The sequence below is a fragment of the Alnus glutinosa genome, chromosome 10 (genome assembly GCF_958979055.1).
Source record: "Alnus glutinosa chromosome 10, dhAlnGlut1.1, whole genome shotgun sequence".
In the NCBI taxonomy this organism is placed as follows: Eukaryota; Viridiplantae; Streptophyta; class Magnoliopsida; order Fagales; family Betulaceae; genus Alnus; species Alnus glutinosa.
The window spans coordinates 2,603,849-2,669,090 of NC_084895.1; the positions used below are offsets into that span (position 1 = coordinate 2,603,849).

Sequence of the window (65,242 nt, forward strand, 5' to 3'; positions counted from 1 at the left end):
CAATTGTCGCGTCGAGCTTCAGTCGCAATATCCCAAGTACTGTGCTATGGGGTCATCATCTACATTCGCTGAACCTGCAGCCAAAGCATCAATGTCTGCACGATTGTGGGGTTAACCACAACCGCACAGGTGAAAGTATGAGTTCACCACCTTGGGACCTTAGTGGTATAGGACTCACTAAGTTTTAGGATAAAACCGGCATTTTTACTTAGTCTCTTGTTTACAATAACAGTACTTAGTCTCTTGTTTACAATAACAGTTACTGTCTTAGTCATGAAAACCTATCCTTTGAAATCACATCATAGCAGATAGAATAAATACAGGCATAACATAACAATATTAATCTTATTCCAACATACTCACATACAAATTCATACATAAACTCAAATCACATCATACATCGCCACAAAACGCATGCTTTTATTCTATTTCCCTTTAATCTGTATTTTATTTTTGAATCCAAGAGTATCAACTCGCTGATGCCAGGAGCATCAACTCTGGACTTAAAGTTTATGTAGCTAAGAGTGTCTACTCTAATCTTACACCTTTTTCCACCCATAGGACATCTATCCGCCGAGATCGTTACACTAATGCCAGGAGCATCAACTCTGGAGTTATCGTTTTGTAGCTAGGAGCATCAACCCTAGACTTACACATGGAATGCAGGAACGTCAACTCACTATGCCAGATACATCAATACTGGACTTATTGTTTCTATAGCTATGAGCATCAACTCTAGACTTATACATGTTCCACCCGTAAAGCATCAACCCGCAGGGATCGTTTTGCACGCCAAGAGCATCCACCCTATGGTTATACTGTTTCTAAAGCCAGGAGTATCAACTCTGGACTTACATATTTCCCACCCATAAGACATCCATCCGCCGGGTTCGCCTACCGTTGGTGTTCTCATTATGCTAGTGCATCCACACAGTGTACATGCTATCATACATGCAAAATTTCATGTTCAAACAACATCATGTTCTTTCTAACATATCATAAAACCCAACTCAATACAATGTTCTTCAAAACATTACCCAATCATCAGTTCATAATCATATCTCATCCAACCACTCATACTATATCTCAATCAACAATTCATAACTATATCACAATCAACAATTCATGATCTTATTATTTTCACTATCTCATATTCACTTTACAAGTCACATATCAATCTCACAACTCAATCATTTCATCATTCCTTCACAATCAACATATCATATTCTTATATTCGCATCACAATCATCATCATATGCGTATAAACAACAGAAATAACAATAGCTCAATTGTAGATTCATTATATAAAACTCCTTAAGTTCTCAGTGAGTAAAATACTCACTTTGGCTCCATTGGACTTTTGACTCGAACATCCAACTGGATTTTAGTCACTTGGACACAACATTGGAGAACCAATTAAAGTCTTCAATGATGACACAAGCCTGCAAACATTTATGATGTTAGACTATGCTATTGAACATATACTCTATGATACATAAACTAGTCGTGTGCTCACACGTCGTGTAACCCGCTTCTAAGGCTAGCTAAGCATCCTAAACTATTATTAGGGTAACATTTAGGTTTAGGGTCATATTTTATTCATCTTATTATCATTATTTTCTAAGTCTTATAGTTGTTTATCCATTTAAGCTAACTAAGTGTATTTGGCCCATATACATATATATGTATAGAAGGCTTACTAAGCTAAGCATAACCTCATAACACACTTATGTATTTTATATTGCATAGGTAAGTACATTAATCACCTAATTACATTACCAATAGACTTTGTAGCCTATTTATGTATTTCTATAATGTCACTATTTTATATTTGTTGTCTTAAGGCTATTTGGACAATTTACCGTTTTAAAGCATTCTCATTTAAACATTACACTTAATACTTAATCCTTGCTAATTACTAGTCATCTACGCAACTCTTATTCTTTTATTACATAAATACATGAGTACTTAGACTATAGAGCCTAATCTTATTTAATATGTGTTAGTATTTTGGTCTCATTCTGTGTTTGGACAAAATCACTTATGTGTAAAGATGCTGTAAACAGGGATTCCACTTGTCAGAGAATTTTCAAAAGACTCTGCACTGTGAAAAAGATAGAAGATTTCAGTTTCCCTGTCAGCCGTCCGGACGATGTGTCATCCCGTCCGGACGCCCATCTGTCCACTGTTCTATCCGTCCGGATGACGTGTTCATCCTGACCGGACGCCAGACAGACCAGCATCATCCGTCCGGATGACGTATCTTTTCCGTCCGGACCCTACACTGTATCGAGAAGCTTCTGTTCCAACTTGCATCCGTCCAGACATCTCAGCAGCCCGTCCGGACGCATATTAGTACTCGAACAGTCTCAGATTCTTTCCAAGTTCCAATAAAGAGAAGATCGATCAACCGTCCGAACGATGTTGTATCCCGTCCGGACGCGCGTCTCCTTAAGGCAAGAATCGCAATTCAAATATCACCGTCCGGACGTCAGCCTTGGTCCGGACGCGCACTCATCAGTCAAGGAAATTGCTGATTCGACTTTAACCATCTGGACGTCTACCTCTCTTGGTCTGGACGCACACATAACAGATATGGAAATTGCGTGTTGAAGAATTGCCGTCCGGACGCGCTAAGCCTTATATGAAAATTACTTGCAGCGGACGTGCGACTGTCCGGACGTAGGTCTTAAACAGGAAATATTTTCAGCGAAATTTTCGACAAATCCTGTCACACAGTTGTCCGTCCGGACGGCCTAAGTTCACCATCCGGACGGCGTCCGTACATATTACAGCAGTTGCCCATTCTGCACCTCAGCCTATAAATAGAGGCCCCTAGGCATTGAGAACTGCAAGAATTCGGTATTGAATTCCACAAGAGCTCAGAGAAGTTCAAGATCCCTCTGAAGTCGTTTCAAGTGTGCTGCGCTACAACTGAAGTCTATCTTAGAGGTCGGCTCTAAGGTAAGAAATTCCATTGAAGACCCCTTCAAGTAGGAGACCTGGTTGGGAAGTGTTCGTGTTGAATTACACGTCAGAGAGCAAGGTACGACCACTGCATCGGTACATGTGAGTGTTACTATCTTGTATCTAGCTTCGTCTTCTGAATAGGGGAATTCCTGGGTTTGGCTGCCCCGGAGTGGTTTTTCTCTTAATTGAGTTTCCACTTCGTCAACAAAAACTATGTGTCTTTTATTTTCCGCTGTGCTTGATTTTTGTTGACACTTGTTGCACACACTTTATTTTTAGAAGTAAATTTCAATTTTCAATATGTTAACTTCATAACCCTTATTGCAATTTATGTAAGTCTATTTATTTCACTTAGTGCACTTCACTTTCATTTATTCCCTTCACTTCATTATTTGTCTCACTTTCTTCTTTTAGACTCCTCTTATAATTCAACCCAAAGCATTAGCTATGAACTACTAAGATCAAACTCCAATAACTCAAACAAACCAACCTTGCCAATTTCCTTAGTTAGAGCACCATTCGGTGCTCAATTTTATACCGAACTCCTTTATATATCAAGCCTAACAATAGCAATACAAATCTGCCATCACTAACTAAATCAAACCAAAACAATTGGAATCAAAACTTCAATACTGTCAACCTAATCAAAAACAGCAACCAAAGTATACCCATCAAAACCCCAACTTATAGCCATAAACGCCATTAAAGTCCCTCCAAATCAGCCCATTAAAACCTTTGCAAGAGATCTGCCAATTCTTCTTCAAAAACCACACGGCTAACACAAAAATCCAACTAGAATTTCAACCAATCATATTCACAATTCCAACAATATACCTATGAAATTCATCCAATCGGTTGCTACAGTCGGTTCCAACCTCCATGGAACCCAATCCATTTTTCAGCAACCAATTCTAGTATATTAAACACAAATTAACATTACTAAAACCGAAAATCTACTTACAAAATACACCATTCGGCCATCCCTTCCAAAAACCCCCTTGAAATCCTAAAATTTCATACCCAAAAATCATCATAATTGGAACAAAACAATGGTAAGAAAGACTGCCCAAAACCGAAGCTCAAAGACCAAAGAGAAACAATACCCAACCGACAAAGCTCAACCCAAAAAGAACCAATTCGGTTCTACAGAAAAACCAAAGGGAACCCAAGCAAAAATCAAAGACAAGAGAAAAGAAATCTCACCGAAACATGGATGGAATCCACCGTCCTGCCGCTGCCACCATGCCCCGACGGTGGCCCAGCCACCACAGCCCCAAAATCGCACCACCCACGGCTTCTACTCTCACGGGTTCTCTCTCGGCTCATTGCCTCTCTCTCTCACAGCCGTGTGTGTATGAGTGAGTGGAAAAGGGAGAAATGGAGAGAGGAGAGATCGGTTGAGAGAATGGGGAGGGTTGTGATGGAAGGAAGAAAAGAAAGAAGAAAGGAGAGATTTGCGGGTGAGGGGGAGAAAAGAGGGAAAAGAGAAAAAGAAAAAGAAAGAGGAAGAGAGAGGGAGTGGGGGACGTGTGACGACCTTTTTTTTTTTTTTTTTTTTTATACAAAACATTTCATAAACATCAATCTCTTAAAATGCAAATGGATCCTCACAGTGGCACAACAATGTATCGCAAAGCCAACATATGGTACATACCCCATAATATCTACTTGGTAAATCAGAGTACAACATCTTACTATGCAGCAGAAAACATAAACCTAATAGCGGAAATCACATCTTAAACATCTATCATAAATTAATAACAACAAGAGCCATTTAACATCTATGTGTTTAAGTCTTTCCTCAATATAAATACATAACATAAATGACTTTATATAATAACAAGTGACACATGCATCACAAGCCATCAACAAAACTTATAAAATAGAGGACGCCCATGGTCCCACAATTACAACCGTCGCGGCGAGCTTTGGTCATAATATCCCACGTGCACATATATAACACCATGACTACGACCAGAGTACCTGCAGCCAGGGGAACATCATCTATACGGTTGTGAGGGTTTGCCACATCCATATAGGTGAAAGAATGAGTTCACCATCTCAGTACATAATACTGAGACCTCAGTGATATTAAACTAACTGAGTTTTCACAATGAACCAACTTTTCTTTTTAGTCTCGCGTACACTATAACAGCTACCAATTTATAAAATTTTGTTTGAAAAACCCACGTAGCTGATATAGCAAACACCGACTATCAGAAAACATTTAAAACATACTATGTAGTTGGACCCATACGTAGGAGTTCCATTGGCTTGGAAGCAACCACGTACACACCCATCTACAATAATACTTTTATGTTGGTAGCTTAAATGCACAGAGAACTAACGTTATTAACTGTGATATCACCATGCCTTAGGGCATTACAACTTCATGTCTATGGCACATAGTTGTCCATGCGGTTACTAGAGTAAAACTCTGATATCCAAGCACTTCTTACTGATGTACCACGACAATCCATCTACCTACTCCTAAGTCACACCGATATCCCAACCAATAACGTCACATCCAAGTACACCAAGCTTAAAACATGCCATCTCGCTCTTTAGTACGAGCTTACTATCATTTTCCGAATATGGTTAACACCGAATCCTAGGGCATTACAACTTCATGTCTATGACACATAGTTGTCCATGCGATTACTAGAGTAAAACTTTGATATCCAGGTACTTCTTACTAATGTACCATGACAATCCATCAACCTACTCCCAGGACATTGTATTACTCATACCGAACAATAATAATACCCTTGCACCTCCAAGCTCAATGTTCTTAAATCATGCAACTAGACGATAGAAGTATAAGTTCTTTGCTAGTAAAACTCTTAGGCATACAAATAAGTCTAGCATAAAAACTACAATATTTGTTAGTATTTTGGCCTCATTCTGTGTTTGGACAAAATCACTTAAGTGTAAAGATGCTGTAAACAAGGATTCCACTATTCAGAGTCTGTAAAGTCAGAAGAAATTCAAGTTCCTTGTCAGCCGTTCTGACGATCGAGCCATCCCGTCTGGACGCCTATCTGTCCACTGATCCGTCCATCCGGACGACGTGTCATCCAGTCCGGATGCTAGATAGACCAGCATCATCCGTCCGGACGAAGTGTTTATTCCGTCCGGACCCCATACTGTATCGAGAAGTTTCTGTGCCAGCTTGCATCCGTCCGGACGTTTCAGCAACATGTCCGGACGCCTCCCAGTACTCGATCAGTTTCTGATTCCCTTCCAAGTTCCAAGAAAGGTAAGATCAATCAACCGTCCGGACGATGTGGTATCCCGTCCGGACGCGCGTCTCCATAAGGCAAGAATCGTAATTCAAATATGACCGTCCGGACGTCTGACAGCCGTGGTCCGGACGCGCGTGCATCAAAGAAGGAAATTGCCGATTTGACTTCAACCGTTCGGACAACTGCCATCATGGTCCGGACGCGCGCATTACTGATATGAAAATTGCGTGTTGAAGAATAGCCGTCCGGACGCCTATCCCCCTTGGTCCGGACACTCGAGAGCCTTATAAGGAAATTACTTGTGGCGGACGTACGACCGTCCGGACGATGTGCCATCCCGTCCGGACGATGTCCTTAAACAGGAAAGATTTCTCCGAGGGAATTTTGGAAAATCTGTTCGCACAGTTGTCTGTCCGGACGGCCCATGTCCACCGTCCGGACGGTGCCTAGGTATATTTTGCCTGACGCTCATTTGAGCCCCCAACCTATAAATAGAGGCCCCTGGGCACTGTGAACTGCAAGAATTCGGTGTGAATTCCTCACTTGCTCAGAGGCGTGATATTTCCTCTGAAGCCGTTCTACAAGTGTACTGTGCTGTGAACCGAAGTCTATCATAGAGGTCGGCTCTAAGGTAAGGAGTTCCATTGAAGACCCCTTCAGGTAGGTGAACCTGGTTGGGAAGCGTTCGTGTTGGGTTACACGTCAGAAATCAAGGTATGACCACTGCATCGGTACATGTGAGTGTTACTGTCTTGTATCTAGCTATGTCTTCTGAATAGTGGAATTCCTTGGTTTGGCTGCCCCGGAGTGGTGTTTCTCTTAACTGAGTTTCCACTTCGTCAACAAAAATCTGTGTCTCATTTACTTTTCGCTGTGTTTTAATTTTTGTTGACACTTATGCAGACACTTTATTTTTAGAAGTCAATTCAATTTTTCATATTCTATATCATGAAAACATTACACAAGTTAAACAATGATATGCATGCTCCTGATTGTCTTTTCATTTCTTGTGAGGCTTACCCTCCCTTTCATTATTATGAGGCTTACACTCCATTTCATTCTTATGTTCATGCTTTATGCTTTACAATTCAAGCTCTATACTCTTATTCTTTACAAATCATGCTTTCTTCAAATACAATAAACCAATCAACATGTAATTTTATCATTCTACTTTGCATAATTTAAATCCCAACCGCAGCTCACATTTAAACACTTTAAACCAATACATTTCATACATACATTATTTCATAACATCATTGATATTATTTGAACATAATTGAAACTACTCAAATCAACCAAAACAGATATATTCAACATATAATTGGTTCGGATTTATAAAATATATATATTTTGCAATTCTATAATACATGAAAATAATAGTTTCTCAGTGAGTAAGATATCACTTTGGCTGCATTGGACTCATGACTCCAATATTCCCTCGTGTTCTAGTTTCTTGGACTCAACATTGGAGAACCAATTAAAGTTTCCAATCCAGACACGATCCTGCAAATACTTATAACGTTAGACTATGCTACGAAACTCATTCTATGACACTTAGACTACCCGCGTGCTCACACGTTGCGTTACCAGTGTCTAGGTCTAGTTAAGTATCCTAAACTATTATTAATTTAACACTTAGGTTTAGGTTCCTATTATGTCATGTTTATTAACACTAAGGTATATTTATTATTTTATTAGTTTATCTATTGTTGTTGCATTACATTATCATTGCTAACCCCATTTTATAACTTATTATTTATTTACCAAGTTAGTAATATGTATCTAACTTACATACCTGTATATGTACATGTATATACATGTGTGTGTGTGTATATATATATACACATATAAAATGCTCACTCAGCTAAACCTAATCCGAATACGCATAAAGATTGGCTTAGTGATTCCTTATATATAAGCTATGGCTCCAATGCTATATAATCCTTATGTATTCCATTTATTTAGTATACCCCTTACACCTACACTATTTACTCATTCCCTAATTTATTTCTAGTGAAGTTTATGTTCTATCAATCGGCTCATAGAACCCAACGCTCAACACTTACCTATTTGTCACATTGTCTTAGTGTCCTTATACATTAATTTTTCTCATGCCTTACCTAAAATCCTAACCATCGAAAGCTCATAAACATAACCAAATACATCTATTAGCACACAACCACATAACCATACCTACATAACATTTCATTCCTTATTTCAACCACCCTTGCTAATTACACCAAAGGATCACACATTAACTTCACATTATACACCAACTCTCAAAAGCTTCCCACATCAAGAAACCATCCAGCCACTATATATAACCCCATATCACCCTTTTCACTTGATCATAAATTCATAGCTCAATACAATTTCATATATATATATAACTCTCTACTAAACAAAAGTCTCCCAAAATGTAATCAAAAGACCCAATCGGCCAAACTACCGAGTTACCCAAAATCTCTACATAATTAACAACCACACCATCAAATTATTAACCCAAAACTAGATTTGGGTTCCACCAAAAACACTCATCAAATTACTCATTAACTCGATCAAAGCCCATAGCCATAAACTCCATCAAAGTCACCTCAAATCAGTCCATCCAAATTAATCCAAAACTGCCCCTCATCCACTACATATATATATATATATATATATAACTCTCTACTAAACAAAAGTCTCCCAAAATGTAATCAAAACATCCAATCGGCCAAACTACCGAGTTACCCAAAATCTCTACATAATTAACAACCACGCCATCAAATTATTAACCCAAAACTAGATTTGGGTTCCACCAAAAACACCCATCAAATTACTCATTAACTCGATCAAAGCCCATAGCCATAAACTCCATCAAAGTCACTTCAAATCAGTCCATCCAAATTACTCCAAAACTGCCCCTCATCCACTACAACAAACCTCAAGAAAACATCATTAAAGAATCGTAATATAAACCTGTAACGCCCCGCCTTTTATAAAAAGCGTAAGTGAAATTTTTCCGATTTTCACGTGACATTACTAACTCATCAGAGTTATAAATTAGCAGCGGAATATAATTTTTCTTTAACAATGACACATCAGAGCTGACTAAATAACCTCAATATATAAAAATAATAACCTTTTGTTCTGATATAATAATTACATCCAAAATAATAACATATGTGCCACAAGCGGCACTTAATAAAGTATCAGTAATACCAAAATATTATAGTATCAGGAACATAAAAAGGAGTTTGACATATGTACATGAAAGGATAAACTAAGCAGGGTAGTCCATCACATCCAAGAGACCACAACACGAGGTAACCTAGCCTAAAAAAAGACTGCTACTCATATCCATCTAAGCATCTGGATAGTCCTGATATTCTTCATCCTCATATCCTGTATTAATATATAATATAGAGAGAAATAATAATACAAAAATACCTAGTGAGTCCACTGTTTTCAATAATAATATAATTGCTGATTTATTATAAATAAATATCACAATGCAATGACATAATAAAATGACAGTTTTATATGCACAGTCTTATTATAAAATAAATCATGAGCTTCTTGCGTTCAATCTTTAGAGACGTAACTCTAACACATAGATTCAAGGAAACGTAATTCCTGTCTAGCGTATTATAAGAGACGTAACTCCCGTTTAGCGAATAATAGGAGACGTAACTCCCGTTTAGCGAGTTCTGAGGAGACGTCACTCCTCTAACAATTTATTATCTTTTGGCACAGGTAGACGTTACTCCCTGTTCCGTAGGCAGACGTAACTCCCTACTCTGTTGTTTATTAATATTTTTGGCTCAGGCAGACGTCACTCCCTGATCCGTTGGCAGACGTCACTCCCAACTTTGTAATAATTAAATTCATTAATTAAAATAACAAAATATGCAAACTCCACATGCGCAAACAATTAAATAAAACAGAAACCACAACATTATGGAAATTCAGCATCACCCTCAGTGAGTAAGAAATACTCACAGTTCTCTGCTACAAAGAAAGATCCACAGGAAAAATGACTGCACAGTTATATACATTTGATAATATATTAGTATAAAATACTAAGAACCTATTTTAATATTTTATCACTTTCGACTAATAAATCACTTATCCCAATTTCTAATGTTGCTTAAATATTATAACGGCATAAAATAGGTTAATTATATTACCACGTATTTCGTGTGGGCATTATTACGGTATTTATAAATAATAACCATATCACTCATTTTAGTTAAAATGGCATTATAAAAGCTTTAACATTAAAAAGCATATATATTTATTTTTATATCAAACAAACATAATAACTTACCAAATATAAATAATGAACTTTATGTTTCAAAACAAGTGAATAGAATAATAACATTATTTTATTCTTCTAAAATCCGGGCAGAATAATGGCATTAGTAACACTAATGCCTAAAAATACTTTTAGAATTTTTGGCGGCACAACAACACTTTTGTAAAATATTACTTTTTACTCGGGTATCACAATGACGTGATTTATTGTTTAAATATGCCATTTGGAATACCCTGTTAAAACATAATTTAAAACATTAGATACTTAAAATAATAAGTATAGTAAAATCACAAAGTATTAAAATAAAGTTAATAACTTAAAAATTACATAAAATAAATCAAAGCATTTAATTAAAAACTTACCAAATATCTCAAAATACTGAGATATTAAAAGTACCATATGTCTAAATTTCTTATTATTTTACTTTATTCTAGTTGTTATATATATATATATATATATATATATCCTTTTAAACAAAAACCCATACACATCATCGTCAAACACACACAACTTTGTCTTATCTATTCTTTTATCTTTCTTCTCTTTTGTTTTCATTTCCTTTTGCTTGTTGACCGAACAATTGACCAAGAGGGACACATGTGTATTGAATTGTAATCAAAACAAGAGAAATAGGAAGAACTCACGAGAGAGAGAGAGAGAGAGAAAGTGGGTCCTTGAGGCTCCTTTTGTCTTTTATTTCTTTTCCATTACCTTTTATCAAAGTTGACTCAAGACTTTCCCCTTCTTCTTTACCTTATTAATTTTCTTATACTGCAGGTGACACCCGAGAAAGACAGTGAAGAGAAAGGGAGAGAAAGAGAGTCAGAGAGAGAGACTACCTTCTGTCTTCTGAACTTTCTTTCTTGCTGCTGGACAAGTTATTGTACTAAAGAAAAAGAAATAAAAACTAGAGAGAGAGACCCGGTTTTTCTGGGTCTCCAGCTCAGCTTCTTCTCTCCATCTCACGGTCTCTCACTCTCTCGTTCAGTCTCCCTGCGTCTCTCGGCAAGAGAGAGAGTAAAGGGAAGAACGGGAAAGAAGGAGAACAGAGAAGAAAGAAGAAAGGAGGAGAGAGTTTTGGAGAGAATTTTCTAGTTTTCCGCTTTGTTTTCTTTTCTATTTTTCTGGGCTATAAACCGCGAGCAAGAGAGGGAGAATTGCTGCTGGAACTAAAAGAAAAACTAAGAGAAAGAGAGAAGCAGAATTCCTGCAGAGAGAAACAGAGAATGTGAAGAAGAAGGTGGGTTGCTCTCCTCAATTTATACATATTTGGACGGTCAAGATCGCTTGAGCAGATTGTGATCAATGGCTGGGGTAAGATTCATCTCACCTGGGCGATGACCTGTGCGGTGACTCATCACAGAGAGGAACGAAAATCAGAGAAAGAGAGATAGAGGAACGTAAAAGGGGGACTGCACTTAGTTTGGACGGCTGGATGATTTAATCTAAGCTTATCCAACGGTTGGGGCTGCAACTTGGGCAGCAAGTCGTGAACTGCAAGGGTGCCCGAAAGTCTCATAGAAGCTTCTCAAAATATCAGGATTCAAGATGAGTTTCTATCAAGAGTTTGGTTCTAACTAGATTAGCTTATTAACTAAATTATGTTAAGTCGTTTCCAGCCTTCTAGAGTTTAAGAAATGGACTGAGTTGGTTTCTTTAAAGTGTAGAGATGGACGTGGGCTGTGCTGGGTTGGGTCATGGGCTGGGTTTTTGGGTAAGTAAAATGGCCCATTAATAACATAATTGAATTTTCGTCCTATTCAGAGGTATTGTTTTTAGCGGATGTTTTTAGATACTAAATGGAGTCCAAAAATTATGAAATTCGGAGGGTAGTTAGAGAACTTCGAGATGAGTGTTCTGGCTTTTGAATCGATGAAAACGGAGTTCGTTTGACCCTATTTTCGTTATTCCAAAGTTTAAGGTTCGTTTGAGTTTTTATCAAATTAAAACTATAAAGGCTTTTAAATGAATATTTATTTTTATAAATATTCATATTTATTCTTTTTCATTATTATTAGGTCTTAAATCATATTTTAAGATATTTTATTAAATATCTTAAAATACGGGGTGTTACAAAACCATCTTTAATAAACCTCCAAATCTAACTATCCTTAAGCATCAATCACCATGAAAACCACCCAAAATTCCAACAACACCTCACACAAGCCCTATTCGGCTATCCCCCTAAAAAACCACCAAAACCCAGAATTTTTAATAGATTCAGTCATCACAAGGGAACAAGAAATCCACACCAAATCACAACACCCCACTGGTTTAAACCAACCCAAGCATCAATCATAACAAAAAACCCACACCATCCGATCAAGCCCCATAAAAGCCCTAGATTTCTTTTATCATAACAAAACCCAAATCAAACCCATAAGATTATTCACCTAAATCAGTAGCTTTTGAAACCCTATAATTTCTACTTAGATCAAACCCAAAAAGATCCATTCGGAAATCCAACCAAAAAGGCTAGATGAAGAGGATTTTACCTCAAGAAGTCCATGGCCGGAGTATACCTTCTTCTTCGTCAGTTGCGTCGGGTCTCTCAATTTCAGTCTCTCTCTCTCTCTCTCTCTCTCTCTCTCTCTCTCTCTCTCTCTCTATCTGCATCCTCTCTCTCACGGTGGCTCTTTGTGTCTCGGTTTCTCACGGGTTGTATGGGTAGAAGAGATGAAAAATGAGGAAAGGAAAGGAAAGGGAGAGAGAAGAGGGGAGTGGGCTGGGGTGCACGAAACCAGGGGGGCTGCGTGAAACAGAGGAGAGGAGAGTTGAGCGTGAGATGGAGAGAAAAGAAGAAAAGAAAGAAGAGGAAGATCGTGCAGTGAGAGAGAGAGAGATCCGGATCAATGCATGGGGGAGAAAGAGAAAAACAGGAAAAGAAGAGGAAAGAGATAGGGTGGGGACACGTGGCGCGATGTGAGTGGCTAAGAGGAGATAATGAAATCCTCCCGACCAACCGGGTAATGCCACGTGGCAAGGGGGAGATTTCTTTTATTTTTAAAACCCTCAACTTATGTGAATTAAAGTGGGACCCCATTTTATTAAAACCATTTCATTTAATAATTAACATTTGACCCCACATATATTTAAACCACACTTTTATTAATGCAAGTAATTATTTATTCAACTAGGACCTACTATAATAATTATTATTCTTTCAATTATTTCATTATAAGCTTATTTTATTTTGATAACACAATTATTATTACCTAAAATAAAATTATTAATCCTATCTATTTAATAAATACGATTTATTAATTGATAAATCGCCTATTAAATTTCTTGGTCTTTACAACATGTGTCATTGTGTGAATCGTTGGGAGGAGATAATGTTATCTCCTCTCAGCCAAGCGGGTGTTGACAAGTGGCAGGGGAAGGTTTCCTTTATTTTAAATCCCCTAACTTATATTAGTTATATCAGGACCCCCACTTTTATTAATTCTATTATTTAACAATTATGGGTAATTACCTTTTCTCTCCATCAACTATCAGACATTGTCAACATGCCCCCATGAACTGACACCTCGACCAAAAGAGAGCATCCAACTACCAACTTTACACACTTTGCCCCCTTCCGTCAAGGAATTCCGTTAACTTGGACGGAATATTCCATTTTTGGGCGTTAATTTTGGTTTAAAGACCAAAATGCCCTCCAACAGTAATTAATAAAAAAAATATTAAAATTAATATGTTTAAAAAAGTTGAGGGCATTTATGTCTTTTTACGAATTAAACTGACGGAAGGGGGCAAAGTGTGTAAAGTTAGTAGTTTGATGCTTTCTTTTGGTCAATGTGTCAGTTCATGAGGGCATGTTGACAATGTCTGGTAGTTGATGGGGGAAAAAGGTAATTACCCCTAACAATTAATATATATATATATATATATATATATATATATATATATATATATATATATATATATATATATATATATATATATATATATATATATATATAACTCCTCATTTAATTTAACTTTATTTCTACTAATACAACTAATTATTTATTCAAATAAGACCCATCGTTATTATTATTCATTTTATCTCTATTATTTTATCTTAGACTCACTATATTTCCATAATACAAGCATTATCACCTATAATATAATTATTAGTCCCATCTATTTGATAAATATAATTTATTAAATGCTAAATTCCTATTTATTTTTCTTGGTCTTTACAATACTCACTGTTCAATGATAAAAACTATATATATATATATATATATATATATATATATATATATATATATATATATATATATATATATATATATATATATATATATATATATATATTACTGTTTATGGTGGATAATTAATGAGTTTTTTTTTTTTTGGTTGTTGCCTTTTGTCACTATTTCTGCATTCACCTTGGGTAGTTTTGCTTTAGCGGAACTGCATGCATAGAACCATTTGGACTAGCACATAAGCTGACCAATGAGTCGTTTTAACAAAACGATTCCAAGCTAGTGGAGGCCTTTTTTTAAAAAAAAAAATGAAAAAAAAAAATGGCTCCATTTATAATTATTTTTATTCTTAACCGGTTTCCTAAAATCCTACTGGTTATCCAGTTGCTGCTATTTCGTATTCTCTTATCTTCTTTTTTTTTTTCTTTTTTTTTTTTGATGTATTATTGTCAATTCCCTTTGAGATGAATCTTAACTAAAAAGAAAATAATAATCTAATAGTAGATTGACATTGCCATATCAACGGAAAATAATAGAGCTAGAGATGATACTCATCCATTTCTTACCTATCTGTTTTGTAAATCCATCATTGAATCTATGAGAAAACATATTAGTCTCACATATTCAATGGTGGATTTGCTCATTTCTTGTATGGAGATGGACAATAGATGGGTAAAAGATGGAAGTCAAGTTGGTTGTTGGGATGGTCAATGTAATTGGTTGTCGGGATGACCAATATACTAAGTATGCTACTTTGACTAATAGTGCGGAAAAAACTAATAAAACATGGTAAGAGAGTTTGTGCTCCAATATATAGCCGTTTAAACGAACAAGGATTTAATGATCTTGGTATAAGAGGAGTGCAGAAGAAAGTAAATAAGACTTTGCATATAAAACTGTCATTACATCATTTTGTTGCATCATACATTGTTAAATAAATCAGTATGTCATTGTATTATTGAAAACAGTTTACTCACTTGATCACAGTATGAGATTGTGGAAGAATCCGTAATCACATACTTGTATGCAGGTTCTAAAGATGAACAAATGGATTATTTGCTAGCAGTAAAGATTTAACGCTAATGTTTTTGTAGTTGGAGTATTTATTTGTAATTGTTTGTATTTATGTTCTTTTGAATGTAGCATACTTAGAGAAATGTTTGTATTTGGCAGATTTTACTGTGTATGCTTTCGTGTCATGTATGACACATATTTTGATGTAATTAGTATAAAGAAAACTAAAAGAATGTATAGAAGTAATTCATTTAGCTCAATGTGTTATATTCCTAAGTCTTTAAGGAAAAAATAGATATGAGAGAAAGATTGTATCTTCAACAGTACTGTTAGAACATATAAATATATTATTCTGGACTAACATGCGCAGCGGAAAATAAAAAACAAGGATCTAGGCTTACTGCTAGCCATCTTTACTCAAGCGTTTCCACGAAGATCTGAAGAACAAAAAATATTATTTGAGGAATCTTCTAACTTATGCCTTAATGTATTGCCGTACTGATGGTGTACACACGCTGTTTATTTATAGGGTAGGTCAAAGACCCTCAAATATGGTAAACATCGTATTGTTCCTCCCTTCAAGGAAACAATATTATTAATTGATTTTAAAATCAATTAAAATTTTTCATTACGGTAGTCTAAATTAATAGAAATTACCATAACCATAATACCGTATATTATATTTATTTATTTCAATATAATAAATATAATAGATACCGTACTATGTGACATATAGGCCATAAAATGAGATAATATCTTACATTATCTCAATTGGCCTTTATGACATATGACCTTATGGTATTAGGTTCTTTAGTTTGGTCAATCACTTATAGAATCCTCCTACTCAGATAAGAAATGTTTCACATGAATCATGATGGTAAAACCATTATAAAGTAGGTCGTTCCTTCCATGTATCACAATGTAAATCATTTTTTACATGAGTACTTTATGGATAGTCAAGCTTTATGGATAATCATTCTCAGAGTAGAGTGGATGCTAAGCTTGCATTTGTATCGCTTAATGGAGAATGGTGCTGGAAACCTGCAAGATCTAATAATTTAGTGGACATACAAAGAAGGCTCCTGTGTAAGATTTTATCTCCATATATGGCCTATATGCCACATAAGGAAGCATTTATTAATAATTTAATAAATGAATAGTATATACGGTATTACGGTTAGGTAATTTACTTAATTAAATTACCGTAATGGAATCGATTAATTGATTTAAAATCAATTAATAATATTGTTTCCTTGATGGGAGGAACAATACGGTACTTACCATATTTGAGGGTCCCTGACCTAGCCTATAAATAAACAGCCTGTGTACGCCATCAGTACGGCAATTCGGTAATAGGCATAGTTTAGAAAATCCCTCAAATAATCTTTTCTTATTCTTCAGATGGATCGTGGAAACTTTTGAGCAAATATGGCTAGAGGTAAGCCTGAATCCTGTCTTATTTGTTTTCCGCTGCGCATGTTAGTTTAAGCAATATGTTGAATATTTCTAACATGTGGTATCAGAGCATTTTCTATGCCTTTTTGCTCAGCATTAAGTGTTTTGTTGAATCCAGAATTTTCCTCTGTGAACATAATTTATTTATAATATAATTTGTTCACGTACTGTTGGAAAGCATAAGGGTTTAAGGGTATTTTCATTTGTTTATACCGTCTGTTTTGTGAAAAACTGCATCTGTGTCTAAAGAGATTTTGTTTTACAATATTGATATTGTTCATTATTGTTTATACAATATTCCAATATTGTGGTTTTTTGTACTGTGATATTTACATACATATTCTGGAAAAAAAAAACTGTAGAACTATTGAAAAGCATGAAACTTCCTATTCTCTCATTTACTGTTTTTGGCTTGTCAACCCACTTGATCCGACCATAAGAATCCATGCTGTAACCACCAGAGGCTGAAGGAAGGATCCAGCAGTGATTTATCACTGCATAAGGGAGGATCCAGGCCCCGGCACAAAGACCACCGACAATTAGGCTTAATTTTGAGAGACCCGTTTTGGTTTTGATGTTGGCCGACTCTGGCCACTAACTGTACGCCGGCGACATGCACAAGAGAATGCCACATGAGGTTCAGTGGCTTCCCCTGCAGCGGCAAAAACGTCGCTTGCCCTAATCTTCCGTCCGGAGACGCCGCTGTGCCCAGCGGCGTCATTGCCATGCGGGGAGAGGCCACTTCCCGCGGCCTCCCCATGACAGTAATGGCGGCTCTTACGGGCTGCCTGGGTTCTGGGCAACCGGCGACCCAATGGGTCGCCGGTTGGCCTGCTGAGCGGCGGCCCCCCGTGGCCGCTGCATGAGGATACACGGCAAGAAGGAGAAAAAGGGTGGCGGCGGCAGGGGTGGCGGCTAGGTTCAAATTTAGGGCTCCAAATTTTGAGAAAAATGACGGGTCGGGAATCGGGTTATGGTTTTCGGGTCAAAATTTGGGAATTCGGGTCAAGGGCTACGGGTAGGATTTCGACCCGTAAAGGAATACGGTCCGGGTCGTGTATCAGGTATATGGCATGGGTTTAAACCCATTAGCCCACCCGGTTGTTAAGTGGGTTGACCCATTCGGGTCAATCCAATCCAGAAACCCAATAGGCCTTATCCAGTTAAAAAAAAAAAAAAAAAAAAAGAAAAAAAAAAAAGGGCCCATTTAAATGGGTTTGACCCAGCCCTATAAATAGATCCACTAGCCCATTGCAACAACCCATCAAGTTCTTTTTAAAAGGGAAATTTAGGCCTTATGGTGTTTAGAACTTGGGTTCACCAAGTGTAAAGGGCCTTGGCCACCTACTAAACCATTGGGCCATATTTTTTATTATGTCCTCATATTGCAGTTTTATTCCACTTATTATTTACAGTGTTGTATTTTAAGATTATTGTTTCTTTAATACATATATTGATGAATATATTTTAATTGTTGAATTTATATTGTTATATATAAATTGTTTGATGCCTAGAGACCTAGGAATAATTAACAATACCATATATGCTGGTGTGTTTACAGTAATATCCAAGAATGCAATGTCTAGAAAAGTTCTGGCAAGGAAAGTCTTGGGATTTAAGTGTGTCCAAGTGACCCCCCTCACTTTCCTGAGAACTCACCTGGTTGCACATTGTAAAATGCTGTTTACCCCATTTAGGTATTGGTTTGTTATATTCCTGGGGCTATTAAGGGGGCATCTATAAAGTTGTTAGATGTTAATGAAGTCGCAATTATCATATTGATTTTGGGGAGCCACAGCATCCCAAATTTGGATGATAATTGCATCAAGATTACACACACGTAATTATCATTATGATTTTTTGGGGAGCCACTGCATCCCGATTTTAATGATAATTACATCAGGATTACACATATGAACATCATAAAGAATTTTGTTAGATGTTCATAAACTGCAGATTGATTATTATGATTTTGGGAGAGCCACAGCATCTCGATTTTATAATAATTGCATAAAGATCGTACACGTGAACTTCATATAGAAAAATTAACATCGTCTTATAATTAATTCATAAATTTAATTACTTATCTCCACAGGGAAGTTTTTATTTTTATGACTTAGTTTGAATAAGATAACAAATTTAGTATTGAAAGTAAAATTTCTCTCGGTTGCCCACAGGTACGAAGAATTTTATTTGTCAATATTTAAATTTATTAGTCTTATTGATAAAGAGTAAATTTCATGCATGATGCAACCTTTGCCAACAGGTAGGTTGAAATTTACTATTTAAATTGGCATTGGCTAATTTAAAATAAAGTTAACATTGTCTTGTAATTGATTCATAAATTTAATTACTTATGCCCACATGGAAGTTTTTATTTTTATGACTTAATTAGAATAAGATGACAAATTTTGTATTGATAGTAAAATTTCTCTCGGTTGCCCACAGGTACGGAGAATTTTATTTATTAGTATTTAAATTTGCTTTAGTCTTATTAATAAAAAGTAAATTTCATGCGCGATGCAACTTTTGCCCACAGGTAGGTTGAAATTTACTATTTATTATTTAAATTGGCATTGGCCAATTTAAACTAAAGTTACTTCATAGCATTAAAGTATTTTTATTTTTGTGATTGCAGCTATTCCTGTTACTCTACCTTTTGGTGGTTTTATATTCCGATACATTATGATAATATTTTTCTGACTGGAAAAAGATTAATATACTTTTTCATTTGAGTGTTTTTAATTCCATTATGGGAATGAAGGATATTGTAATTTAGCTTAAGTCCCTAAAGATTGAGATTTTTTGAGTCATTATTGGTCATTTTATTTTTGAATTATCTCTTCTAAGTGTAGAATTTTCATCTTGTAACACACGTAAGGATAAATGGTTAGTAAACAAACTTCTAACCATGTGTGTTCAAGGATATGAGAGAATCCATAAAAATGTTTACATGATTACTCATGTTGAGGGAAAGACCGATAAGTGTAATCATGCCCAACAATTAAAGCATGAGAATAAGGTGCTAATAAAGTATTATGGCAATCAAGATACTTATTTCTCATGCAATAAGGAAAATTAAGGGCATATAAAGAAAGATTGCATAAAGTATAAGAAATGACTTAAAATAAAGATAATCTCATACATCTAGTATGTCGTGAATCTCTTTTAGTGACTCATTCAAATATATTGTGGATTGATTATGGTTTAACAATCCACGTTGTCAACACAAATGCAGAGTCTTTTTTTAAAATGAATAACACGTGTTTATAATTTGAGCTTGTTGGGATCTATAGGTTAATTTTAAAATTCAGTCATAATTTTGACCTCAAAAATGATTTATATTCCATAATTTTTTAGAAATTTATTTTCTAGTTTGGCTTGTTAAAAATTTCAATTTTATTTTAAACTTGAAGTTTTTCTTATCTTTGGTGGAATATTGGTTGGGGTTTTTAAAATTGACCTACGTCCTAATTTTTGAAACAAAATTATTTGTTTATTTCTGCATAGTGATGTTGACGTAAAGTAGAGTCTTTGAGAATTTAAAATGCTCTGGTTATGGCTTTGGAGATTGAAATATATCTCCATACAGTAAATAAAAGTCAGTAATTTACTGACTTTGGTTCTTGTGTGGGCTGCATAAGGGAAAGCATACCAACAAGACCATTAGAGGTGCCAAAGTGAGCATTTTGAGATTCTTGAGATCATGTACATTGAAAGGTGTTGACCTTTTCATACTCATTGCCTAAATGGTCAGAGATATTTTTTATCTCTTTTAGTGATGACCATATAAAGTTTATGTATCTCTATCTTCTAAATATTAAAGCTGGGGTATTGAATGCTTTCAATATCTATAAGGGAGAAGAAGAGAAACAATATGAAGATCATAAGATCTAATATAGGCATAGAGTATTAAGGTAGGTACACACAAAGGGGAAATGATTAGTAATACTAATCTGCTATTACCCTTATAGAGTAAAGCTTTGAAGACCGTTGTGTATATGTTAAACAGGATTTCATCTAAGGTTGTCCTTATGACACCTTTTAAAGTATGAAATAGATGGAAGTTTGTTTACATTATTTACACATATGGGGTTGCCTTGCTAAAGAGAAGATTTATAATCCTCGCCTTAGGAAGTTAGATTCAAGGACAACCAGTAGATCTTTTATAAGCTATCTAGTAAACTTTAAAGGGTTTTAATGTTTTATTATCCTTCATATAATCCTAGAGTTGTTGATTGTAAAATTTCTAGAGGATGCAGAACCTAGTGGGAGTGCTCATTTACACAAATTGGAATTTGAGGAAGCACTAGAGTTGGCCAAATCTCCTCCTCATAGAGGATGATTGATTGTATTCAGGAAAAATCAGATTGATTATCCTGAGCCACAATCATTTCTAGAACAACCAACTCATACAGAACAGGTTCAAAAGTCTATTCTCCCATTGCAAAAATGCAGAGGAAGTAGAATTAAGAAAATCCTATAGAATAAGGAGATCAACAATTCTTAGTGATCATGTTGTATATCTCCCAGAGTCTGATGTTGACATTGGACATAAAGATGATCCAAGTTTGTTTTCACATGCTATGAGTGGAGAAAACTCCACATTGAGATTCAGTGCCATGAAGTAAGAGTTAAATCCATTGCTCAACAGTCTAGCTAGACTCGTAGCCAATGGTTTTACTCATAAGGAAGGCATTGATTATCGTGAAACATTCTCTCCAGTGTCTAAGGATGGTTCATCAAGATGATCATAGCATTAGTAGCTTATTTTTGATCTAAAGCTACATCAAGTGGATGCGAAAACAACTTTTCTGAATAGGGATCTTAAAGACGAGGTTTACATGAAACAATCAAAGGGTTTTATAAATAACAGTCAGAAAGCTTGCAAATTAAAGAATTCTATTTATGGGCTGTGATAGATCTCTCAATGGTAAGATACTTTTTACAAGGTTATTGTTTATAGAAAACCTTGTTGATTAGTATATATACCTTAAGGTCAGTGGGAGTATAGTAATCTTTCTAGTCCTATATTTGCAAGTGGTGATTTAGGTTTGCTACATAAAGTTCACAAAAACTTTGAAATGAAGGATTTGGGTGAAACCTCTTATGTCTTTTGACATAGAGATTCACAGAGACATAAAGAATATTAACATTGTCTCGGAAGGCCTACATTGAAAAAGTTTTGGGAAGATTTAGAATGAAGGATTATGTACCTTCAGTAGCAATTAAGAGGGACCAATTAAATACAGCTTAATGTCCCAAAAGGTATTGGAATAAGGGCAGATGAAAAGTTTTGAGTATCTGTATTATACATAACCATATGACTGACAATAAATATATTGAGTCAATAAAGTGCTGCAAATAAAGTCTTGCGGTATATGCAAGGAACCGAGAAGAACAACTTAACCTAAGGATACACTTTCCATTTGAAGGTGGTTAGTTGTTCAGATTTGAGTTTTGCTGATTGTGTAGATAGTAGAAAGTCTACTCTAGGGTATATATCTTTTATTGAAAGGATATATCCTAGAGATGCAGTATGCAGACTATAGTTGCTACGTCTACCAAGAAAGCTAAAAGTCTAGCGTGCTATGAATTTAATACACAGGCGTGATGGTTGAAACATTTTGTTGAAAGTCTCAATATTGTCGATTTTACTGTTAGACCATAAAGATACTCTGCGGTAATTCTACTGTAATCTTCTTTTTATAAGAATAAAGAGTAGAAGCAGAAGTAAATTGACATCAAGTATCTCAGTACGAGAGATGACACTAAGAGACATAAAGGGTCTATTGAGCATATAAGTACTGAATTAATGATTGCGGATCCCATGACTTAAAGTTTACCGGTAAAGAAAGAATAAAGTCATGCGGAATATATGAGACTCATTAATTCATTTTCGCTTGGTTTGTCTCTTTTTGGTCTATAGACATAAAGTTATTATAATAAAGATTTTTTGTGCACATTTGTTTTTTTATCCATGAGGATAAATAAAGTTGGAACCGAATGACTTATAGGAAGTTCATTCATAAAGCTTGATTATCCATAAGGTACTCATGTAAGGAGTGTTTTACATCGTGATACATGGAAGAGACGACCTAATTTTATAATGGTTTTACCGCCATGATTCGTGTGAAACATTTCTTATCTGAGTGGGAGGATTCCATAAGTGATTGGCCAAACTAAGGAACCTAATACCATAAAGTCATGTGTCATAAAGGCCAAGTGGGAGAATGTAAGATTTTATCTCCATATATGGCCTATATGCCACATAAGGAAGCATTTATTAATAATTTAATAAATGAATAGTATATACGGTATTACGGTTAGGTAATTTAATTAATTAAATTACCGTAATGGAATCGATTAATTGATTTAAAATCAATTAATAATATTGTTTCCTTGATGGGAGGAACAATACGGTACTTACCATATTTGAGGGTCCCTGACCTAGCCTATAAATAAACAGTCTGTGTACGCCATCAGTACGGCAATTCGGTAATAGGTATAGGTTAGAAAATCCCTCAAATAATCTTTTCTTATTCTTCAGATGGATCGTGGAAACTCTTGAGCAAATATGGCTAGAGGTAAGCTTGAATCCTGTCTTATTTGTTTTCCGCTGCGCATGTTAGTTTAAGCAATATGTTGAATATTTCTAACATCCTGGAGATACAATTAGGTGATTCTGATAAACCTATATGGACTATTGCTAGAAATGGTGATTATGTAAGTTTTGATACCTAGAATTTCTTGAGAAAGAAGAAACCAAAAGTTGAATGGTAGCCTCTGGTTTGGTTTCCATATGCTATACCGAAATAGGCTTTTCTCCTATGGTTGGTTTTGAGGAATTGCCTTTCTACAGAGGATAGACTTGTGAGATGGAGATACCAAGGTGATGCTTAGTGTGTCTTTTACAGAAATAGTTTGGAAAGTCGGGAATATCTTTTCTTTAAGTGTAGCTTTAGCTCTCAGATATGGATATCTTGTTTACAAAGATGCAATGTGATGGCTCCCCCTATTGTTTGGCAAGTATTGATAAATGAGAGTTGCAGAAACTGGAAATCGATAACCATGATGGATGTTCTTTGTAGATTGGTGTTGAGCTCCACATTTTATGGGATTTGGAAAGCTAGGAATGAAATAAAGCATCATGGCCAACCAAAAATAGAGGAGTAGATTTTAAAGTTGATTTTTTTGGAAGTTCAATCCAGGATATCAGAAAAAGGGAGTTTCAAAAAAACTAGGGAAAACCTTAGCCTTTGTCAAAACTGGAATCTCAATGTAAACATGGTTTGAAACTAGTTTTGTCTCTTTTCTAAGTTTTGTTTTGGTTGAGTCTTTGTAACAAGGCCTTTGTTGCTCTGGTTTGCGTTGTGTTTCGGTTGTTTAATTTTGGTGTGACTTAATTGTAATCTTGGTTCTTAAGTTGTTAAATGAAATTGATCTACTTACCCATAAAAAAATAAAAATAAAAAAAAGGAAGAAGAAGAAGAAGAAATTATGAAATAACACGTAAATCGAAGCCTATTTGAGTTAGCGTTTGTATTTCTTTCGAGTCCGTTCCCTTAGAGCACTAGCAGCAAATACCCAACCATTTTTCCTAAATTTAGGAAACAAATTATTTTTTGCTTCCCTATAAAAGAAATATTTCACAATAGATTCCCTTATATTTCCCTGTATCAATTAAATACTCTTTTTTTATTCTTAATATTTTATTCTTTTTCTTACTTTCCTACTTTTTGTCATTTTTATCATTATATAATCCATGGGGTAGCTACATTATTTGAGCTAATAAGGTTAGAAGAAAATGTTTATTTAATTATTTAATTAATATTGTAACGGTCTCTCTCACATGTAGGCTCAAATTCTCTTTTAATAAGTGAGACTCAATACGTGAAATATTTAATTAAAATGAGATGAACGACATAAGCAATGTTCAAACTCAGGACCTTTGTTCAATAGCGTACAGAACAGAGAAGTGCATTTCATATTTATTTTACAGAATTACTATTATAATTAAGTTTTCTACCGTTGACTTACTTAATATTGATTTTTGATTCCTCCATGAAATCTTCCGTAGCAGCATTAAAGCTAAAGATACTGCCACTTAATTTTCTATCTTTTTATACTTGAGTCACTAATTTTATCCAGTATTCTCGTTCTTGTGAAAAACTTATCACATGTACATGATATTTCGGTATCTCATACCATAATGCTCCGTCCAGAGAATAAGAATAATCAAATCTATAAAATCTATCTCTAGAGGAAATTTATTATCCTTTTTAATCAAGGACTTGGATTTCTTTTTTAGAAAAGCTATCTCACAATATTATATGTGATCACCCAACGCACCGACGATATGTTGATTGACCATCATAAAGATATTACTCACAAATGCATTAAAGTGATCTACACTTCACATCTTAGTACACAATCCTCTTAGGATTTAGAATCAATAAGTCTCGAAAGTTACAGTCTTTCCCATCAATAGTATTTATGTGGAAAAAATAACTCCCATGGTCCGTTCTATGTATAATACCTACACATCAACCCAAAACCTTCAACTTCGCTTGATCAGGGTAAATCATCAGGATTCGATTTGTAATAATCTTCCCAAATGGAATTCTCAATTCTATTACTGATTGAGAACTACTCAAAGTTTACAACTACAACTCTACAAGGTTTATGGACTAAGACCTTGTGTGATAACCCCGTTACTCATAATATAGATCATATCCAATGTAATTGAATGACCTTTTACATGCACAATATACATAATCATTAATTATTAAGCATGTAAAAGATAATATGTCATATGCTCAAAAATATATCAATGAATAACATTATTTATTCACAATAAACTTGAATGTCATCATACAGTAGGATTTATGGCATAATCCTCAACAATAATCCCAACAATAAACACACAACAAAAGAAAGAAAGAAACAACAATTAAATCATGTCCTCATAGAAGAACTTCTTAAAAGAGTCAATGCATTGCGTTTGCAAACAGAGTATTATGATGAGAGAGCCATCATTAGCAGCACTTGACGTGATGAATGACTTGCCTTCAACAGTTAGCCTCCCCGTACCACTGTAGAAAGGCTTTCACCACCCAAAATCTGCAAGATGAAAATGAAGCTTTATCCAACTCGTAATCACAAGGTTGGGGTTCCCTGGGAAAGATGCTTTTGTGTTTCCTTGCACCACGACGTTGATCCTAAATGAACTCACTTTCTCCTGACTTGTAACCAAATCAAGAGCAGACTATGTAACCATCTGCCATTTTATCAGTTGCTTCCTTAATAACTCCGGCAGCATAGCTCAATGGCTTGTACAACAGCTCACCATAAACACGTGTCGATGTAACAGTAGGGAAAATTGCATTGTTGAAGTATTCTCGAGGAAGAGATGGCTTCAGCTGATTCCGAACATTGACTACAATGCGAACTCTTGTCAGTTGACTATCATCGCCTGCATGTACCTTACATGCACACCTCCGTATGTAGCTAGCAATGGCCGCATATTAAGAATAGGGTCGTATCGGTTTCTGTAGAAATATATAATGGGGTGAATAATATGAAAGAGATTAAAGAATAGAGCTTTAATGTATTCAAGTTTTTTGTGCAACGACCTACTCTCAATGACACAATATTTTTTATTTTTTGTTCTACTGAACCAAACTTTCCAGGAGGTCACTCATCCTATTACTACTCTCGTAAAAGCACGCTTAACTGCGAAATGAAGTTTTATTAAGTTCATGGTCATCACATCTTTAAAACGTGTTGTGTCAAGAAATGTGCGCTTATACATATAAGCACATCCACATTCTCAGGTGATGTGGCCGGGACGTCACAAGTAGTGACCAAGAAAACCTTAAAATAAAAAAGAAAGGGGATAAATCATAATATAAATTGAAAAATGGAAATTGACTTCTAATAAATGGCAAGTGTGTGTGTACACAAAGTGTTAACAAAATAATGCGGAAATAAAATAACACAAGATTTTTGTTAACGAAGTGGAAACTCAAGATGAGAAAAATCACTCCGGGGTAGCCAAACCCAGGATATCTACTATTCAAAAGACAAGACAAGATACAAAGTAGTAACACTCACATACCCCTGATGCAGTGGTCGTACTTTGCTTTCTAACGTGCAACCCAACACGACCGCCTCCCAATCAGGTCTCCTACTTGAAAGGGTCTTCAATGGAATCCTTTACCTTAGGGCCAACCCCTAAGATAAACTTCAAGTTAAGCGCAGCAACAGCACACACAACAATGGCTTTAGAGAGAACAACTCAGCTCAATAACCTCACAATATCACTCTCTAAGCACTAATGGAATTCAATACCGAATTCATGCAGTTCTCAAGCCTAGGGGCCTCTATTTATAGGCTAAAGGTTCAAATGAGCGTCTGGCTTGATAAAATTGGGCGCTGTCAGGACGGTGGTCATGAGCCGTCCAGACGGACAATTGTGTGACCGAAATTGCAAAAATTTCGCTGAAAATCTTTCCTGTTTGAGAGCCACGTTCGAACGGTGTTGCCCTGTCGTCCGGACGCACGTCTGCTGCAGGAGGATGGTCGTCTGGACGGTTGATTTGATGCATGCAATTTCCATATCTGATTCAGGTGCGTCCAGACCATGATGACTGGCGTCCGAATGTCTGGATTTTAATTGCGATACTTGCCTTATGGATGAGCGCGTCCAGACGGGAATCCACGTCGTCCGAACGGTTGCAGTAATCTTCCCATAAATGTGTTTTGGAAAGAAATCCTGAAGCATGGTCAAACACTGAGAGTCGTTCGGACGGGCTGCTGAAACGTCCGGACGGATGCAAGCTGGAGCAATTCGAAGTTTCTACACACAGGGGAAGGTCCGGACGGAAAGTTCTCTTCATTCGGACGGATGATGCTATGAACACTTTGGCGTCCGGACGGATGGTGCTTTGGACAGCTGGGTGTCCGGACGGCTGACAGGGAACCAAATTTTCTGACTTGTAAACTGTGTAGAATCTTCTGGAAGCACTCTGAATAGTGGAATCCCTGTTAAAAAGCATCATTACAAAGAAGTGATTTTGTCCAACAGAATGTGGCCAATTACAAGCTAACAAACTCCCCCTTTGGCCATTCTGGGACAAAAATCACTTGACCGGTTAAGAATACAATCCTAGTCCAAAAATAAAAATTACTCCCCATTTTTGTCACAAAGGGAAAAAGGGTAAAACAAAGTAATAAAAACCAACACAACAACAATTACTCCCCCTAAAGGTCTCAGAAGGACCAGGGTAAACAGAGTAATATAATCCAAGAGTTTAACAAGAGTAACAAAATATAAAACAAATGTCTCAAAAGAGTTAAAACAACAACAAAAACAAGCTCAAGCATCCTTTGCCATAGGCGCATCATCCTCATCGTCACTGCTGGATGGGTGATGAAACTTGAGGCACTCCTGGAGGTCCAGCTGATTCTGCTCTACACGGAGGTTAATGGAGTGAACATCCTACTGCATGGTAGAGATAGATTGCTGAATGGAACTCATGCCACCCTGGTTAGCTACTAGTACCTTCATAATCTGAGAATAGCTGGCTTCCTGCTGTGGAGGTGGAGCAGTCTGGGAAGAAGATGCCACACTCGGTATGCCTACAGGAATGGAGGCTGAGGCACATCATCATCGGAATCATCTCTTCGCATTTGAGTATTGGACTTCATCAGAGTCTGCTTGCTGATAGGATTCTGAATCTTAATCTTCGGCTCGCCAGCAATACTGACGCCTGACTGAACAATAGTCTGTGTGAGCAGGCAGTCGAATGGGAGACCGGTATTGCCCTCATCATGGGCCTCCAAAATAACACCCATAATATGCTTGCACATGCAGAAAGGCAAGCGAAGATGGACAGCATAGACGAACTGGGCCCTTTTCAGATTCAGGTCACTGCGCCGAACAACAGGCCATAGGTTGTGCTGAATGATCTTGGCCAACATGGTGGTGGCGCGCTCCTCTCCCTGTGGAACTGCATGAAAAAACTCTCTGAGATCATCCAAAGAATGAGGGATAACCACCTCATTGTAAGGGCTCGCAGACATCTGAAGAACAGGAACTCCAATGAACTGACTGATGATCTGGGGATCAACCGTGATAGAATGCCCTCCAATAATGGACTGAAGCTCCAACCCGCGGTCATCGTCCTACACCACCTCGAGCTTGGCGTAGAATAGTCTGACTAGCCTGGTGTACACCACACAGGCATAAGAGTGAAGATACCCCCAATGATAGGTCTGGATAATATTGTGGATACTATTCAAAGGAGTCACCATAATGTCTAAACGGACCACATTTCTCTCAGCAATGACTGCTCGGTCCATAATTTTGGCTTTGAGGGCTGCCCTATCTCCCTTTGTCCTCTGGCGAACTCTGCCTTGTGGACTGCTGGCAGACATGGTTCTACAAAAGAAACCAACAAGATTTGCCAAAAATAATCCAAAAATATTCTTGTTAGGTCACAAAAAAAATTCGACATTATAACGGCAGTAAAAGGGATTTTTCCAAAAATACAGACAGAAAACATATCCCAATACCAAACCACAGAATCCCAACACATCAAATACTCCCAATATGCATTGTATAATCGCAACACCATTCCTAAAATAATCAAAATTCGAACAATTTAAAAATAAACTGAAAAGAAATTGGCTAGAAAAATACATGGAATGAGAGAGTAATACACAAAAAGCACAAAAGGGGCGAGATAATGCCAAAAACTCGCGAGAAATCGCTCACTATAAGCCAAAAGTGAGATTTTTGTGTGGGGTAGGGTGAAAATGCGGCGGCCATGGGATTTATAGAACTTGTGGGGTCTCCGTCCGAACGGCTTATTAATCTCGTTTGGACGCGCGCTACCTCGAAAACATGCAGACAAGTCTCGCGCGTCCGGACGAGTAACCTTATCGTCTGGCCGTTGGTACTGCGCGCGTCCGGTTGTGTAACAGAACTATCCGGCCGTTTGAGCTACACCCGTCCGGACGCCAAGTGAGACCGTCCGAACGCTTCACACTAAAAATACAGAAACTGAAGGAAAAATTTGCAGAAAAATTTCTCTTAAGGTCAACTTCAGAACATGCATGTATAATCAACTGATAAAACAATCAGATAGCATCTCAAAACTAAGCAGAGATATAAAAGAAAGTTGAGAGTTCAATCAGCACAAAGATTTTCCTGTAGACAGAAAATTTAAATATACGACTCAACACATGCAATGCGTGTATGTGTGAAGACATTACCCACAAGGTATGACTTTTACTGATATGACAAGAAGCAACCAGATTTTCTAGACAAGAGAAAAAATCAGTGAAAGATTAGCCAAAAGTCAAACCTTATAACTTACTAGGACCTAGCCACCCTCATCTGATACACTCCCCCTAAGATGCAGCATCTAATTGTTTTACTTGTACCTTGAAGGACAAGGTAAATATTTTACTTGCACCATGAAGGACAAGACAATTTAGCACATAAGCAGAAAATATGCATATATAACACAGAATTTCATGATGGTAACTGCTTGATTCTTTTGATGCTGCAACCTAGAGAAAATGCCAAAAATTTTAGGTTATAGGTTCAACTAGCATTTGGTCAATTTGGCTATCTTATCAAAAACCTCTTCTCTTATCCAAAATCTATAGAAACAAACAGTCAGAGAAGGAAAAATGTACCTATAGGGGAGTCTTGGATAGTGTACATTTTCATCGCATGAGGAAAGAAGTTATCCTACTTTTGCATATACAGGAAAACACTTGGCAGATATAGTCATAAACTCTCAATCATATCTAAGCAAAGTAGATTAATGCATAAAGAATTGAGATATCAGGTGAAAACACATGCAATATCTGATATGCAAAAAAAATCTTGCAAATTCTCCCCATTTTATTTTATTATTATTAAACAAATGCAATATGAAAATAACATCATATGCAAGGCAAGATCAAACCTGTGTAAGCTCGATGGTGCCAATACAGAAAAATAGTCGCTCGACTTGCTTTTTTTGTCTTCCCCAACAAGTACTTGCAATGCTCTCTCAAGGAAAATAGGGGGCAAAACAAAACTGATTCCTAGATTACATACAACATATAGCAAGTAAAAGTCATGCAATCAAACCTAATGCCATAAGATTTGGAACCAAATCTTAGGCATGAACACCTTAACCTGCTAGGTGCGTCCATTCCCCCTCATGGGGTGAATGTTATTCTTCTTCTTGACCCAAGCCTGCCTTCCAGTGGGTGGTTGCTGGCAGGACTTCATCTGTTGACCCATCCACTCCATCATGCTTTGCATCCAAATAGGTGGCTCTCTGTAGTATTGATCATCTTCCACCTTCTGCGATCTTTTCAAGTGCTTGGATTTGATCTTGGATTTGCCACTGTGATTGGCAGGTACAAATTGCTGTTGAGGTCGCTGATGCTGAGATGCCTGGTATCGTGGTGCATGAGACCAAGGAGCTTGATATCTTGGTGCTTGATGATAAAGAGCCTGATACCATGGAGTCTGATACCGCGTCAGAGGTCTAGTGCCCTGATGAGCCTGTCTGGGCACTTCTTCTTGGCCTTTGCCTTTTGTGCTTTAAGGAGGGAGCACTGGGGTCGAACATGCCCACTTAGACCGCAGTGATGGCATATAGGAGGTCTTCTGATGGAAAGAGGCTATTGAGTGCTTGGAACATCATCATTAATCATGTTCTTCCCTTTATCTTCAGCAATGGGGGGAGGCTCTAGGACTGCAGGCTTAACAAATACAGTCTTGGAAGTAGAGGGAGCGTTAGTGGGAGGCGCTACATACCCGAGACCAGTCTTGTCAGTTGGGCTTTTCTGAATAGATAGCATATGAGTCAGCTTTTCATCAGTGACTCTCTCTAATTGGAGTTGTGTCTCTAGTAACTTCTCCTCTAGCTCTTGAATTTTTCGCAGCAAGGAACTCTTCTCAGTTTGCAAACTGTTCAGATCATGAAGGTGCTGCTTACGTCCTTCCCTCAGTTTTTCATACTCTACATAGAGAGTTTTGTACGCCTCCTTGAGTTCTTCACCATTATCACTATGCTCCGAGTAATAAGAATCCTCATTTTCAACAAGTGGAGCTACAAAGGCTAGAAATTTTTTAGACTTAGGAGCTTCTTCTTCTGACTCATCACTAAGAGTCACATTGTAAGCCTTCCCTTTGCCCTTCTTGAGGTTCCCACAGTCAGCTCGTATATGCCCAAATCCTGAGCACTCAAACCATTTTGGACCTCTGGGATCCTTCTTTTCTTCTTCCTCAGGTTCAGCTTCTCTGGGAGCTTTCTTCATCTTTTCAGAAAACTTCTTCTTGAATCTGTCATCTTTCATTAGTCTTCTAAAATTCTTGGCCAACATAGCCACAGCTTTTTCTTCCTCCTCAGAGTCATCTTCAGATGAAGCTTCTACCTTTTTCTTGGAAGCTTTGAGGGCAATGGTCTTTAGTTTCTTGACCGGGGGCAGAGACAACTCATAAGTTTGAAAAGATCCCACCAACTCTTCAATCTTCATTTCTTCTAGATCTTTGCTTTCTTCAATTGTAGTCACCTTGATCCTGAAACGCTCAGGAAAAGATCTTAGAATTTTTCGGATGAGTTTTACATTCGAGACAGGCTTCCCAAGACACACCATGGAGTTTCTCAGATCACTCATCTTGGAGTAAAACTCTCCAAATGACTCTTCTTCCAACATCTTAATCTCTTCAAATCTGGAAGTCAACATTTGAAGTTTGGCAGATTTTACAAGTTTGGTGCCTTCATATGTTGTTTCTAAGATTTGCCACGCTTCTTAAGCAGATTCACAGTTTGAAATTTTTACAAATTCAGACGGTGAAAGTGCTTGACATGGAGCATGGAAGGCTTTATCATTGGCAAGTCATGCGTTTTTCTGAGGGACTAGCTCAAGGGTTGCATCTGCTGGTTTAGTCCAACCAGTTTCAACAATACTCTAACAGTCAATGGATTTTAAAAAGAAACGCATACGAGCTTTTCAATAGCCATAGTTCGTACCATCAAAGGCAGGAACTGAATTAAGAGTTTGAGACATTTTAACAGATAGAAGTCAAAATAATAACACTCAAGAAATAAATCTAAACAGAGTGTACCAAGCTCTGATACCAATTGAAAAATAAAAATTGACTTCTAATAAATGGCAAGTGTGTGTGTGCACAAAGTGTTAACAAAATAATGCGGAAATAAAATAACACAAGATTTTTGTTAACGAAGTGGAAACTCAAGATGATAAAAACCACTCCGGGGCAACCAAACCCAGGATATCCGCTATTCAGAAGACAAGACTAGATACAAAGTAGTAACACTCACATACCCCTGATGCAGTGGTCGTACCTTGCTCTCTAACGTGTAACCCAACACAAACGTCTTCCAACCAGGTCTCCTACCTGAAGGGGTCTTCAATGGAATCCTTTACCTTAAGGCTAACCCCTAAGATAGACTTCAAGTTAAGCGCAACAACAGCACATACAACAACAGCTTTAGAGAGAACAACTCAGCTCAATAGCCTCACAATATCACTCTCTAAGCACTAATGGAATTCAATACCCAATTCATGCATTTCTCAAGCCCAAGGGCCTCTATTTATAGGCTGAGGGTTCAAATGAGCGTCTGGCTTGATAAAATTGGGCGCCGTCCGGACGGTGGTCATGAGCTGTCCGGATGGACAATTGTGCCATCAAAATTCTTAAAATTACGTTGAAAATCTTTCCTGTTTAAGAGCCGCGTCCGGATGGTGTTGCCCTGTCGTCCGGACGGTCGCACGTTCGCTGCAAGTAATTTCCATATAGAGGCTTCGTGCATCTGGACCAGGAGGATGGTCGTCCGGACAGTTGATTTTATGCACGCAATTTCCATATCTGATTCACGCGCGTCCGGACCATGATGACTGGCGCCCGGATGTTTGGATTTTAGTTGCGATACTTGCCTTATGGATGAGCGCGTCCGGACGGGAATCCACATCATCCGGACGGTTGCAGCAATCTTCCCATAAATGTGTTTTGGAAAGAAATCATGAAGCTTGGTCGAACACTGAGAGTCGTCCGAACGGGTTGCTTAAACGTCCGGACGGATTTAAGCGGGAGCAGTTTGAAGCTTCTCGACACAGGGGAAGGTCCGGACGGAAAGTTCTCGTCTTCCGGACGGATGATGCTATGAGCACTTTGGCGTCTGGACGGAAATACACATCGTCTAGACGGATGGTGCTTTGGACAGCTGGGCGTTCGGACGGTATGACACGTCGTCCGGACGGCTAACAGGGAACCGAATAGCGGAATCTCTGTTAAAAAGCATCATTACAAAGAAGTGATTTTGTATAACAGAATGTGGCAAATTACAAGCTAACAAAAATAATATTTTCAAAGTATTCTAACAGTATCACCATCATGTTCGTCTCATCATTTGATATCTCATTGGCCTTCTTCCTTAGTCTCTAGACTTGCTCTCTAGTGACTTTCAACACGGCAACGCTAGTTTTTTTCTTTGAACCTGTTAAAAGATAAATTAAATGATAAAATTCACTAATTTCTTTTTGTTCAAGCTTTTAGAATCAGTAGTGATTTAATAGAACCTATTAAGAGTGGAGGCTTCGAGAACTCTCTATGATCAAAGCGTGAAGGCATAAGCGGTTGACGTGATCATAAGAGAGTTCGATCGTGAAACGGAATCTCATCGGGCCTCAGATCATCTTCCCGAGCCAACTTGGCCCACGAGCTGATAAAGTTAGCTGCAGACCATCCGTCGACCACAGTGTGGCATATGGCCGTTCCAACACAAAAGCCACTGCAACGAAATCTTGTCAGTTGCACCAACAACAACGGCCACTCCTCGACCGGAGTTCTGTAATCAATCTTTGGGACAAGATCTTGGTGTGCCTCGGTTGGTGCAAAATCACCAAGATCAGCCACTTCTGCTTCAATGTATGCTTCCAATACTCTCACTCCCATGGCATTGCAATCGAGTTCAAACCGGCTGCCTTCGACCGACCGTAGCCGGCCTGCTAGCGGGTAGTAGTAACCAATGCACGGCTTAGAGAATTTTTCATTGTCTCAGATGAAAATGGTAGGATGCTATCATCCTTATTGTTGTTGGGTTTGTAAATAGAGATGAGTGGTTCGTGACTGCACTGCATAATCTGGTCGCTCTCTGATAACCATAATATCCCTCTTGGGGTAGGCTCACTTGGAACGATTATGGAAGCAGACTTGATGGTTATCATTTTTGGGATCGATTGCTAGCCTATGCTCTGATAACTCTAACGTGCATTTTTGCTTCTTAAATAGTTACAGATTCATAGAAAAGAGACGCAAAGAAGAATAATATTAAAAAATAAATGCAGAAAGAAAAGCTCAAAAAAATGGATGCTTTATCGAGTGATTCCACCGGGTGAGAAGAAAGGAAAAAGACTGGTGCCAAGTCTTTGTCCGGTAGTTTTAAATCATTAATACTTTTAGCATAGGACCAAACACTATTTAAAACTCCAATAAAGACTGACGTCGATAAAAATTGGGGATAAGATCAAGTAAAAATTACTGTAGACAAATTATGTCCTGTTAAATTAATATTTATTTTAAAAATTTAAGTAGATAAAAAATAATAAATTTAATTATTTAATTAATATTTTAATATTATTCTCACAAACTCACATGTGACTTTAAACTATTTTTTAATTGATGTGATAAATTAATAAACTCTGTTTATGTTGATTTATGAACAAAAACGACCACAAAAAATGGTTGGTAATTTTAATTTATGATTAGACGTTATAATAATTTGTTTTACCCCCAATAAATAACTCGAAAGGACCTTACAATAATTTCTGCTTACAAGAATCATGGCATTTATTTTGTCTTGTCTTTTCAGATGTCATTGATGCATGTGTCGTACGGTGTTCTCTTTCTTGGTACACCACTCACGTAAAGCATTGAGGGCTTATGCACCATTCTCCTTTTGAGGGGGTCGTGGCCGATCGTATGCCTTGTTTGGCAGAGACGGATTTTATCAGTTTCAAATAAAATGGTGAGGGGTCGGTCTTTGTTTTACTAGGGATAAAATTGTTCAAAATATTGAAATGATAATTTTATCTTTTGTAAAATAAGGGATGACAAGTGAAATGGGGAGGATTTTATTCTCCCCACAAGTATAGGGGAAATTTTCTTTTGAGTGGTGGTAAAAAGTGATTGACGTGATTTAAAGTAGAAATAATTTATATGAAATAATGAAAAAAAAAAATTGTATTGTAGTCCGGGACGGAACTAGAATTTAAAATTTAGGTAGGGTCAAATTAAAAAAAAAAATTATAGGTAAAATTTAATTAATTTATTTATTATATTTTTTATTTTAGGGATTTTTTTTTTGGAGACCACCTTTTGCCTTGGGGTCCAGGCCTCTCCAAAGCACAAGGTGGCTGCACCCATGATTGTACTGGAATTTTTTTTTATTTAAATAATAATAAAAATTTGTTGATTTGATGTAAAAAGTGAAAAAAGTTAAAATGTTTAGAAATTGATATTTTTTTTTAGAAGAAGTGAAAAAAAGAAAAAAAAAAAAAAAAACAGAAGGTGAGGGGAAGGGTTGCCAAACAGGGTTACTCGTAGGAATGGTAAAAAAAAAATATAACTGTTAAAGTAATTTAAATTTATTATTTTTTTTTTAGTTCAAGTTTTAGGGATAAATAGTTATTATTAAGGACATTATATATTGAAGGAGAGCTGAAGCTTACATGTTAAGAGTGTTAAATTACTATTTATTCTAAAACTTTAAGGTAATAAGAAAAAAATTATTTAATTAATATTGTAACACTCTCCCTCACGTATTGACTCAAAATTATATTTTCTTAAGTGAGACTCAACACGTAGAATATTTAATTGAAATGAAATGAAATGTGAACGACACAAGCAACATTCAAATTCAAGATCTTTGCCCGATAGCCTACCAAAACAAAGAAGTGTATTTTATATTTAATTTACAGAATTACAATTATAATTAAGTTTACTACCGTTGTGTATATAGTACACGTACTAAAGAATCATAGATGAGCTCATATATATTCTATTCAAACTTTACAAACAGATAAAAGAGTAACTCAAATTATCACGATGAATCGTTGATAACAGATGACAAATCTTCATATTTTCTTACTTGATCCTCATTCAAATTGTCTACCTTGTTGTCCAATCTTGCCATTGTTGCCACTTGCCAGTGTCTTCGATCTCCTTACTGTCCAACCTCGCTCATATTTTAACAACGAAATTGCATGTTAAAATATAATTAAATTTATTATTTTTTATTAAATAACAAAGAAAATATTGTTCTCATGCACAACAATAATAAATAATATGAAGTAGAAAAAAGAGAAAGAAAAGAAAAATAATACACAGATTTATATGGTTCGACAATGTGTTTAAGTGCACAGGAGTGAGGCTATATTCAATAATTGATTTAGGGTTATAGCATAACATACTTATAATAAAACCATAATACAGTACATACAGACTTGAAAAACTTCAAAATTTAGTATCGTTTGAACGGTAAATAATGTTAAATTTTTAGTGTCATTTACTATTTAAATGACATTAATTTAAATTTAGTGCCATTAAAACAGTAAACAGCTTTAAATAACGTCGTTTAATTTGTACAAGCGACACTAAATTAATCTTCATTAAATCTTTTTTTTTTTTTTTTAGCGCCCTCTCTTTCTCATCCGAATCTCTCATAAACTGAAAGGAGATGGGAATTTCAACTACGAGGATTTGCCAGCCAACGTCGTTCCCCCTTCTGATTTTGGAAAAAATTTATGTAGAATATTCATTTGGTTAGCCACCCTGGCTACACTACAAAAATACTGACAATTGGACGTGTGTCTACAGTACCGGTTACTGTAGACACGCATCCAATTTGACACGTGTCTTATGAGACACGTGTCTAATTGTACAGCCGCCACAATTGGACGCGTGTATGTAATACACGTGTCCAATTGGACACGCGTATTTAATACGCGTGTCCAATTGGACACGTGTATTAAATACACGCGTCCAATTTGACACGTGTATTAAATACGCGTGTCCAATTAGACACGTGTATTAAATACACGTGTCAAACTGTTATTTTTTTAAATATAATTTTTTTTTATTAAATAGAATTTCAACAATTGGACACGCGTATTTAATACGCGTGTCCAATTGGACGCGTGTATTAAATACACGTGTCCAATTAGACACGTGTATTACATACGCGTGTCCAATTAGACACGTGTATTAAATACACGTGTCAAAATGTTATTTTTTTTCAAATATAATTTTTTTTAATTAAATAGAATTTTAACAATTGGACACGCGTATTTAATACGCGTGTCAAAATGTTATTTTTTTTAAATATAATTTTTTTAATTAAATAAAATTTTAACAATTGGGGACGTGTATTTAAATACACGTCCCGGAATGGTGTAGGTAGGCGCGCGGGAGTTATCCCGCGCCCACCTGATGAGCATTCAAAAAGAATTTTTTTTTTTTGTTTTATACAGTACTCTCGTTCGCTCTCTCTCTCTCTCTCTCTGCGCGCTCTCACCTCTCTCTCTCGCCTCTCTGTCTCTGTCTCTCGCGGGGTCACGCCGGAGGGCCGGCTGGGTCGCGGTTCTGGTATCCTCTCCTCACGGGTTTCGCTGGAAGATCACTGGAGCCGCCGGAAGTCAGTCGGGTTCCGTCGGACTGCAGCGTACCTGCTGGGTGGTTTCACTCGGAGGCAGTTCTGTAGGGCCCGGAACGGCTTTGCGCCGTTCCTGGAGTGGAACTCGGCGAGGTGGGGGCAGGGCTGGGTTCCCCTGAGCTCACCGAGCCGATCAGCCCTCCCTCTCACGCAGGTTCACAGCCACTCCAACCCACTCTCGATCTCTCACTCTCTCGCTCTCTGTCTCTCGCTCTCCGTCACTCTCTCTGTCTCTGTCTCTCGCTCTCTCTCACTCTCTCGCTCTCTGTCTCTCGCTCTCCGTACGTCAACACTGTCTCTCGCTCTATCTCTCTCTCTCTCGCCCTCTCTGTCTCTCGCCCTCTCTGTCTCTCGCTCTCTCTCACTCTCTCGCTCTCTCTCTCTCTCTCTCTCGTCAATACCGGACCACCGGCCAGTTCTAATTGGACGACCACCGGCCAGTTCTAAGTGAACCAGTTTCGAAACTGGTTATTTTAAAATATTGCTAAAATATTGCTATTTAAAAGAAAATTGTTATTTAAAATATTGTTATTTAAATATTCTGCATGTGTCAATTTTCTTTTTTTTAAAGCAATACATTTTAGCCACGTGTATGTATACACGTGGCTAACAATTTAGAATTTTTTTTTAAAAAAAAGCAATTTGACACGTGTATTAGAATACACGTGTCAAACCGTTTTGACACGAGTATTTTCATACACGTGTCAAACCGTTTGACACGTGTATTCTAATACACGTGTCAAATTGTGCAGTTCGTGACATGCACATTTGACACGCGTATCACGCGTGTCAAAATGCACGTGTCTAACTGTTTGACACGTGTACGACACTGTACACGTGTCAAACTGCACGTGGCTATTTGCATGCATTTTTGTAGTGCTAGCTACGTACAATAAGGTATATATCATCTAAGGAAAGGGACTCGAAAGACATACAAACCCTAACTCAAAAAGGCTTGGATTTTTAAGTGTTATTTCATAATTTTTTAATAAATAAAATCTTTCATAGAACAACAAACAAATACAACCTTCCGGTGAAAAATGGAACACAATCCGAACAACCCGGATTACAGCAACACCTCAGCCTACAAAAAACAGAATTGCAAACAACCCAGAACAACAAACCCGCGCGCCTAGCAGCATGCAGCTAAAGAAGAAGCACTAAAAGCAAACACCAAAAAACAGCAATCAATACAAGCAAAAAACAACAATTAGCTATGATTATTCCACCGGGCAGCAAGATCCAAGTTCTTCTTAGAGCACTTAAAACTGCCATGTGCCATAAATCTCGCACGAACATTCCCTTTAATCTGTGCTAGAATGGATTCCTCAGACCGAGGAGTATTGTGATGCACCAAACCATTCCTTTGCCTCCAAAGCTAGTAAACAGTAGCTCCCAAATGTTATTTCATAATTCCATTCAAATTCATATTAGTTATAGTTTATTCCACTGTAAAATTTTAATTGTACTTTAGATTTTATGTAATTTTTTAAAAGACTTCATGCTAATAAATCTTTCTATGAGCTATTCATAGATGGAATAATTTATTCTAGTTTATTGTCAATCTTAAATATCTGACTAAATATTTATTTTATATATTACTTTCACAACTCTCATCAAAGAAATAGGAGAATTCCTTTATTCAACTCGTACAGATTGATAGGAGAAAGACACGTAGATCGATTAGTACTCTTACCATCACAACTTGCAAATGGCTTCCTAAATCATATCCTCGTAGAAGAACTTTTTAAAAGAGTCCATGCATTGCGTTTGCAAACAGAGGGCTACGATTAGAGATCCATCACTAGCAGGACTTGACATGATCAATGACTTGCCTTCAACAGTTAGCATCCCCGGACCAACGTACACAGGCTTTCCCCAGCCAAAATCTGTGCCATAAAGAGGCAACTTTACCCAGCTCGGAATCACAAGGTTGGGGTTCCCCGGGAAAGATAATGCTTCTGTGTTTCCCTGGACGCTAAAGTTGATCCTCAATGAACCCACTTGCTCCTGACTTGTCATGAAATCAAGAGCAGACCTTATGTACTCATCTGTCATTCTCTCAGCTGCTTCCCTAATAATTCCAGCAGCATAGCTCAATGGCTTGGACAAGAGCTCGCCATAAAGACATGTCGATGTCACTGTAATGAAAACTGCATTGCCAAAGTATCGTCGAGGAAGAGGTGGCTTCATCCGGTTGCGGACGTCGACTGCGATGCGAACTCTTGTTGGTTGACGGTCATCGCCTGCTCGCGCCTTACATGCACACCGCCATATGTGGCTAGCGATGGCCTCATATTGAGAATAGGGTCGTATCGGTTTCTGTAGAAATATATGATGGGATTGTTAAATATGATGGAGAAATAAAAGAGAAAGAAAAGAAAGGCGTAGGAGCTACATCTTTATTATATTGAATTGTATGAAATTATATTTCATGTCTCTATTAATTAATAGAGAACTAATGACTAGCGAACCATGCAAGGGTAATAAATCTAACAAGTAGGGGTCAACAACAGGAAAATAACCGTAATGCCGTAATCGCAATAAGAGTACCTGATTATTTCTTTTTTAAATAACTGCAACCTAATAGATACTAAATCTACAATAATACAATATTGAGAATATAAAATATTCTAACATCTCCCTCTCAAACTCAAGTCATGAGTTTGGGATAAAGAAATTTGGCTAGTACATTTTATATTGGGTCGTGTCTGTAAAAATATATGATGGGGTGAATAATATGAAGTGGAAAGAATAGAGCGGAAGCAGAGAAAGAGACTGATGAAGTGTTAAGGTTGCATTTTTATTGTATTGAAATTTGTAGTTTGTATTGTGATAGATGATATTTATAGAAAAATTATGAGCAGCGACAAAAACCCATAGAATTAATAAGGAAGTGAATAAATCTTAATATAGAGAATATTTTCTAAATATTCTAAAAAATATCACCACCAAGTTCGTCTGATCATCTAATATCTCATTAGTCGTCTTCTGCAGTCCCTCGACTTGCTTTCTACTGACTTTCAACAAGGCGACACTAGTTTTCTTCTTTTGCTCTGCCTTCGCGTCCAAGGATCCTATATATTGTTAGAATATAAATTAATGATTAAATTCATCTATTTTTATGAGTTTAAATTTTTACAATAAGTAGTGATTTAATATAATATATAAGTGTTGGATCTTATTTATTAAAATATAAATTAAACTTTTAAGATAATGGACAATTTTAATACCTATTACAAGTGGAGGCTTTGAGAACTCTCTATGATCAAAGCGTGGAGGCATAACCGGTTGACGTGATCGTAAGAGAGTTCGATCGTGAAACGGAATCTCATCAGGCCTCAGATCGTCTCCTCGAGCCAACTTGGCCCACGAGCTGATAAAGGTACCTGCAGACCATCCATCGACCACAGTGTGGCATATGGCTGTTCCAACACAAAAGCCACCACAACGAAATCTTGTCAGTTGCACCAACAACAACGGCCACTCCTCAATCGGAGTTCTGTAATCAATCTTTGGGACAAGGTCTTGGTGCGCCTCGGTTGGTGCAAAATCACCAAGATCAGCCACTTCTGCTTCAGAGTATGCTTCCAATAGTTTCGCTCCCATGGCATTGCAAACGAGTTCGAACCGGCCCCCATCGGCCGACCGTAGCCGGCCGGCTAGTGGGTAGTAGTGAACCAATGCACGGCTTAGAGAAACTTTCATTGTCTCAGACGAAAATGGAAGGATGATATCATCGTTATTGTTGTTGGGTTTGTAAATAGAGATGAGGGGTTCGTGACTGCACTGCATCATTTGGTCGCTCTCTGATAACCATAATATCCCATTTGGGGTAGGCTCGCTTGGAACGATTATGGAAGCAGATTTGATGGTTATCATTTTTGGGATTGCTATGCTCTGATATCTCTAACATGGTTGCTCTTAAATAGTTATAAATTCAGAGGAAAGAGACGCAAAGAAGAATAATATTAAAAAATAAATGCAGTTAATGGAGTGGAATAATATTAAAAAACAAATGAGTTTGGCAGGTGATGGTCCCAATTAATTATAGCCCTTTTTGTATACTGTATTAAATTTATTTTTCTTAAAAAATGGAGTGGAATTCAAAACGTAGATCGAAGAGATTATATTGGTTTTAAAATTTGGCAGGTGATGGTCCAATTATAGCCGTTTGCATGAGTATACAATTCTTAAATTTATTTTTCTTACAAAATGGAGTGGAATTCAAAACCTAGAAGAGATTATATTGGTTTTTTTAATATTTTTTTTTTTATTATTAACAGAAACTTCTCATTCTTCATTAATCAACCAAAAACTGCCCCCAAAGAGGGATTTGGGGACAAAATTGTTTCCTAGTTATAATACTAACGATAATCCGTAGAATATCCTCCGACCAACATAAATCTACATTATTATAAACTGTCTCCTTAGCAAGCACATGTGCATCAAAGTCAGGCTCTCTAGAGGCAAAGAGAAACCTAGCAGATTGAAACCAATTCAATTCCTGTTAAATGCTCTCTATAAAATGACCGATTCATGATAAATGGGGAGGATCTTAATTGATTTCTGTAATAAATTGAGCTGCATTTCCTTTAAAAATAACTTAAAAAAAGGGCTTCTTTACTAATTGCACTGCACAAAGAGCTGCCATTACTTCAGCAGACTTGGGATTTACTATCACCTGTTGAGTCACTACGAGCACCCAAAAAACTTCCTATACGTACAATTGAGTTATGTATGTTGCACAATTTTCGTATAATTTTTGTATAACTCTAACTACTTTTTTTTATGATCAACCATTGGATATTTTGGGTCCTCATGTAAAAAAAAAATCCAATAGTTAATCATAAAAAAAAAATTGTTAAAATTATACAAAAATTATACCAAAATCTTGTAAAAAAACATTATTCTTATCCAATACACTTATCCGTGAATATTCATCACATCACCAATATAACAAAACATCTTCGCATAAGCTGTCGACCCAAAAAAAAAAAAACAAAAAAAATGGGGTTGCGCTTCACCCTATCTGTTCTTTTTGACTTTTTTGGCAAGTCCTCTTCTGGAGGTTCGGTGAGATCTAAAATAATAATGAAACATTATTTAAGACTCCACATATCTTAGTTCCATAATTTTTACACAATAATTGTATAATAATGTTGACGTGTAAATAATTTTTTCCCTTCAAATGTTATTTAGTATTTTTTTTAAAAAAAAAAAAGAAAAAAAATTAAAACTCACTTACATGTCAACATTATTATGCAATTGTTATGAAAAAATTGTATAATTAACATATCTCTTTAAGACTCCTACCATTATTTATTTTATTTTTGATGAATGACTCCTACCATTATTGAAGTCTCTATTGATGTATTGTTATCATCAACGTCTAGTTATTGGTAGCTTAATTATTTAAGCTTAAATGAAAAACAGCAGCAAGTAGGGTGGATCAAAAACATAATGAAGTTCAAGGATGAGTTGGCGATTAAGAATATGTGTAGTCAGCGACAAGCGGATCACAATCCTTTGAAATTATTTATCTAAATTTTAAAAAATTTGAATAAATAATTATAAAATATTATTTATGAAATTTACATGGTCAAATAAAAATTAGATTATCCAATTACTTATCCGATCGAATAAAACTCGTAAAAAGATTTCTCAAAATCCCGTAAGTTTGTTTCATTTTTTATTTATTTAAAAAATGAATAAAGTAACTTTCAGGCTCTTTGGGAAGAGGAAAGTAGTAATCATGAGGACAGACAGTCTTATCCCATTATCGTGCCGATGGTTTCCTGATGCTCGGCAGACTGGAATCTGCAATTTGTTGGCACCCGTAGCCTCCACTTGCAACCCTTCAATGCAATTCCAAAAGCAACCCTCCATTTTCGGATCGAATAGAATCATCTTGAAATCGGTATTATCAATTCTAATTCTAACCATAAAATTGATGATATTCATTTTATTTGAAAGAGATAAAATTTTAATAAATTTGTATTAAAAATATAAATAAATAAAACTTAAAAAATTATTATTATTATTTTTTTAAAAAAAAAAAATTACAAAAAGAAAAGGGGTGGCTGCCGGTTGGGGTGACCTTACCACCCACAGCCAATGGAGATGGTCAAGCACCACCCCTAGAGGAGGCCGGGAGTGGTGCGCGGCCACCCCCATTGGGATAGTTTTTTAAGTTTTATTTGTTTATATTTTTTTTATTATGATCAACACGTGTAGCCATCTTATTGGTGCAAACATGACGCCTAATGGAATCTATCAATATTTTTAACTGAATTTGACTCTGGCTAGCGATTTGTAAATTAAGCCAACCATAAAAATCTCTAAATTAATTTTGATACCAAAGGTAGCGATTTGTAATTTAGTTCAATCACATTGACTAATGGTGAAATTTTTCCTTTTTATAATTTGAAGATCAATTTTTTTAGGAGTAACTTTTTCTTTTTTGGGAAAAATATATATTAGCCTCTCAAACTACCACCCTTTTTCCAGATGGCACCCCGAACTATCAACACTTGCACTCCGACCCCCCAAACTACCACTTTCTGATTTGTTGGCCCCATCCGTCTATTTATACCGTTAATTCTAACAGAAATTGGCCAAAAACTCGAAAATACCCCTCCTTTAACAGTGAGAATTTCAAAGTGTATGAGAGGTATTTTCAGAATTCTGTTTAGAATTGACGGCATACATGGACGGATGGGGCCAAAAAAATCAGAAAATGGTAATTTGGGGGGGCCAAAATCTAAGCATTGGTAGTTTGGGAGACCATCCGGAAAAAGGGTGGTAGTTTGGGGGGCTAATATATATTTTTCCTTTTTTTTTTTTACTAGTAATATAATGTGATTGATGTGATTTAAATTAAAAAAAAGTTTATAAGTTTCAAGTATGGAAAAATAAAAAGGTTTTGTTTTGTAATAATTTTTTTTATTTGAATAATAATAAAAAAAATTATTGATGTAACATAAAAGTGAAAAAAAAAATTAAAAAATTAAAATTTTTTGAAGTTAGATTTTTAAGAAAAACGAAAAAGAAAAGAAAAGTGGAATGGTTTAAACTGTTTGGGAACAGAATAAAATAATTATTCAATCCGGGTTTTTTCTAAAACCCACCCACCCGCCCAAAAACCCGGATTTTGACCCGAATTTTGAGATTTCTGGTGGCACCCAGCGCAGAAAAAGTTGACTAAAACAATATTAATATTAATAATTTAAATCAATATAAAATAAAAGAAATTAATATTAATAATTTTTTTTAAAAAAAAAAAAGAAATTAAAAAAAAAAGACAGAGGGGTGGCTGCCGGCTGGCAGCCACCCCCTTGGGGGAGGCCGCGCGGCCTCCCCCGACTACTGGGGGTGGCCGCGCGGCCACCCCTGACCCTTGGGGGAGGCCGGGCGGCCTCCCCCGAGTACTGGGGGTGGCCGCGCGGCCACCCCTGACCCTTGGGGAAGGCCGCGCGGCCTCCCCCGAGTACTGGGGGTGGCCGCGCGGCCTCCCCCAAGGGTCAGGGGAGGCCGCGCGGCCTCCCCCGAGTACTGGGGGTGGCCGCACGGCCACCCCCGACCCTTGGGGGTGGCCGCGCGGCCTCCCCCGACCACTGGGGGTGGCCGCGCGGCCACCCCCACCTCCTCTGGGGGTGGCGCGCGGACACCCCCATTGCCTGGGGGTGGCCGGGCCACCCCCAAAGGGGTGGCTGCCAACCGGCAGCCACCCTTGGTTCATTTTTTTTTTTTTTTTTTTTTAATTTTTAATTTTGATTTCAATTATTTTTTTTTAAAAAAATTTATTTATTTATTTTTAATTAAATAATCAATATATATTAAATTATTATTATTTAAATTATTATTTCACACAACTTTTCAAAATACCAATTATTATACACAATTTTTTAAACTATCAATCATTTATTACCATTAAAATATAATATTTTTCAATCTCAAAATTCAACACCCAAACACAATTTCTTACCTCGATATTTGTAAATAAAATTAGAATTCAATTCTAATCCTCAAAATTTAATACCCAAACGCACCATTATGAAAGGGTGCCATAACTTGTACATTATTAAAGTATGATATATCAAATCGATTTGCTTGTCTCTCTGTGCTGCGTCGGTAAGTATTGGGTACAGTCCCTTTGGCAATTCCATTCCATTCCTTTCGCTTCTCTTAAAAAATAAAAAATATTAACTTCAAAACATTTTTAATTTTTTCATTTGTCATATCACATTAACACTTTTTTATTATTATTTAAATAAAAAAACTTACTACAATACATTTTTTTCTTTTTTTTTTTACAAATTCTTTCAACTTTATATCACATCAATCACATTTCACTGTCACTCAAAAAAAATTTCCTGCCCCAACATGAGGGGAGGGGGTTGCCAAACGGGGGTATTTCAAAAGGACTGTTGCTTTGTACAGCAACGTAACATAAAAAGAGTTGGAAACAAACTAGTAGAACATGTGCAGCAATAATAGTCAAAGTAGTTATTGAAAAAGTACAACTCTCCACTTTAACTACTGGCTTTTTTATACTCTCTCTAATAGATTCTCTATTATACTCTCTACTTGCATTTAAATATTATTTTTTATTTTTATTATATTCCTTCCAGTACTCAATGAAAAAGAAAATATTGAATTTGCACACATTTTTTGAGATACACTATTTGACTGTTGTACCAGTTGAATATTCTAGCAAAATAAATCAATTTATGAAAGCAAAGCAACTAAAAACAAATCAATTTATCATTAAAAAAAAAAAAAAAAAAAAACAAAGCAACTACAAATAATAGTTACAATAATGCGAATGCTACCCATGCAGCAACAAAAAATTGGAAACCAAATGGGAATATCTCAAAAAAAAAAAGAAAAAAGAAAAAGAAGAGACAAGACTGGATCATACAAGCTCACTCTCTATCTTTCTCGGTATGCAGAACGAGGAGCAATGGAATGTGAGAAATGAAATGAAATGAAAAGTTGGGAGAATTAAAATAAGTTTTCGTTGATTTTTTTCTCAATTGTTATTTGTTTACTGTTCATTCTATAACAAAAATTTACAAATTGTCTAGTCAGCTGGATTGGAAAAAAACCTTAATAATAGTCAAATTCAACTATTTTAGAGCATTTGACTAGGCTGTTAAGGATGCTCTTCGTTGCTTCTACTTAGTTTTGCCTGTTTATTCATAAAAGAATCAAAGGATGAGCATAAAAAATCCTATGAACTTGCATGTGCAGTGCGCACAAAGTATTTGTTAATTGAGTAATGATTGAATACCACTCAAAGATGAGCACTGCTACGGAATAGCAAAATTTCCGGAAATCATCCGGAAATTTTGCTACTCTCAAGTATTACCCCTCAAAGATACAGCTTTTCACTACCTTGCCACATAGGTAAGGTGGTCCCATACCTTAATTTATTTTTAAAAAATAAAAAAATTCAAAAAGTAGTGGGGGACCACCTTGCCACATAGGCAAGGTGGTGAAAAATTGCATCTTTGGGTAGTATTACATCACGGAAAATGATTAAAACATTCACACTACACAACAATGACACAACACCAATGCATAATGGAGTGGAATCCACACATGGACCCCACTCCATTGTGCCTTGGTGTTGTGCATTGTGAGTGTAAGGATCACTCTCCTAAAAATCGTTTTTTATCATTTCCATTTAATATATTTTTTACTTTATTTTTTTAGAGACTTTTTGTAGACTTAAAATGTGTAATAAAATATATTTATACCAACTATTCAGATGCATCATGCATGTGTAATAAAATATATATATATATATATATATATTTTTTTTTTTTCTAAGTGGTTTTTTCTTCTTCTTCTTCTTCTTTTTTATTTTTTTTATTTTTTTTATTTTTTTATTTTTTGAAGATATAAAAAAGAGAAAATAATCTACGTCCAATTTTTTTGAGTAATTCTACATGTACATTAAATATCCATCAAATGTACATAAAAAAATAAAGTGACTTTTAAAATTGTGGCTTTTAAAATTATCATTGGACATGTGATTGATCAAATAATGATTTTGATCAAATGGTGATTTTAAAAGCTATTTTATTTTTTATGAACATTTGATGAACATTTTTTTTTTTTGAAAGAGATGAACACTTAATACACACGTAGAATTAAGTTAAAAGTATGAAATTAAACTACTAAAAATAAATAAATTAAAAAGTACCCTTTAAATGGATATATAAGAAGTTAACGTTAATCATTTTTATATAAAAAGGTTGCTATAAATTAAAATGAATAAAAAAAATTACATGTCGTTTATTGTCATATTTACAATTAAAAAAACATTACTTTTTAATTTTGTTATCAACCATCATTAAAAAGAGATGAGGGATATATATTCGTGAGTCCCACTGCCTCATTTGGTCGCTCTCTGGTACCCATAATATCCCACTTGGGGTAACTCTAACATGGTTACTTCTTAAACAGTCATAAATTCAGAGAAAAAAGACACAAAGAAGAATAATATTAAAAAATTAATGCAGAAAAAATATCTCAAATGTATACGGTTCTTAAATTTCATTTTCTTACAAAAATGGAGTGGATTTCAAAACATAGAAAAGATTTGTTACGCGAACGGTTTATTAAATAAGTAACGGGATAAATTGTTAGGTTCAGAGGGAACTTAAATTTTAGATTCCGAAGGAATTTAAACTTTTTCAAACACAAAATTTGAGATTAATTCTCGTTATTCTTTATTAATTAATCGCGCTTTAAATAGAAAATTACACGAATCAAATTGAATCAAACTAAAAGACTTGACTAAATAACTTCTGCATTATAATGCTACAAATAATTAAAAGACTATAACTTAGAACGACAATTATAACTGTTGAGAGAAATAATATGTATTGAATCACACTAAATACTGTATATGAGAGGCCTATATATAGGCTAGTACATAAAGGACATATATACAACGTAGCCCATGTAGGACAATAGGAATATAATCTAACACCCCCCCTCAAACTCAAGATGGAGTGCAAGAGACCATCTTGAGGTTGGACACAAGATCGCGGAACCGCCCTGGAGGATGAGACTTTGTGAAGAGGTCCGGGAACTGATCATGAGACGTGACAGAATGAAGTTGTAGAGAGCCCTGAAGAAGGTGATGACGGACAAAGTGACAATCAATCTCAATATGTTTGGTCCGTTCATGAAAGACATCATTATGGGCAATCTGAATAGCACTTCTTTTATCACAGTAGACAGGAGTAGCGGAAGAAAAAGTGACACCCATATCTTGTAATAGCCATCGCAACCAAAGGAGCTTCGAGGTGGTGTCAGCCAAAGCACGATATTCTGCCTCAGTGCTAGAGCGAGCAACAACAGACTGCTTCTTACTACGCCAAAAAATAAGAGAAGTGCCAAGTAGAAAACAATAACCGGTGGTAGAGCGTACTACGCCAAGAAATAAGAGAAGTGCCAAGTAGAAAACAATAACCGGTGGTAGAGCGACGATCTGTAGGATCACCTGCCCAATCAGCATCAGTATAAGCATACAACTCAAGAGGAGACAGAGAGGAGAAGTGGAGCCCATGAAATAAAGTCTCCTTGAGGTAGCGAAGGATGCGAAGGACAGCAGAGAAATGAGTAGAACGGGGAGCAACCATAAACTGACTCACCTGATGTACAGCATATGAGATATCAGGTCTAGTAACAGTAAGATAAACAAGGCTACCAACCAAATGCCGATAGAGAGAGGGATCACGGAGAGGCTCGCCATCCTGTAGATTGAGGCGGATATTGAGCTCAGTCGGTGTGTCGACGATCTTACAGTCTGTGAGATTGGCCCTTGAAAGCAGATCGGATATATACTTAGCCTGTGTCAAATATAAACCATCAGAAGAAGAGGAAATCTCAAGACCAAGAAAATAGCTGAGAGTGCCAAGATCCTTCATCTCAAAATGCTGACTGAAAAACTGTTTGAGCTCCAGAATACCAAGAGAATCATCGTCAGTGATAATCATGTCATCAACATATAACAACAGAAGAATGATGCCTCGATCTGTGCGGCGAATAAACAAGGCAGAGTCATACGAGCTAATGGAGTACCCAAGACCAGAGACAGTGGCGCTAAATTTAGCAAACTATGCCCGTGGAGCTTGCTTTAGACCATAAAGAGCCCGACGAAGACGACAGACCTTGTTTGGAAGAGAAGAGAGGCCAGGAGGTGGCTGCATATAGACTTCTTCATTGAGATCGCCATTAAGGAAGGCATTTTTGACATCCATTTGAGAAAGTAACCAATGTCGAGAAGCGGCAACAGCCAATAGAGCACGCACAGAAGAGAGGCGAGCAACAGGAGCAAAAGTCTCCTCATAATCCACACCATACTCCTGAGTAAAACCTCTGGCCACAAGACGAGCCTTGTATCTGTCAACAATACCATCAGAACAAGTCTTGATTTTGTAGACCCACTTACACCCAACAACAGACTTTCCTCGAGGCAAGTCAACCAGATCCCATGTATGGTTCTTGTGTAATGCATCAAGTTCCTCTTTCATCGCATCCTGCCAAAGAGGGTTAGTGGAAGCCTCACGATAGGAGTGAGGTTCATGTAAGGCAGCTAAGGCATGAAAACAATGAAAGTCCTGGAGATGAGATGGAAGAGACTTTACCCGAGTGGATCGGCGAAGAGCAGGTGGGGAGGCAGGAGCCGGAGCCTCGGATGGAACAGAATCTTGGGACTCAAGCGTAGCGACATCATGAGCATTTGAAGACTGCGGCTCAAGCGAGGAAGACTCGGGACAAATATCACCAGAGGTAGAGTGAGGGAGAGACGTCTCGAAAAGTGTGGTAAAGGGAGGAAAAGAGGGCATGCAAAATTTCCCAACGTCGTGAAATAACTTATGCTCCCAAAAGACCACATGACGGGAGATGCGAAGGCGGTGTGACACGGGATCATAACACCGATAACCCTTTTGTTCTACCCCATACCCAAGAAAGCAACATAATCGAGAACGAGGCTCGAGTTTGGTACGTTCATAAGGTTGGAGCAAAACAAAACAGGCGGAACCAAAAACACGGAGTTGATGGTAAGTGGGAGAAGAGCCAAACAATCGCTCGTGAGGGGTACAATGTGCAAGGAGAGGTGTAGGCAACCTGTTGATAGTGTAGACAGCTGTGAGAGTGGCTTCACCCCAAAAAGGAGTAGGCACCAAAGAGGAAAGAAGAAGAGCACGAACAGTGTCTAGAATGTGCCGAAGTTTACGTTCAGCTCTTCCGTTTTGCTGTGAGGTGCCTGGACAAGACAAGTGAGGAACAGTGCCATAGTGTTTTAAAATATTTTGAAAAGCTTGTTGAGTATATTCTAAGGCATTATCAGAACGAAAAACTTTAATGTGTTTAGAAAACTGGGTCTCAACCATTTTTGCAAAATTGCGATAGATATCCAATAATTCAGAGCGTGATTTCATTAAAAACACCCAAGTGTAACGAGAAAAATCATCCACAAAAATCACAAAATAGCGTGAGCCACTCATACTAGGAACAGGAGAAGGCCCCAAACATCAGAATGAATTAAATCAAAAGAAGTAGATGCAATAGACTCACAATTATTAAAAGGCAAAGCTGGTTGTTTCCCAAGTTGACAAGAAATACAATCAAAAGACTTATTGGACACTGAACCTAATAAACCCTTAGAAGCTAAAACCTGTACCCGAGACATAGATGCATGACCAAGACGTGAATGCCAAAGAGCAAGAGATGGCGGCGATGAAGTGACAGCAGCAGAGACACCGGGGATGGAAAGGTGTAAGGAGGAAAGCTCAAACAGTCGCCCAATTCTACGCCCGGTCCCAAGTGTCTGGCCCGTCCGAGGATCCTGCACATACACACCAGAGGAGTCAAAAATAAGTCTATAGCCAAATTCACACAATTGCCCAACAGATAAGAGATTAAAGGATAATTTAGGCACATGAAAGACATCAGGGACAGAAAGGAAAGGTGTATGAACAGTGCCTAAGGATTGAACCGTCATAGAAAAGCCATTAGCTGTGTGAATTAAAGATGTATGTGGGGGAGGGACAGAAGTGGTAAATGAAGAGGCATATGGCGTCATATGGTTGCAGCAGGCGGAGTCAAAAAGCCAAGAGGAAGATTTACCTGGCAAAACGGAGAGGACAGAGGAAGATGCATTACCAGAACGAGCGAGGACCTGGTTGATAATTGCCTCAAAGTCAGCTGAAGATAAGGTGAGAGTAGATCCGGTAGAGTCACCAGAGGGAGCAGCTGGGGCAGCCGAAGAAGAAGCACTCTCAGTAGTGGTAACAGCTGCAGTATGTGTAGAAGATTTGGCCTTGCGCCAACATTTGTCAATGGTATGCCCACGACGGCGACAATAGCGACAAAAAGGATTGTCACGATTCTTGGAGGGTCCACGAACAGACCTGTCAGAGTGCTCGGTTTGAGGAGATGGAGCAGCTAATACAAGATGAGTATGCGGAGTGTGCTGAGAGCGCAAAGTAGACAATTTGGTCTCCTCTCGAACAAGCTCACAGACAGCCTGGTCCAAAGTGGGAAGAGGAGAGCGATGCAAAAGTTGCCCACGAACAGGCTCAAAATCATCCCGCAGAGCCATCAGAAACTGATAGAGACGATGCTGATCCCTGCGGGCAGCATACATCTGAGCATCAGTAGGGTCCCTCCAAGCAGGATCAGAAAGAGCCAACTGATCCCATAAGAACTGCATGTGAGCAAAGAAATCCGTAATAGTCTGATTTGATTCTTGCTTCAGACGATAGAGATCAAGAATAATCTGGTACTCGCGAGAACCATCAATCGACGAGTAGCGAGAAGCAAGCATATCCCAAGCACCCTGTGCATCATCAAAACTGCAAAATAAAGCCGCAATAGAAGGAATGGTGGTGGCACGGAACCACGTAAGAATCTGATGATGTTTGCTATCCCAATCAATGAGACGAGTGTGGAAAGCAGCATCAGTTTCGGCATCGACTTTAGTAGGCTTGGGGATATCTCCAGTCACATAAAGCTAGAGCTTGCGGCCTTTAAGAAAGCTCCTCATAGATTGGGACCAAACAATGTAGTTGATGCCATCCAATGTAGCATGAATATGAGTAAGAATCTCGTTTTGTGCCATCTGGAGATGCCAAAAGCAGAAATAGACCAAAAAAATGAAATCAGAACGAGAAAATAAGTAGAAAACACCTGGTCAGCCGAGTCAACGGTCAAAGTCAACGGTCAACGGTCAGCGGTCAAAGTCAACGCTGACGTGGCACCAGGCTGGCGTGGCACTAGGGCTGACGTGGCACTAGGGTTGACGTGGCACTATAGAAGGTTGGCGCGTGAATGACACGCGCGAGGGGTGGCGGCGCGTGGGCGCGTGAACCAGCAGGCTGGAAACTTCTAGAGGCGCGTGGCGGCGCGTCCACCGTCGGATTTGGACAAAAGTGGTGTCTCCGAGCAGCTAGGCGACTGGTCTAGGGATCTGTGCTGAAATTTGAACGATCAAACGGATGGATCGTCTAATGGCGGAGCGGCAGCAGAGGCTGGCGGCGGCAGAAACTTCAGGAGGCGCGTGGAGGCGCGTGAATGCGCCGATAGGGCTGTTCTCGACGGCTCTGGCACGGTGGTCTCCCAAGGTTTCGATTGGTATATAAACCAAGTCGAAACAAGGACTGGAAGACGGAGAACCGAGGAAGACAGAGCGATGAGATACGGCGGAAGCAACGGCGGCGGCGCCGAAAAATTTCCGGGAAGAGGCCAAAGAAAAAGAATGATAAATCGGTGATTCAGAACCTGTGCTCTGATACCATGTAGAGAGAAATAATATGTATTGAATCACACTAAATACTGTACATGAGAGGCCTATATATAGGCTAGTAGATAAAGGACATATATACAACGTAGCCCATGTGGGACAATACGAATATAATCTAACAATAACTATTTTTATTTAATTAAATTAAAACTACTTTAAAATAACTTACAGCAAAAATAATTATAAAAATTTCATAAAATACGTGATTGTGAGTGATGCAAACATCTTCTGGGCGTAGAATTTTACTTTTAAAATGGTGGTGAATCAGTTGCTCTTCCTTCTAATATCACGTGTTGTCCTATGCGAGCTCTCTCTTTCAATATGGGCTTGTTTGGCACCCCTTCACTTATTTTAAAAACAATCAACTTCAAAATATTTTAACTTTATCACATTAATAAGTTTTTTTATATTATTTAAATAAAAAAATTACTACAAAATAAAACTTTTTATTTTTCTATACAAATTCTTTTTACTTTATATCACATCTATCACTTTTAACTCTCACTACTAATTTTTCTTCCTTCACCAAACAGGCCTATATTCCTGTTTCTTCTCTTATATTATCATTTCAGTCGACAAGATTCCTCATTTTTCTTTTGTATTGTCGGGCTTGTTTGCCAAGTGACGGTGCAGTACAGGATAATGGGGTTACTGTTTATGTATTTATTTTTTTATTTTTTCATATTTTTTTAATACCAATCAACATCAAAACATTCTTACTTTTTTCATTTTTTATATCACATCAATAATTTTTTATTACTATTCAAATAAAAAAATTTACTACAATCCAAAACTTTTTCACTTTTCTATACAAACTTTTTTTATTTTATATCACATCATCACTTTTTACTAATTCTAACTATAACAACCCACTATTCTGTTCTGTCCTGTACATGTCTTTGTCAAACAAATCCGTCATTTCAGATGTTATTGTCATTTCATGTGAATCTGTGCATGTGTCGTACGTTGTTTTCTTTCATGGTTTATTCACGTACAACATTGATGGCTTCTGTACCATTTTCCTTTTAAAAGCACTTATAATAATTTATGTAAATTTTTATACAAAAGGACTAATTAAAATTCACTTTTGTTAACTTAATTAATTACCTTTCAAAACCTTACTCCAACCGCTTATCTAAATTCATTCTCTATTTTATTAAAATAATAAATTTAGAATATTTTATTTATTTTAATTAAAAATTCATTTCTACCAAATAAAACTATCATCTCTAGTAGTATAATCATCACCCTATTCTTCATTATCACCGACATAGTATCACCGAAAAACAATCACAAAAAAACCAAATAACGATCATGAATCACAAGATTTAAGAAGCAGTGGTCACTTTTTAGGATTGAAGAAGTTATGAGCCAAATATCACTCTAAATTGAAAAATTCTACAAAAGAAAAAAAAAAAATTGTATTTTGCTTGACGAAATAAACCAGCAGTATATTGGCTTTATATATAGGAGATGAAGCCTTCCCTTTTCTCCTACACATTGTATTTTTCTTTACTATTTTTTTTTTCAAAATTTCTTTGCTTTTCTTTTTTTCATTCGGACATTTTTTTATGGTCATATTTTACAATGGTCGTTTGACTCGTTTCGTTAAAACGGTCATTTTTCTAACTGTCATTAAAGTTCACTATTATTCTACACCATGATATATAAAGAATTTCAATTCTTGAACTTTTTAAATTGTAATGACAAAGTTCAATTAAAACTAATATTATCAATGAAATTGAAAAGCTATAAATGACAATATGAGTTTTTTTTTTTTGGTGATGTAAAAAATAACTACTAATTAATTATAATCACAGGCAACCGTGAGAAAAGAAGGAAAAGATTAGAAAAAAAAAAAAGGAAATGAAGGGAAAAAGAGAGAAGGAGAGAGGCCTAAAAGAACTATTTTAAAAAAGATGCATTTGTAAATAGTGTAACTCTACATGTGGAGTTACGCTATTCACAAATCAACGACAAATCTATTTTGCGTTGTTAGTAGATAATGGGATGCAAGACTTTTTTATGATTTTGCTTAGCTATTCTAGCTAAAAGTGAGAGATAAATAATCCATTGTGAATGTTCTGAAGGTGGCCATGGCTTGATCGTTTATGTTACTTGCCGGAACGGTAAAAGAAAGAATAATAACGTAAATGAAACAAAGAATAGATAGAACTGTTAAAGTAATTTAAATTTATTATTTTTTAATAGTTTAAGTTTTATGGATAAATAATTATTATTAAGGGCATTATATATTGAAGGAGAGCTTGAGCTCACATGTTAGGAGTGTTAAATCATTACTGGTTCGTTTGGGTATTGAATTTTGAGAATTAGAATTGAATTCTAATTTTATTTACAAATATCGAGGTAAAAAATTGTGTTTGGATGTTGAATTTTGAGACTGAAAAATATTATATTTTAATGGTAAGAAATGATTGGAAGTTTAAAAAGTTGTGCGTAATGATTGGTATTTTGAAAAGTTGTGTAAAATAATAATTTAAATAATAATAATTTATTATATATTGATTATTTAATTAAAAAATAAATAAATAATTTTTTTTTGAAAAAAAAATTAAAATTAAAAAAAAAAAAAAAATGATGCAGGGGTGGCTGCCGGCAGCCACCCTCGGAGGTGGTCGGGGGTGACCGCGCGGCCACCCCCCAGGGTCGGGGGTGACTGCTCGGCCACCCCTGCTGGTCGAGGGAGGCCGCGCGGCCACCCCCAAGGGGTGGCTGCCCTGCAGCCACCAATTACTTTTTTTTTTTTTTTTTTAATTTTTTTTTATTGAAATTTGTATTATTTTATTATTTAAATGTGGGACCCACGCGTTTTTTTGAGACAAGTTGTCCTGCGCGTGGGTCCCAGCCATTAAACAGGTTGTCAGCTTTGAATTGGTGTAAAATTCGAGTCAAAATTCGGGTTTTGGGGGGGTGGGCGGGTTTTAGAAAAAACCCGAAAAGAATAAATATTTGTTTCCAAATCCAAACACACCATACGTATTTGAAAACTTTTAAGTAATAAGAAAAGTTTATTTAATTATTCAATTAATATTGTAACAGTCTCTCTCACGTGTGGGCTCAAACTCTCATTTAATAAGTGACATTCAATATGAAATATTTAATTGAAATGAGATGTGAACGACATAAGTAATGTTCAAACTCAGGACCTTTGCTCGATAGCCTACTAAAACAGAAAAGTTTATTTCATATTTAATTTACAGAATTACAATTATAATTAAGTTTTTAACCGTTGATGTACTTAATATTAACTTTTGATTCTTCTATAAAATCTTCTGTAGCGGAATTGAAGCCAAAGATACTGCCACTTAATTTTCTACCTCTTTATTATTGAGTCACTGATTTTATCAATTATTCTCGTACTTGTGAAAAACTTATTACATGTGCATGGTATTTCGGTATCTCATACCAAAATGTTTCGTCCAGAGACTAAGAATAATCAACTCTATAAAATCTATCTCTAGAGGAAATTTATTATCATTTTTAATCAAGGACTTTGATTTCTTTTTTAGAAAATCATATTTACAATGTTACATGTGATCACCCAACGCACTGAGGATGTTGACCATAATAAAGATATTACTCACAAATGCATCAAAGTGATTTACAGTACTTCACATTTTATACACAATCCTCTCAAGATTTAGAATCAATATCATAAGAAGTCTCGGGAGTTAAGTTTTTCCCATTGATAGTATTTATGTGGAAAAAACAACTCCCATGGTCCGTTCAGTGCATAACACCTACACATCAACCCTAAGCCTCCAACTTCGCTTGATCAAGGTAAATCATTAAGATTCGATGTGTAACAATCTTCTCAAATAGAATTCTCAATTCAATTACCGACTGTGAACTACCTTAAGTTTAAGATTACAACTCTACAAGGTTTATGGACTAAGACTTTGTGTGAAAACCCTGTTACTCACAATATAGTGCATATTCAATGTAATCGAATGGTCTTTCACATGCACAATATACATAATCATTAGTAAGCACGTAAAAGATGATATACCATATGCTCAAAAATAGATCAGTGAATAACATCATTTATTCGTAACAAACATGAATGTCAATCGTACATTAGGATTTATGGCATAATCCCCAACAATAATCCTAACAATAAACACACAGCAAACTTAATAAAAAAAAAAAAAGAAAAAAAAAAGAAAAAAAGAAGCAAGTAAAAGAGAGAAAGCAACAAGTAAAAGAAAGAAAGCAACAACAGTTAAATCATGTCCTTATAGAAGAACTTCTTAAAAGAGTCCATGCATTGTGTTTGCAAACAGAGTGCTATGATCAGAGATCCATCATTAGCAGCACTTGACATGATGAATGACTTGCCTTCAACAGTTAGCATCCCTGGACCACCGTAGAGAGGCTTTCCCCACCCAAAATTTGCAACATGAAAAGGAAGCTTTATCCAGCTCGCAATGACAAGGTTGGGGTTCCCTGGGAAAGATGCTTCTGCGTTTCCTTGGACGACAACGTTGATCCTCAATGAACTCGCTTTCTCCTGACTGGTAACGAAATCAAGAGCAGACCTTATATACTCATTTGTCATTCTATCAGTTGCTTCCCTAATAACTCCAGCAGCATAGCTCAATGGCTTGGACAAGAGCTCGCCATAAAGACGTGTCGATGTCACAGTAGGGAAAATTGCATTGCCAAAGTATCCTCGAGGAAGAGGTGGCTTCAACCGGTTGCGGATATCTACTACAATACGAACTCTTGTCGGTTGACGGTCATCGCCTGCACGTGCCTTACATGCACACCGCCATATGTGGCTGGCAATGGCCTCGTATTGAGTATAGGGTATCGGTTTCTGTAGAAATATATGATGGGATGAATAATATGAAAGAGAAAGAATAGAGTGGAAGCAAAAAAGAAAAAAGAAAAAAGGATTGATGAAGCGTTAGGGCTACATTTTTACTGTATTGAAGTTTCTTTTGTGTATTTCAATAGATGATATTTATAGAGAGATTATGAGTAGTGCCAAAGAAACCTTAAAATTAAAAAAGAAAAAAAAAAAAGAAAAAAAGAGGAATAAATCATAATATAAAGAATATTTTCAAAGTATTCTAATAGTGTCACCACCATGTTCGTCTCATCATTTGATATCTCATTGGCCTTCTTCCGTAGTCCCTCGACTTGCTCTCTAGTGACTTTCAACAAGACGACACTAGTTTTTTTTCTTTTGCTCTGCCCTCGTGTCCAAAGAACCTGTTAAAAGACAAATTAAATAATCAAATTCACCAATTCTTTTTAGTTTAAGCTTTTGGGATAAATAATGATTTAATTAAAACCTATTAAGAGTGGAGGCTTAGAAAATTCCATATGATCAAAGCGCGGAGGCATAAGCGGTTGACTTGATCGTAAGAGAGTTCGATCTTCAAACGGAATCTCTTCGGGCCTCAGATTGACTCCTCGAGCCAACTTGGCCCATGAGCTAATAAAGGTAGCTACGGACGTTCCGTCGACCACAGTGTGGGATATGGCTATTCCAACACAAATGCCACCACAACGAAATCTTGTCACTTGCACCAACAACAACGGCCACTCCTCAATTGGAGTGCTATAATCAACCTTGGGAACAAGATCATAGATTTTCTCGGTTGGTGCAAAATCGCCAAAATCATCCATTTCTGCTTCAGAGTATGCTTCCAATAGGATCGCTCCCTTGGCATTGCAATCGAGTTCAAACCGGTCACCTTGGGCCTGCCGTAGCCGGCCGGCTAGTGGGTAGTAGTGAAGCAATGCACGGCTTAGAGAACTTTTCATTGTCTCAGATGAAAATGGTAGGATGCCATCATCCTTATTGTTGTTGGGTTTGTAAATAAAGATGAGGGGCTCGTGATTGCACTGCATCATTTGGTCGCTCTCTGATAACCATAATATCCCATTTGGGGTAGGCTCGCTTGGAACGATTATGGAAGAAGACTTGATGGTTATCATTTTGGAATTTTTATGCTCTGATAACTCTAACTCGGTTGCTTCTTAAATAGTTATACTTATTATATTTAAGATTAGGAATGCCGAATGCATTCACAGAAAAATAATCCAGGAAGCAGCACAACACACGAATCGAACTATAGGATCATAAATATATATATATATATATATATATATATATATAAAATTAATTTTTTCTAAGCAAGCATTCAAATCTTATATTTATAATTTTGAAGCATTCATATCATAAATATATGATTTCATGTGCTGTTTGCAATCAAATCCGATTATCAACAAATTTTATATTTATGATTTGAAGCATTCAAATCATAAATATATGAGTTCATGTTCTTTTTGCAATCAAATCCGATTCTCAACAAAACTTATATTTATGATTTGAAGCATTCAAATCATAATATATGATTTCATGTGCTGCACGTTTGTAGATTTTCCATGGATTCGCAACATGGATCTCTCAAATATATCATATATTTATGATTTGAAGCATTCAAAATCCTATTTTGGGTTTTGATTTTACAAAACAAAAATCCAGATTTTTATAAATAAAATCAGAAACCCCAGGCACCCACCAAGTAATGAAGACATAAATTAATTAATGTAGAACAAAGACCCATTAGCATATTTTATTTGATATCAAAACACGAGGAAGAACTTCCTTCCCCAAACAGACCAAAATCAACGAAAATTTTTATCTAACTTTCAAGAACAAAACTACAACCCCGTAAACCAAATCCCAAAGAATCAATAACTTTAAACAAATCCATTTGTAATCCTCTAATTATTGGAACGTGCAGATTAAACAACTACAAAAAAAAAAAAAAAAAAAAAAAAAAAAAAAAAAAACCCCATACTAGCTCATTTTCCTTCAAAAACCCACCACCCATAATTCTTCAAAACTCAAATTAACACCTGTCCATACCGAGAAATCAAGAAAAACTCATGGATAAGTCCGAAATCACTCAATTTATAAAAATCGGACAAGGATCATCTCCATTTTCAATGAGTTATGGTCAAGATTTAAAGTTCATGTATGTAAGACGTGCAAACATTGACTTCTTTAAAAGACGTGCGAATATTGACTTCTTTAAAAGATGTGCTAACATTGACTTCATATACATTAATTATTAGACGCACAAATTTTACATCTTGACCATGAAAATCTAAGCATAAAGAAAAAATAATAAATGAACTAATTAAGGGGAGAGAAAGAAAGAGAAATGAAAATCTATATTTTTTTTTTCTCACCGTTATCCTAGATATTTTGTGTTGACTATTCATCGGGTGATACAAGAGAAGACCGAAATTAGTGTGAATTTATTTAGGCATGTGTATTTTTGTTTTCGTTTTCAATAAGGATTGAGTTTTTCCTTTTCCATTAGGATTATGTTTCTCTTTTCCTATTAGGATTTCTTTAGCTTTTCATTTTTCGTGTTTAATTATAAGCATATTTTAGTCTATATAAGGGATAAACACTTAATGGAACAAGTTTCGAGGTATCAATTAAATTTTAGTTTTTCAGAATTATTTTCTTGTTTGCTTATTTGGGACAATTATGGTCTTTCTCTTCCTTATTTGTTGTTTTTTACTTCCTAAATTCTCTTTTCAATCTTCAATTTTTAGTTTTTGCTGCTATCATACGCTGTTAAAATAATCATAGTTCTGCCTGGTGTCATCAGGTGAGTCACCCAAATAAGATTGGATTTACTTGTTAATCCATAATCCTATTCAATGTCATATTAATTATAATTCATTTTACTATAAATTTATAATTGCACTATAAGGTTTGTGTAATATAAAAGAGCTCCTTATCTCATCAAAGCGAGGAAATAAATCTCTATGAACTATCCATATATGGAATAAGTGATTCTAGTTTACTTTCAACCTTATATAACTAGACAGTCATGAAGTCCAATGCGCAGTTGCGGCATGAGGGTCAAGGCAATGTTCCTCCGCCTCCATCAGTTCCGGTTGACACCTCAGTAGCTGCATCATCATCACAGGTCGTGCCTCCCTCCTTCAACATTGAAGCTGCCTTTGCTCAGCTTATGTCTTCCATGGGTGCTTTCCAACGGGAAGTCAATCTTATAGGAGAGCGTATCGAGCAAAGTCAGATCGATATCCGGAAGTGCCTAAAGTATCATCATCCGAAGCCAAATGATGATGATGATCGAGTGTTTTACTCTTTTTTATGTTTTTATTATTGTTTGGGGTAATTACCTTTTTCCCCCATTAATTACCAGCTATTGTCAACATGCCCCCATGAACTGACACCTCGACCAAAAGAGAGCATTCAACTACCAACTTTACACACTTTGCCCCCTTCCGTCAAGGAATTCCGTTAACTTGGACGGAATATTCCATTTTTGGGCATTAATTTTGGTTTAAAGACCAAAATGACCTCCAACAGTAATTAATAAAAAAATATTAAAATTAATATGTTTAAAAAAGTTGAGGGCATTTATGTCTTTTTACGAATTAAACTGACGGAAGGGGGCAAAGTTTGTAAAGTTGGTAGTTGGATGCTCTCTTTTGGTCGAGGTGTCAGTTCATGGGGGCATGTTGACAATGACTGGTAGTTGATGGGGGAAAAAAGTAATTACCCCTCATTGTTTTTATGGAACAATTTACATTTTCTGAGACTTTATGTGTTTTGTTTGAAATACCTATGGCTATTTTTTATACTCTATTTACCCTTTGTCATTTTGTGACAAAAAGGGGAATATTTTTTGTTTTTGGACCGGGAATGTATTTTCAAACCGGTTAAGTGTTTTTTGTCCCATAATGGCCAAATGTGGAGTTTGTTTTTATTTTATGTTGGCTACATTCTAGATGACAAAAACACTTTATGTAATAGTTACTTTTTAAATAGGATTATCGGTCTTATTCAGAATCTTCAAGTTTTATGGGCAGTGTTTATTTCAAGCCTTGTGCCCTGACTCAACTTTCTAGAAGATGTCCATGAAGATTCCATGCTTAATTCCAAGTCAGCTAAACCGGTTCCTGTGCAACCGTCCGTACGGGACTTTGAAGGCGTCCGGACGCCCCTTAGTGTCTAGAAACTTCAGCGTTGCAAACATCTGGACATCGTCCTGACGCTAGGTCAAGCTTCTCCAATTTCATCACGGAGTTGGATTTCAATCGACACTAGTTGGGAAGTTTCTGCAAGTCGTCCGGACAACGTGGCAACACATCTGGACGCTGTCCAGCATTCTAGAATATTTCGGGTTTCCTTTACAAGCACAGAAAGGAGATACAACGAAGACCGTCCGCACACTCGGCCAAGCCGTTCGGACGTGTACCTGTTATGGAAAGAATTGCGCTATTCTAGAAGGCAGTCGTAGAAGACCGCCCAGACGAGACAAACTTTCTTCCAGAAGCTCCACACCCAGAGTCAGATTTTGAACAGAATTAGGTTTTCTTTAAGCCTATAAATAGAGGGCTCTAGGCTTGTTATTTATTAGAATTTAGTATAGAATTCTATAGTGCTTAGAGAAGGTGTTTAAGGAGAATTGAAGATCCGCTAGCTCTCTAGCCGTTGCCGGTGTCTGCTACCTTGTTCGTGTGAAGTCTAGCTTAGGGGTCAACCCTAAGGTAAATGAATTCATCAAAGACCCCTTCAAGTAGGAGACTTGGTTGGGAATCTTTCACGATGGGCTTCTCGTTATAGTTAAAGGTATAGCTATTACAATAGGTTTTGTGAGTACGAGGGCTTTGTAACTTGTTTTGTCTTTAGATAGTGAATTTCCTAGGTTTAGCTGTCTCGGAGTGGTTTTTCTCTTCACAGAGTTTCCACTTCATCAACAAATATCTTGTCTTTTTTAATTTCCGCATTTAAGATATTTTGTTGTACACGAGTACACACTTGGTTATTTAGAAGTCAATATTTATTTTCAAACAAGATACTAAACCAAAACTAAACTAACATTAAGGTCAAAACCTAAGCAAAGATATATAACTTACCAAAGATACAGCCTAAACAGAAAGTATGCAGCACGACAACTAAACAAGTATGAACTAGGTTTGTGGATGTTACCTTCTTAGGTAGGAAAGAGCTCATTCCTTCTCCAAGAGACCTTACACATACACACAAGGAATGAACTGACCAAAAGGCATGAAAGTAGGCTTAAAGGGCATAGGGGTGGATATTTATAGAATTGGGCTGGCTAAGGATAAAGATGGACTGTTTTTCACTTTTTTGTTGGAAATTGAACATTCGAATACTTTTGTCGAACGTTTGGTGTACTGTTTGTCTGACAATTTTAGGTGAGGTCGAACGTTTGGTGGACTACGGTCGAATGTTTAATGGTCCACAATTGAACGTTTGGTGTATTGTCTATCACACCGTACGCGTGGTCTGTACGTCTGACATATGGTCACTTGAGCATACAACAAATACTCGAACGTTCGGGTATCCTAAATTGAACATTTAGCATTAGTGTTGGGCTTGAACATTCAGACATGCTACTGCGAACGTTCGGCCGAGGACAAAAGTCAAA

General features: G+C 36.7%; 2 protein-coding genes across 2 annotated transcripts; both read right to left on the reverse strand.

The window, feature by feature from the left end:
* Positions 1-40,036: 40,036 nt before the first annotated feature.
* On the reverse strand, positions 40,037-42,816 carry LOC133880689 (hydroxycinnamoyl-CoA:piscidic acid hydroxycinnamoyltransferase-like). The gene is made up of 4 exons (XM_062319681.1): positions 42,163-42,816; positions 41,879-42,006; positions 40,626-41,251; positions 40,037-40,307 (listed from the first exon to the last, which is right to left on the reverse strand). Exons 1-3 carry the CDS (start codon positions 42,809-42,811, stop codon positions 40,649-40,651), a joined length of 1,380 nt encoding a protein of 459 aa, XP_062175665.1. The 5' UTR covers positions 42,812-42,816; the 3' UTR covers positions 40,037-40,307; positions 40,626-40,648.
* A 16,160-nt stretch (positions 42,817-58,976) lies between these two features.
* On the reverse strand, positions 58,977-60,728 carry LOC133879411 (spermidine hydroxycinnamoyl transferase-like). Its single transcript, XM_062317974.1, has 3 exons — positions 60,080-60,728; positions 59,868-59,980; positions 58,977-59,598 (listed from the first exon to the last, which is right to left on the reverse strand). Exons 1-3 carry the CDS (start codon positions 60,726-60,728, stop codon positions 59,002-59,004), a joined length of 1,359 nt encoding a protein of 452 aa, XP_062173958.1. The 3' UTR covers positions 58,977-59,001.
* Between the last annotated feature and the right edge of the window lie 4,514 nt (positions 60,729-65,242).

Bases quoted from the DNA above. Each gene is read 5' to 3' on its own strand.
- LOC133880689 (XM_062319681.1), bottom strand. From the start codon at position 42,811: ATGATAACCATCAAATCTGCTTCCATAATCGTTCCAAGCGAGCCTACC. The intron at 42,007-42,162 runs GTATTAAAATTG...AACAATATATAG, and splicing joins AAAGCCTCCACTTGTAATAG to GATCCTTGGACGCGAAGGCA. The intron at 41,252-41,878 runs GTGATATTTTTT...ATATTTCTACAG, and splicing joins ATGATCAGACGAACTTGGTG to AAACCGATACGACCCTATTC.
- LOC133879411 (XM_062317974.1), bottom strand. From the start codon at position 60,728: ATGATAACCATCAAGTCTTCTTCCATAATCGTTCCAAGCGAGCCTACC. The intron at 59,981-60,079 runs GTTTTAATTAAA...TTTGGACACGAG, and splicing joins TAAGCCTCCACTCTTAATAG to GGCAGAGCAAAAGAAAAAAA. The intron at 59,599-59,867 runs GTGACACTATTA...ATATTTCTACAG, and splicing joins ATGATGAGACGAACATGGTG to AAACCGATACCCTATACTCA.